At 38.8% G+C, this 72089-nt stretch overlaps 2 protein-coding genes across 4 annotated transcripts in view; both read right to left on the bottom strand.

Moving 5' to 3' along the window:
• Positions 1 to 11696: 11696 nt before the first annotated feature.
• Positions 11697 to 67096, bottom strand: LOC148843608 (uncharacterized). 2 transcript variants are annotated; one of them, XM_088959012.1, is made up of 6 exons: positions 66907 to 67096; positions 66439 to 66679; positions 40775 to 40954; positions 30215 to 30341; positions 29826 to 29939; positions 11697 to 12007 (listed from the first exon to the last, which is right to left on the bottom strand). In XM_088959012.1, exons 2-6 carry the CDS (start codon positions 66649 to 66651, stop codon positions 11892 to 11894), a joined length of 750 nt encoding a protein of 249 aa, XP_088815138.1. In that variant the 5' UTR covers positions 66652 to 66679; positions 66907 to 67096; the 3' UTR covers positions 11697 to 11891. The 2 variants fall into 2 exon arrangements, with proteins under 2 accessions (XP_088815138.1, XP_088815137.1); XM_088959011.1 differs by having other exon boundaries at positions 66893 to 67091.
• A 4642-nt stretch (positions 67097 to 71738) lies between these two features.
• Positions 71739 to 72089, bottom strand: part of LOC148843607 (cell differentiation protein rcd1-like) — a 4933-nt gene continuing 4582 nt past the window's right edge. For both annotated transcript variants that reach the window (XM_088959222.1, XM_088959223.1), the window contains one exon: positions 71739 to 72014. In XM_088959222.1, coding sequence (XP_088815348.1) covers positions 71931 to 72014 — 84 coding nt within the window. In that variant the 3' untranslated portion in view covers positions 71739 to 71930. The remainder of the gene's footprint in view (positions 72015 to 72089) is intronic.

Genomic DNA, 72089 nt, shown 5'->3' with positions numbered 1-72089 from the left:
GCATGCTTTCAATTTTCTTTTGGTTTTTCTGTATAAGAAAAAAATTCTCAAGCCCTCTTTCCTAGTTTCCTTTAATTGATAATTTTTTATTTTCAAAATCAAAATAAATAAATAAAGGGGAAATCTATGATGCGGGAAAGGTATGGTATGGAAAGAGTTTTGACCAATCAATACCCACTCATGAAATTTGATAAATAACATCTTATTGACTATCATGTTTATGATTACAATTTATTATTCAGTTGTTTTTTGGATGTCATATCTTTTTCATATCATAGAGAACCCATAAAAAATGGACTTTAAATTCGTAAATCTGAGATCCATTTGATTAATATAATAGATATATAGATTCTATGGACACAATTGCTGCTTAGAAAGTTGTAGAACCAATAATAACGTTTTACATCGGTCATAAAATACATGAAACCCACAACCATTCAACCTCTTAATGTGGACCATATATGGTTCCACTTCCACAGCCCAATACACAGCTAACACATTTAGGGGCTATGTGTTATTTTTCTTTTAAAAACAAAACAGTGCAGCAGCTGTTTTTGTTTTAAAAAAAACCTTGAATGTTGATGAACACCCTGATATGTATGATTTTTATTTTTTTTAAGCAAAAACAGTTGCTGCATCAGCAAACACAACATGATTCTTCTAAAGGATGTAAGTTTTTGTTTCAAAAAAAAAAAATCATACATATTTCAAATGAATGATTTTTGTTTTCTAAAATTAAAAAAAAAAAAGAAAAAAAATACCATATCAAATAAAACAATACAGTTTTTGCTGAATTGATAACTCGTTTTTCTTAGATAAAATACTTAAACTACCCTATGTTTTAGAAAATGGAATAAAACTCATCCTATTGTTGAAAAATCACTTAAAAGTAAAATCCTCCCTTTCTATTAATGTGCCATTACTATCTGTTTGCATGTAATGTCACGTGATTTATATTAGGCCAAATGACTCTGAGCCCCCTTTTCACAAAACTAAAACCTCATAAAGTCGAACCGATTAATACCTAGCCAATGAAATCCAACGCTAAAAAACAATGCCCATTTAACATTTTTCTACATCCGCCCTAAAAAACAATGCCCATCCACCTCTCAGAATTATCATAATGATCCTTAATAGTTGAGACTACAAAATTGTAATTTTGGCATATCCGACCTTGCTTGGTGTGTCCTGGTCTTGGGACTAATTCCATCATCTGTTAAACAAATTAACTCAATTGCCCATAAAATGCAGTGGCTAGCCCACCACCAGAACTGCCATAATGGCTAAAACTTGTGAAATCGCAGTTCCATCTAGCTTGGCCCTGGCTAGCATGTTTAGGTCTTGAATTACCACATCCACCCATAAAATACTTTGCCCAACTGGCTATCGGAATTTCGGAATTTCTATAATGATCTGATGGAGGCCCATCCCAAGGCCCATCTCAATCCTAGGGCGGCAGCTCCTAGGATAAGGCCAAGAGTCCAAGATAATTCAAGAATTCAAGAATTCAAGATCCATCAAGAATCCAAAAAATTCAAGACTCATCAAGAATTTAAGAATCCAAAGAATCCATGACTCATCAAGAATCCAAAGAATCCAAGACTCATCAAGAATCCAAAGAATCCAAGACTCATCAAGAATTCAAGAATTCTAGATAATCCAAGATTCATGCATGGATAAGATCAAGGGAGATCGGACGGAGGAGATCAAGTCAAGAAGAGTTTGATCCTATCTACAAGTTTGAGATGTTTAGATCAAATCTAATTTCTTTTCCTAGTTCCTTTATAATTTCTCAATGTATTATAAATACTGCTATTTTCCAGAATTATTAATCAATTCCATACTTCAGATTTTCAGAATTTCTTCAAGTTCTCTTCTTCCTATTTTTGCTGCTTTTTTCTCTCTCCTAGAGAAATCGGTGTTTTTCGCTAGGTGCTAGCGGACGCCCGGTGCTTGCATAGCCAGCTCCGATTCTCATTGCTTCCACACTGCGTCAGGTGGTATCAGAGCAGGGAATTTGCCCAGTCATGTCCAACCCAGACGGTAGCAGTCGCAACCCACCCCGTGACGGAGATCAGGGGTTCCCAGCTGTTTGGAGAGCAATCGAAAACAGCGTACAGCCACACGTAACATCGAACAGCAGTTGGCAAAGGTGACTGAACAATTGCAAACCTTGTTACGGGAGGTTGTCCCACGAATCCGGGAAAATCCACAGCAGATCGCAGGAGACGACCACGATAGACCATCCGTCGCTACTGCGTCCCGACGTCCAGTTCTTGACGACGACAGCGATGATGATTTCGAATTTGGTGGTGCTCCAATTCTTCCCGACAACGACAGAAACGGTAGAAATTGGCACAATCAAGGTAATTTCAACCCTCGTAGGAATAATGATGAATTTAAACTCAATGTAGATATTCCTACTTTTAGTGGAGATCTTGGTATAGAGGGACTTTTGGATTGGATCACAGAAGTCGATAGGTTCTTTGATTACATGGAAATACCAGAGGAACGAAGGGTAAAATTAGTAACTTTCCAATTAAAGGGAGGCGCATCTGTTTGGTGGGAACGGATGATAGAGACCCGGATCAGAGAAGGAAGGGGTCCATTTCGAACCTGGAGACGCATGAAACAATTAATTAGAGGTAGATTTTTACCTCCTGACTATGAACAATATATGTTTGAATCTTATCAGAGGTGTGCGCAGGGTTCTCGTAGTGTTAATGAATATACATCTGAACTTTTGAGATTAGCTGAAAGAAATCAATTATCTAAAAGTGATAACAAGCAGGCAGCCCGTTATCTAAGCGGTTTAAGACCGTCTATCAGAGATAAAATTGGTGTACAGATGGTTCTTAGTGTGCAGGAAGCAAGGAACCTAGCCTTGCAAGCAGAATTAATGTTCCAGGACAAGGCACGCAGTGATAATTATCACCGGTACAGCGGGAGCGACAACAGACCGGCAACTGTCGACAGGAACAAGTCAGTTCCGGCAGCACAACCTTCTCACCCGGCAAGTACAAGTAACGCCGGTAAGGCTACTACAGGAGGACATACTCGAGTTAATCCTTCCAACCCTCCTAAACCCAGTAACCCTTATGCAAGGCCTGCTCCTATTAAATGTTTTAAATGTAATGAGGTTGGACATAGATCCAGTGACTGTCCCAGGAGGAAGGCAGTTAATATGGTAGAAAGGGAAGAGGAAGAAGATATTGAGGAAGAGGTATATTGTGGACCTGATGGGGAGGATGAAGAGGGTCCATATGAACATGAGGAGTATACTTGTGTGGTAAGAAAATTAATGTTGTCCCAGAAAAATAAGGATACTTCTCAACGGCACAGATTATTTCATACTAGATGTACTGTCAAGGGAAAATTATTTAATTTAATTATTGACAGTGGTAGTCAAGAAAATATTATTTGCAGGGATGTCATCCAACAATTACAGCTGGTTCCTGAAAAACATCCCAACCCATACACAATTGGGTGGATCAAGGAAGGAGGCGGCGTACGAGTGGAAGAACGCTGAAAAGTACCTTTTTCAATTGGTAAGTACCATGATGAAGCATATTGTGATATTGTAGATATGGATGCTTGCCATATTTTATTAGGGAGGCCTTGACAATTTGATACAGATGCAAGGCACATGGGTAGGAAGAATACCTACCAACTTGAAAAAGAAGGTACACGCTATACTTTGTTACCCATTGCAGAAAAAAATGTTACAAGGGCACTTGAGAAAAATTTCCTTACCATCACCCATCATCATGTTGAATTTGTTAAAGAATGTAAGGATACTCATGAGATACATTTGTTAGTAGTAAAAGGAGAAAATGTTAATGATGAAAATACAATTCCAGCTGAAAAACAGGGACTACTGGATGAATTTAATGATGTAGTTCCAGAGGAGTTACCAAATGAACTCCCTCCCATGAGAGATATACAACACCATATTGATTTTGTTCCAGGTGCTAGTCTACCTAACCTCCTACATTACAGGATGAGTCCCAAGGAGAATGAAATTTTACGTGAAAATATAGAAGAATTATTGAAAAAGGAACACATTCAAATCAGCATGAGTCCTTGTGCAGTACCTGCCTTATTAACACCTAAGAAGGATGGCAGTTGGAGAATGTGTGTCGACAGCAGGGCCATTAACAAGATCACCATTGGGTACAAATTTCCCATTCCTCGGTTGGACGACATGCTGGATCAACTAGGCGGAGCTGTAGTTTTCTCAAAAATAGATCTCAGGAGTGGATATCATCAAATCAGGATCCGTCCCGGAGATCAATGGAAGACAACCTTCAAGACTAGAGATGGCTTGTTCGAGTGGTTGGTCATGCCCTTTGGACTAACCAACGCACCCAGCACTTTCATGAGGCTGATGAACCAGGTATTGCGCCCCTTCATTGGTAAATTTGTGGTAGTATATTTTGATGATATTTTGATATACAACAAATCTATCACTGAGCATGTGGGACATATTAGGGAGGTCCTGAAAACATTGAGGGAAAATAAAATTATATGCTAATTTGAAGAAATGCATCTTTATGAATGATAATTTATTATTCCTGGGATTTATTATAAGCAAGGATGGTGTGAAAGTAGATGAGGAAAAGGTGAAAGCCATTAGGGAGTGGCCGACCCCATCCACTGTCACAGATGTCAGGCGATTTCATGGGTTGGCAACCTTCTATAGGCGCTTTATTAAGAATTTTAGTAGTATCATGGCTCCCATTACTGAATGCTTGAAAAAGGGGAAATTTCAATGGGGTGAAGAACAAGAGCAAAGTTTTGCTCTCATAAAAGAAAAGTTATGCACTGCTCCTGTTCTTGCCTTACCTGATTTCAATAAATTATTTGAAGTTGAATGTGACGCCAGTGGAGTTGGCATAGGGGCTGTATTGTCCCAAGAGAAAAGACCCATTGCCTTCTTTAGTGAAAATTTATGTGAAGCCAGGAGAAAGTGGTCTACTTATGACAAGGAGTTTTATGCTGTGATAAGAGCCTTGAAAACATGGGAACACTATCTAATTGCAAAAGAATTTGTTCTCCATACTGACCACCAGGCCCTAAAATATCTTATTGGGCAAAAGCAATTAAGAAGTGATTTACATGCCAGATGGTCTGCTTTCCTAGACAAGTTCCCATATAAAATTGTGTATAAGATAGTGCAGCAAAATAAAGTGGCTGATGCACTTACTAGGCGTGTAGCTCTCATCAAGACCCTCAGCGTTGAGATCGTGGGGTTTGAGTGCCTAAAAGACATATGCCCGAGATGAAAACTTCCAACAGGTATGGATGAAATGTGTGAATAAGCAGCCAGCGGAAGACTTCTTTATTTATGACGGGTTCCTTATGAAAGGGGAACAGTTGTGTATCCCTTGCACCTCCCTCCGTGAAAAGATCATCAGGGATTTGCATGGGGGTGGACTAGCAGGACACTTGGGAAGGGACAAAACAATAGAAGCTGTTAAGGGGCGATATTACTGGCCGAAATTGAGAAGGGACGTCTCTACCATCGTAAGCAGGTGCTATGTTTGTTAGACAGCTAAGGGACAAACCCAGAACACAGGTCTCTACATGCCCCTACCCGTTCCTACTGCTATATGGGAAGACTTGTCCATGGATTTTGTTCTCGGCTTTCCAAAGACCCAGAGGAACATGGACTCCATCTTCGTGGTGGTTGATAGGTTCTCAAAAATGGCCCACTTCCTCCCATGCAAGAAAACTGCAGATGCATCCGCAACAGCCAAATTATTTTTCAGGGAGATTGTTCGCTTACATGGGGTACCCAAGACCATCACTTCAAATCATGACACACAGTTCCTTAGTCACTTTTGGATGACCCTGTGGAGGTTGTTTGATTCATCACTTAATTTCAGCAGTACAGCCCATCCGCAGACAGATGGACAAACAGAAGTGGTAAATTGAACCTTAGGGAATGTAATTCGCAACATATGCCGGGAACGGTCGAAACAATGGGATTTCTCCATAGCCCAGGCCGAGTTCGCCTATAACAATGCAGTGCATAGTTCTACAAGAAGATCCCCATTCTCCATCGTGTACATGAAGGTCCCTAACCATGCACTGGATTTAGTGAAACTACCCAAGGTACCCAGCGCCAGTATCTCAGCAGAACAGATGGCAGAACAAATCCGGTCCGTCCAAGACGCCGTGAAGCAGAAGCTAGAACAATCCAACGCCAAGTACAAGATGGCCGCAGACAAACACCGCCGACCTCAAGTGTTTGATGTAGGTGATGATGTTATGGTCTTCTTAAGGAAGGAAAGAATTTCCGTAGGTACCTACAACAAGTTGAAGCCTCGGAAGTATGGTCCATACAAGATCGTGAAGAAGATTAATGATAATGCCTATATAGTGGAGCTACCAAATCATATGGGCATATCCAAGACCTTCAACGTTGCTGACCTTCACCGGTACCTACCAGAGATAACACTTGCCTATCCTCGTCACGACTCGGGGTCAAGTTCTCTCCAAGTGGGGGAGAATGATGGAGGCCCATCCCAAGGCCCATCTCACTCCTAGGGGCGGCAACTCCTAGGATAAGGCCAAGAGTCCAAGATAATTCAAGAATTCAATAATTCAAAATCCATCAAGAATCCAAAGAATTCAAGATCCATCAAGAATCCAAAGAATTCAAGACTCATCAAGAATTCAAGAATTCAAATAATCCAAGACTCATCAAGAATCCAAAGAATCCAAGACTCATCAAGAATTCAAGAATTCTAGATAATCCAAGATTCATGCATGGATAAGATCAAGGGAGATCGGACGGGGGAGATCAAGTCAAGAAGAGTTCGATCCTATCTACAAGTTTGAGATGTTTAGATCAAATCTAATTTCTTTTCCTAGTTCTTTTATAATTTCATCAAGAATTCAAGAATTCTAGATAATCCAAGATTCATGCATGGATAAGATCAAGGGAGATCGGACGGGGGAGATCAAGTCAAGAAGAGTTCGATCCTATCTACAAGTTTGAGATGTTTAGATCAAATCTAATTTCTTTTCCTAGTTCTTTTATAATTTCTCAATGTATTATAAATACTGCTATTTCCCAGAATTATTAATCAATTCCATACTTCAGATTTTCAGAATTTCTTCAAGTTCTATTCTTCCTATTTTCGTTGCTTTTTTCTCTCTCCTAGAGAAATCGGTGTTTTCGCTAGGTGCTAGCGTACGCCCGATGCTTGCATAGCCAGCTCCGGTTCTCATTGCTTCCACGCTGCGTCATGACCTTAATAATCATTATTATAAAATCCTATTTTTGGCAACCCAACCTTGCCTAGCATGTCTAGGTCTCATGATTAATTCCATCATCCATGAAATATTTCATGGTGTATCGACATGTCAATATCAAATTCTGTTATCTATTAAATGGTGTGTCAAGGTGTCAAGGCCATCTTTGCCATACAACACCCAAACTTAAGGTGTAAGCGAATCAAATTCGAATCGAATCAGACAATATCCAAATTTAAATTCAATTAGAAAAATTTGATATCTGAATCCTATTCAATATCTTAAAGATATTGAAAATCAATGATTGAATTCAAATTTGACCTATTAATTATTTTAGGTAAAAATAAATATTTTATTTATATAAAATATATAAATATATAAATTTTTAACCGAATGCTCTCCTCTAAACAATGGAGTACTTCGATATAAATTTGAGTTGGAAGAACCCATCTCAATCAAATGAGTCCATTTTGATGAATGTTAGATAAAGAAATATCTAGTCCATCAAATTGAATAGTGATCAGGTTGTCTGATTTTTTAAGTGAGCTCACCTAACTGAGATGGTTCCTCTGACCCCACATGATTCTATGACACTAAATTGTTTAACTACATCATCACCATCTAGATATCCCTCCTTTGTTTCAATTTCCTATTTCCATTATAGTGTTTCCTCTTCCCATGTTTATCAGAGCAGTTTGGACATGGAAATCTTATAACAATTGGCCTTTATTCGTCCACCACATCCACTAATCTGCTTCTTTTTTTTTTGGCAACAAAAAGAAGCAGCTTCATATATTACTTGATAGATAATAACTGTACAGTAGCAGATTGTCTAGGATCATAATTGATGATCATTTGACCTTTACAAGCAGTATATGCAAGTATGTGAGCAGATTTGTTAAAGCTTCTATTTACATGAACAAAAGATATATTTGCAAGAAAAGAAGTGAGTGTCATGAGTTTTGTCCAGTGTAGATGCTTTGTCCATTCTGATGGTGTTCCTTTGCTTCCTGGAAGATGTACCAGCTTTTCAGAGTCACTATATACATAGAGTTCTTGATCAGTTAAGGTAGAAGCTGCTTCGAAACCTGCTATTAACGCCTTTATTTCTGCTTCGTAGCTTGAGACTGCCCAGCATGGTCTTCCTTCAGCAATGGTTTCACCTGTAATTCGTTGGAAGATGAAGCTTCTTCCTGCTGTTCCTGTTAAAGGATCAAAGGAGCCATCAACCTGTAATTTGTTCTGTATATGGTTTAAACTGGGGGTGGGATAATGCATATGTTTCTGGGATGAGGGAAGATGGCTTGTTGATAGTTTTGCATATGATTTAGCAGATCTAGAGGACTCATTAAGGTATTTTCAAAAATCAAACTGTTACAAGCCTTCCATATCAGATATGGTGTAATGCTTGCCTTGCAGAATAATGAAGATCTCATGCATGAACTTGTCTGCCTGTTCACAGAATTTAACCATCCTAGAATGATTTCATGGGGGGATTTCTTTCTGATTTTATCTGCATTCAATCCCGTGTGATTATGATACCAGATTGCTCGCGCACAAGGACACTTGAAGAAGAGGTGGTGCAGTGTTTCTGTACTTTGTTTACAGAAGGACACTAATCTGCTTCTTGTGAAACTTAAGCCACTATCCCATCCCATGGGATCTCTTCAATTAATTAACTTGATTTCTTGCCTCTAATCTCCAATGGACATTAACAAAATCATGTAAACAAAGCAATAATTGATTATTTATTTGCCCAAAAGAAGCCAATTTTATTAACTAACATGTTGAAAGAGAATTGGGTTTGCTCCTCACAGAGCCCTCCTCATATTAACCTAACAGCCACATCCCACCATGTATTAGGAACATTTCTCCATGAATAATAACTATATGTGTGGGAGATGTTCCCAATGTACAATTGGGACATGCTGTGAGGTTAGTGTGATGTGAGGAGTAGATCCGGACTCATTGAGAGAGGAAACTTGTTGAAAATCTCATCAGCAAAATAAAATGAAGGATCATATTATGCACAAGTGATGCTTTCTTCCAATAGGCATTGGCATTTATTGTGTATGAAACCACTGGTTGGTTTCAACATTTATCAAATAAACATTGAAAAACATAAATGCTTTGATTTGTGTGCATGGGCGTTTGAAGAGACTTTAAATTATTGTTTCCCCCAACACCTAGGCATTTACTGAAACAAAATGCTTGTGTGACACAATTTAAGCTGAGGTGGAAAGTAATTTTTTGGGTGTTACTTGAAATGTTCAACCAAACAACAAAAACAATAAATGTTTAAAGTTTAAAGTACCATTTTTCAAATAAACTTTTATTTGATAAACACCCCTTCAATAAACACCTACGGAACCAAATACATAAAGCTTTTGCCCTTTGTTGCTGCTCTTCTTAGCATTCCTTAACGACCCATTGCAGTCTCCCTCTAATACCGGTATTCTTATTCATAGAGTCCCTGAATAACTATGCTAAAGAAATCCTTTGTATAATAGATTAAAAGGAAGCCTATGAAACAAAAAATGGGTTTTTACAGTTCAGATTTCCTAGTTCCACCGTACAGGTGGGATAGGTGCCAGCTCGGAATTGATGCCAATTCAGACTGGTATAGGTGTTATAGGTGGAGCTGTTTATAATTTTGAATTGTTGTAGGTCTGCAGTTCAAATCAAAATTCTGAGGTGGAGTGCATTCTAAAAATCCCAATAAAAAATGACCATTTGTGAAGCCTGAGCCTCTCATGATTTGTACCCCTCTTCTCACATCTTTGATATCAACCGCTGTTCTCAACTTCTTTGAAATTGATTTGTAAGCAAATTGCTCCCTTGTAGATTTGTCTGTGCAAAGATATGTAAAATCAGAAGTCTGTGAAATTGCTCCCCAGTAAATCAGGAGAGGGAAAAATGGAACTGTGTGAAATCGAATAGAAAAAAAGAAAAAAAAAAAAAGAAAAAACCAAGTGAATTACTAACCCTTGAGATTCAACAATTGGGAGATCTTTAAAAACTCGAATTTGATTTATTTTTTAAAATCTGACGAAGAAGAAGAATGTAGGGCAAAATAATCTTTTTCATCTTTTCGATGCGGATGATTGATTTGCAAGTATCATAAAACAGGGGTACTTTCAATAATTTTTCAGATAATAGGGTAAGTTTTAGTGCACTTGCTGAAACATAGGGGTAGTTTAAGCCTTTACAACTCATTCACACCCCACTTAATCATTTTGAAATTGGATTCAGATCTGATTTGGATTTTCAACCCCAAGTTATGTTTGGAGTAGGATCAGAATTTGCAGTTGGTCCGAGGCAGGGCCCATTTGAAACTAGGGCCAGGCCTGGGCCAAAATGTAGGGCTTGAGGATGTATTCAAGATGGGTTTGGGTTTACACCTAGTCAGACCTTGGACCTAAGGCCAGGCCTTCCTTTACATATACTTAGCTATAATATAATATTTAGTTAGAAAATAAGTTTACAATATGTTGCACAGTGTATAAATGGAAAATATGAAATATGATAATATAATACCTATAAATATGTGATTTATAAGTAATATATATGTTCATCTTGCGACTCGTCGGTCATTTGATTTTAGTGAAAGGTTAACCACATGGTTGGGTTGGATACTTGAATTTGGGTCCAATGTCATATTCCCTGTTCAGGATTGATGACCCAGAAAGGAACTATTTTAGGGGAGGTTGGGTTTGGACAACCTCGGCCTCCAGGTGCAGCACAATTGTGCACCCCTAGACCCAAGATTGGATCAAACTGGGTATTGAAAATTAAATTACTTTGGACTCCGCCCATAACAGTGGTTACAATTTACAAACTAGTAGGGCTGCAACCTGGGCAAGAATTTGTTCACAGCCCCAAAGAAGTGCGGAAATTTGAGGAGTCCATGTATCAGAAAGGTGTTGTTTGATACCATTGTTGTTTCCACCTGAAACATTTTACATTGATAGTTAGAAACAGGCACATCTTAAAAATACATGCATAGGACTGTTTATAATTGATGTTTCTAGTTGCAACTTAAAACATCATTTGATCAAGCCAGTTTGGTTTAGAGCCCGTTTGGCAAGTCCTTTTAAGATCTTCTCGTAGCTCTGACAGTCAATAGATGCATTGAGCTTTTGACATAAGATCTAGACAGCCCGAAGACTGTTTGCTAGACGTGCATCATTTCAGGTTTTCCAATATATATATGCTAGATCTCCAACAATGACAAAAAAGGGTTATCTTCGTACGTGAATAAGAGATACTGAAATAGGACCAAAAGCTCATACCCACCATTCCACCCCTAGGGTGGAGCTAAGATTTCTAGGGGTAGACTGAACAGTTAAAACCCCTAAAATAAATTAAATAGGTCTAACAGTTGTACAAGTATGATGGAGTAGGATAGTTGCAGGCAATAGGCAAACCAGAAAGCCACAGAACAGTTTGATATTTTACTCCTATACACAAATCCATTTACATGAACAACTTTGCATTCCCTCCAATGATATAAGAAAACAAAATATGGAAGAGAAAAAACCTTTCACATTCTACTTCCTTCCCTCTAACTTCTCTTCCCCATTAATGAAAGCAGTAATTGTCTTATGCAGATTTTACATGCAGTTTCACTAACGCTGGAATGAGATAGAATAGGACCCAGTGTTGGGATCTTTTACTGCTTTGAAGTTGTCAAGGCTCATTCCGAAGCGTCCTAACAAGGAATTCCCCATATCTTTTAGCTTTCCTGTTCATACACACGTTCAGTTTTTCATTGACGAGCAATATACCATAGGGCAGAGAATATAACAGTTTACTCTTGTTGAAACAGCATGCATGGAAATATAAACAAATGAGACACCAAATTAATAGTCACACACGTATATAGTATTTCAGTAAACGAAGAAATATAGAAAAGTATTTGGATACAAGTCATTGGGACAATTGCATATTTGTGTCATAAGGAGACAATAGGCAAGGATCACTAATCTCATACACAACAGTTTCCTATTGGGGAAAAACTGTTACCATCATAAGGTGGATCAGGAACATGGAGAGAGAGAGATGGATGAATGGATAAAAAGTATAGATGTATTGTAACCTTAATGTAGCACTAAAAAAGGCCACTACCAATGTTAGTCCAAGCAATCTGGGTCTTGGGAAAAGTTGATTGGAAACGGACCTACATTTGGTATTTTTGCACAAAGTGATGCACCAAGCAATGTCCACTTATCTTAACAATTTCGACCTTACACTCCATGTGGACATACTGGCATAGGAAAGAGAAAGGGACAGGCAAAGACAAGGCTGGGGTGTCAACATGTATCTTTGTATTTTATGCATTTAAATTTTTACATAGAAAGGGAGAAATGGATCAATATTCAGCGGGTTAGTCATTAAGGCTAGAAAGGTAACTTTGAGCAGTGTCAGGTGCTATATAAACCATTAATCACCCTTCCTTTTCAAGCTAGCACACAGATTCCACTGAACCTTGTCTGAATCACACACGGTTCACATTTCAACAGAAATCTCATTGTTAAACATCTGGAGTGCAGTGGGTACTTTGTTTTGGGTACATGGTTCTGGTCACTAAGGCAAGACAATATTATTGTCAAAGCTACTTATGAACAAGCTTTAACATTTTCTTATAACTTAGAACTTTACTGAAATTAGTAATGGAAAAAGATTTTTGTGTAATGTGACAGTATTGCAATGATTTGGTTACCCATATGTACAGAAGTACCCTACACCCCATTTTAGTGTTTATTTTACTTTATATTACATTGACTCCAAAACAGCCGCTCCCTGGATGCTCCTCATTTGGCTAAGGAATCTGCCAAACAGGTTTACAAATATTAACAAAATAGAGATAGAAGGGGTTAGGGAGACAGGATTTGCTGAATGTGACTGCTGTGTTACAGACTGTGGAACCCCAATAATAATGTCCTGCACCAGTCATAAAATGCATGTAGCCCACAACCACTCCATCTCTCACTTTACATTTATGGCTTGCATTGCAATTATCATTGATTCCACTCCCCATAACACAGACATCATGATTAGCTAATCTGGATTCATTCCCAAGTGGTTGTAAGCTGGTTAAAGAATAATAGCCACATAACTGAGGCAATATAGGCAAACCGTCAAGGAAATCAAGTAGCTAGTAAGAGGGGGAGGTAACGTACCAGCGAGTACCAAGATTGGCTAATGCAATAGCTGATACATTAGCTAAACAGGGAGTGGACAGATATGAACTCTGTTAAAGTGAGCTGAATAAGGGTAGTCTAGTCATCTTATCTTTGTTAAGTTGTATGCTTATGTAGCAGTTTTATTAGACCCACACTTAAGTAAGGGCAGTTTAGTCTTTGTAGAAATTATTAGAGACTAATTATTATTAAGGGGTCGACTGATAGGGTTTACCAATCAGATTCGACAGTCCCTTCTTTTCCTTCTTCTTCTTCTCTTCTTCATTTTCTTCTCCTTCCTCTTGCTGGTTCGGGTTACTGTAGCAGCAGTCAAAACATGGTATCAGAGCAAGGTTCCTGACCTATTTCAGTTCGTGAAACATCTCAGCAGTGTTCGTGACCTCTCTTTCTTCGTTTCTGGGCTGTTAATGGAGAAAACTTATTCGTCTTAGGTCAAAACATCTCCGCTCGTCTCTCTCTGCTGCGCATAACCTTCTTCATTAAGGAAAACGACCTCAGCAGTGAATGGTTGGTTGAGACTCTCAAAAGAAGGTCGGTTATTTCTTCTCCTTGTGCTGCTGGTATTTCTGGGTAGAAAATCTTCAAGAACCTGCTAATACTGATCAGAACCTAGAGAACTAGGTTTATTGTTGCCCTAGTTCTTGGAGAAAATCCCAAGAACGGGCTGTGTGTACAGTAGCCAAATGGTGTAGGGGCTGCTGTAAGTGGCCGAGTGGTGTAAAGTGTAATGCAATGACCTAGCTGAGTCCCTTCTGGTCGTGTGGTGCCCTCTTAAAGGTGTTAAACAGGTCTGTACCGGGTGTAACAGATATGACTATGTGGTGGTGCTTGTGATGCACAATTTTTATTGAGTGGTTGTAAGAGGGCTTGCATGTGATTAGTAAGTGTTGAATTGATGTTTATGCGGTTCGTCGTGTTGTGAAACCAGTAGTAGTGTAAACAAAAACAAGGCTTGTGTACCTATTATTGTGTTTAGGGGCTGCTATAGGTGCTGGAACATCAAACTCTTAATAACAGCACTCAGTTTGTAGCTGAGAATTCAGGTTAGAGGCAATGGTGAAAGAGTACCATGGCAGCAATTGGAGATGGGCATAATGATCAGAAACCCAGTGTGGTGGTTCCCTCTGACTACCTAGGTTTACAGATGACCTCAATTAAACTGAATGGGGAGAACTATGTTCCATGGGCCAAATCAGTGGAAGTTTTCCTCAAGGCAAAGAGGAAAGTGAAGCATGTAAAAGAAGATTATATATAATATATTATGTGTCACTTTATAATATATAAGATAAAATAAAATGTATGCACACACAGATATATATATATATATATATATATATATATATATATAAAGCATATATATGCAATAAAAAAGTATATTGTGGACTGGATCTGAAGACAAAATCCAGGCCAGGTCAGTCTAGAAATGATCACCCCTACTTCCATTTTAGTCCTATCTACTCTGCAAGAAGCTAGCATCCAATAGTTACCTCTTTCAAAGTATTGACTGCAGTTGTATGTCTATACCCCAATTGGAGGAGCAGCAACCTCATTTTAACAAATTTATAGGATCAAACAGCCACTTCATCCCTTATCAAATGGCACCTAAACAACAATGGTCAACTAGAAATATACATTATGGCAACAACTCATCCTTAATCCCAATTATTTGGGATTGAATACATAAATCCTGTCTCACCACTATGCACTATCAAATACCATGTTTTCTATAAAATTTAAGTCCTTAAATCATTTTCTACCACTTCAGACCACATTTTCATCAGTCTTCCCATTGATCTTTCAGAGCCTTCTACTTGCACAACAACTCACTCCTTTACTTGTTCAAACATTACTTATTTATGCACACGATCAAATCACCTTAGTCAATTTTCCCCATCTTGTCATCAATTGGAGCTACTCCCAAGTCCTCTATAATCCAAGGTTCAAAGTATCGGAAACGCAAGGTGTATCAGAAAGGTAATTTTAAGAGACATATCGAGATACACTTTGGAAACGCATAGATACGGACGAAAAATCAAGATACACACGGATATACTAGAAAATCCAAAAAAATCCTTAAAAAATATGAACAATAAAAATGAGTTTTATGTGATTATAACTAATTTATATAAACATAAAAACCATTCTTTAATGATTTATATAAAGTATCAGGTTATATAAAGCAATTGAAGTCATTTATTAGTTAATATTTATTATATAGATTTAGATAATATTTATTATGTATACAAGTTAATATATACCTTAATTTTTAATAAATAAATATAATTTAAATTTATTGGGAAACATCCACTAAGGCAAGAAAGATTACTTTAAGTATAAAAAAAAAACATGTTTTAATAAGCAATTAAGGTTGGCATAATGGTTAATTAATTATTGTTGTAAGCAAATGACTTGGGTTCGAAACTTGTTACCTTTGGTTTGTGATTTTTAACAAGTTATTTGAGTTAAATAACATTTAATGACGTAATTAAAGGTAACTCAAATGAGCATTTAATTAAATAATATTAGCATTTAGTGATGTCTCAAACTTAAAGGCTTAATTAAAATTGATATTAATGAGAGAGTGAAGAGATGAATTAAATTTAAATTTAAAAAGGATACACATCGGCCGATACGGGCTGATATGTTGTGAAATTTAAAACCTTGCTATAATACACTCATTGTTAAACATGTTATTTGATTGCTCAGCACTCCACCCCATATAGAAATATTAGTCCTATAACTGTCTACCTTTTAGTGTCATCAGCATTTTATGGTCACACAAAACAGCAGTTGACCTCCAATTTAACTACTCTGCTCTAACTCTATAGGTGTAGTAGGTGACAGCCTCTTTGATTTCTCCTTTATTATGTATGATTGATCCAAGGTACTGGAAGTGACTAATATGGAGCATCTCCTGATCATCAATCTTATTGCACCACCAGTGTTATTACCATTTTGAGTAAAATCAATATACATGTATTATCACTTAGTCCAAACTATCTTGATTCTTGAAACCTTTTGATTCTAAAACATCTTTCTATTGTTCTAAGATTTGGAAGCTGATAGTTTTCTTTACAATCGTTCCTTTTATGCCAGCTAGAGAGTTTCTTTTTCTAGTTGCGTAATTAGCAACTTTATGTGTCATTTAGGAAACTATTAGGCAACTAAAATGCAGATAAGAACAGGTAAACAGGAAGTATGGCTTTTGCAGATGGTGGATTTGTGAGTGAAGGCAAGTGGAGAAGAGTCCTCAGGTCAGAGGCAAAGCAAATCCTGTTTGAAAGCTTCAAGGTGCAGGTAAGGACAGCTCCAAAAGTTAGAGAAACAAAGTTAGCCATCTGAATCCTGGTAGGAGAGAATGTTCTGGCTTCCTGTGAAAGTAGGTTGGTCTTCACTGCTTCAAAGGAGATTTGGGAGAAGGAACTGGTAGTGGGAACAAATAGACCTCCAAGAGATTGGAAGAAGGTAGCAGAGGATTTATTAAGGGAGCTGAAACTGAATTGTACAATTATTTTAACTCCCTTTGAGAAGTGTAAATCTTTACTGGAGGTGCCAGGTGTTGAGTTGGAGTTAGATGCAGCTTACTTTCGGTTGGTGTATGGTGCAGTCACTGTTTCGAGGTGGCCTCCAATGGCTTAATGCCAAGAATCTGAATGTTGTAGACAAAGTCACAGTTCAAATTTTGGGTTTGCCCTTTCACCTTTGGAAGACCAAAGCTTTTGCCTCTATTGCTGGTATATGCAAGGCATGTCTAGATGGTATTTTTGTTAAGAATTTAAGATATACAGCACTTAGTCTAAGTTGTGCACGCTGAAGATATTCCCAGGAAGCTTAAGTTGTTTGAAGGTAGCTTTTTCTTCTCAGTTTCATTAGTGACAGCCATTGAAGCAGCCCTGTGGTCTGAAGCTAGAAGAAAAAAGAATGAAGAGGTTGAAGATGATTTGCTACGTGGCAATCAGGGATGGGCTCCTTCAGAATTGTCTGGAACTTTCATGCCTTTGGAAAGTCTTGAGAAGGAAACCTTAAAAGCTAAGAGCCCAGGCACTGACTTTACACAAGGAGGTGGTAGGTCCTTTGCAGAGGTTCTGATTAGTAGAAACAAGGAACAGACTGGAGGTAGACAGGCCTTTACCTCAGAAGGAAAGTTTGACAGTGGGAAGGGGAATACCAAGGACCCATTCGACATACCAGAACAAGAGGTTTAAAATTTCAAGGGAAATTGTCTAAAACTCACCAGCACTTTTCAACATTTCTCTTAAATTTACCATAACTTTTCAAAATGTCCAGGAAACACGATGTCAGTGAGTTTTTGTTTTCCAAAACTCACCATTCGTTAGAGCACCGTTAGTGTTTATTGACAGAAGTTGTCCATATCGGCATAAATGCACTTTTCATGACCAAACTACCCATGAATGGCAAGTCAGCCTTATTAAACACATTTTTATGCCTAAAATGCCCTTAAGCACCCAACTGCCTCGTATATAAGATTCCTACTCATTGAGAGACATTTTTCTCTCATTGTGCCAGTTGAAAGTATTCCAAGAAGGCTGAAAAAATGGGTTTGGGTCAAATAATGACACTTCTGAAATATTGAAAAATGGGTCGAATATAACAAAGGGTAAAATGGTAATCTACTAACACCATTAGTCTTCTTGACGTCAAGTTACTGACATGGATTCCCTGGACATTTTGAAAAGTTATGGTGAGTTTTAGGGAAATGCTGAAAAGTCGTGGTGAGTTTTTAGACAATTTCCCAAATTTGAATTAAAAGGACATGTGGGCACACGTTGGCTAAACAATCAATCCAAGCAAATTTTTTTAAGTTCAACCCAGAGTGGTTTACAAGGTCTGACTAGGTTCAAAGATAAAGTGAGGGTGGCCCAAGAGAATCTTCAGTGGTTGGGCTCTGATTTGAATTTAATCAAGCCCAACGAGACTGGGACAGGTCTTAGCAATGGGTTGGGCCTCTTCTCTAATGGAAGACAAGTGGAGTCATGTGCATTTATAAAAGTCACATGAAGCTTTTAAAAGGGGGATGAGTAGAGCCCAACAAGACTGAGGTGGGCTTTGGAAACGAGCTAGGCCTCTTATCCAAAGGGGGGCGAGTAGAGTCACATGACATTATTAAAAGTCACATGGCTCACTTAGAAGAGGCAACAATGGACGATTGTTTAGGTCCACCCTTGTCCCCTTTGATTCCTCCTTGTACAGCCATGAACCAAGGGTGGAGACCGAGCAACTGTACTATTCAGTGGTTGCCTTTGAAGGCTAAGAACCCTTTTTTCTCCAGAACGTCGAAGCCCTAGAAGCAAAAGGCCTTTGATGGAAGAGATGTTTGACCAGTCGGAAAGGGGTGTTTCATCAAACGAACAGGAAAGTGATTCCAATGACTCAAACACTTCAAGTAAAGGTAGTGTTCGCTTGGAAAAACATCAGGACACTCGAGAGTTAGAGAGTTTCGAAATGGAACAGCCTTTCTTGGAAGAAGAGGTTAGTGGAAATCTGGAAAACAGAACTTTTCCAATTAACTCTGAAGCTGGACTACGGAGTCCTAGGGAAGAAAAGAGCTCTTTCGGTAGGGAACAAAATCTGAGCCCATCAAGATGAAATCTGAACCTAGAGATTCAACAATTGCAGGGTGTCCAATTGGAGGTTTCCAACAACTCTTCTAGGCCAAGCGAGGGTACCCCAACTATTCAGAACTAACCATGTTTTCCTCAAGTACCTACCTTGTATTCAAATCCGATTGGTAGCGATCTTTTGGGGTTGCACTCCAACCTAGCTGTATCCATCAGTGATTTAAAAGGCGTGAGGCCCATTTTAGGGTATATGCCTCACCTAGGTCCTAGGCGGAGTATTTTCAAAAGGCATGCACCTGGTGTGCCTAGCACTTCAGCCCAAGCTTGCGCCTTTTGAAAATCTGTGCATTTTTTCTGTTTTTTTTTTTCTTTGTATTTAGTAGCTGGGCTTGGGGCTCCACTCCCAGACCCTTGACCAACCCCCTCAAGACAATCCCAAAACGAGTGAACCGGATAGAGAGAACCCCATAGGCCCATATTTGCTAATGTTGCTCATTCATGGACTAGTTGGGCTTGCCTTGAGGGGCTTGGTACAAAGATGACTCATTAACATCACATTAGTTATTTGAAGTAATGAAATTGGGAAAAAAATATAATGATTAAAGCGATTAAGAGTTTACAAGTTGGAATATGCTTTCTATGTTATGCCTAATTTTATTTTTAATTTTCCATTTAAAATATGTTTTTACGTGTTATGTTTATGTATTTTAATTTGAGATAATAGGTTATTTTAAAGCAATAACTTTAAAATTTTAGTTTATATTTTCAATCAATAATGTGTTTAATATTTTCATAATTTTCATTTTTTTATTTGTTGGCATCCTTTTGAATTATTTAGTTTTTTTTTTTCATTTTTGTGCCTTGCTTTGTTGTACAAGAGAAAGGGAGAGAGAAGAGGAGAGACGAGAGGACTGAGAGCCCAAAAGTATACTACAGGCGTGCAGTATGTTATTATTTATACTAGGGCGACCATACAACTTAAAAATAAGAAAGAAATTACAAAAGTACCCCTACGGTACCATACATATATAAATAACATCTGTTAACACTCCCCCTCAAGTTGGAGCATAGATATCAATCATGCCCAACTTGTCACAAGGATCATGATGTTTTGAGTGGTGTAGTCCTTTTGTAAAGATGTCTGCAAGTTGGTTTTTAGAGCTGACATAGGGAGTACACACTTCGCATGTGATGACTTTCTCTCTAATAAAATGCTTGTCGACTTCAATGTGTTTTGTTCTATCATGTAGCACTGGGTTAACAACAATGCTTATGGCTGCTTTGTTATCACAGAATAGGGTCATAGGCTTGTCCACAGGGAAACCCAACTCACCCAACAGATTCTTTCTCCACATACTTTCAGCCACTCCGTGAGCCATTGCACGATATTCAGCTTCAACACTGGATCTAGCCACCACACTTTGCTTTTTACTTCTCCAGGTAACAAGGTTTCCTCCTATAAAGGTGCAGTAGCCACTAGTAGACTTTCTGTCATTTTGAGATCCAGCCCAATCAGCATCAGTATACACTTCAACTTTCAAATGCCCGTGTCTTTGAAATAACAAGCCAGTACCAAGAAACCTTTTAAGATATCGGAGCATTCTTTCTGCTGCTTCAAGATGAGTGGACCTAGGTGCATGCATGAACTAGCTAAAGATACCAACAGCATACGCAATGTCTGGGCGAGTCATAGAGAGATATAACAATCTCCCTACAAGTCTCTGAAACTGTTTCACATCCTTGATAGGTTCACCTTGGCTATCACCTAATTTATGGTTGGGATCAATGGGAGAGTCAACTGGCTTCACTCCCATCTTTCTAGTGTCCTGAAGTAAATCTAGGACATATTTCCTTTGGGAAATGAAGATACCCCTTTTTGAGCAGGCAACTTCAATTCCAAGGGAGTATCTGGGAGGCCCTAGATCCTTTACTTCAAACTGTATGGCAAGTAGACCTGTTCATGGGCCGGGTGGCCCGACGGGCCAGCCCGGCCCGGCCCGACCCCCGGATGGGCTTGAACAGGCATTTTGGCCCGCGGGCTTAACCTCGGGCCAAAAAGCCCGGCCCGCATAAAATTCAAGCAGGGCTCGGGCTTTGCCAAAATAGCCTGGCCCGAGCCCGGCCCAGTCCGACCTATAGTTAAACCTAAGTAAACCTGGCCCAACCTATAGTTAAACCTAAGTAAAAACCCTATGTGATGTCCATTTGAATAATTTTTTTGATTTGAGAAGGTCGTTGATTCACTTGTAGGCCCATTGTTCATTTAAATAGGGGAAAAAACACTTGAATTAAAATAGATAATGTCTATTTGAATAGGGAAAATTTTGATTTTCTTTTATTAGGTCGGGCTTCGGGCTTGGGCTCGGGCTTTGGGCTTTTCATCAGGGCCGGGCTTGGGCCCAAGTTCTAGGCCCGTTGGTCGGGCCGGGCTCGGGCTCGGGCCTATTATTTTTTTGTTAATGAACACTAAAAGCTCGACCCGGCCCATGAACAGGTCTAATGGCAAGGAAACTCTTCAACCTCTGAATTTCATCCTTCTAGTCACCAGTAACAATTATATCATCAACATATACTATTAAAGCAACAATTTTACCTTTTCTTCTTTTCACAAACAGTGTGTGATCTGATTGACATTGCTTGTATCCTTTTTGCAGAACCGCAACATGGAATCTGCTGAACCAAGCTCTTGGTGATTGTTTCGGCCCGTATAAAGACTTCTTCAACTTGCACACCTTCTATTCATTGCCTTGAGCTTGGAAACCAAGGGGTTGTATCATGTAAACTTCCTCTTCAAGATCAACATTCAAGAATGCATTCTTGATATCAAGCTGATGTAGATACCAATCCAGGTTAGCAGCAAGAGAGAATAGAACTCTAATGGAGTTCATCTTGGCAACAGGAGCAAAAGTTTCTACATAATCAACTCCATACACTTGTGTAAACCCCTTTGCCACTAAACGAGCTTTATACCTCTCCACCATGCCATCAACCCTATGTTTAACGGTGAACACCCATTTACATCCAACTGGATCATTTCCCTTAAGAAGATCTACAAGTTCCCATGTGCCATTTTTATGAAGGGCATTAATTTCTTCCTTCATGGCATCTGTCCATTCAGGTATTAAAAGAGCTTCTGCAAAATTCTTGGGGATAGGGACACTATCAATAGAAGTAAGAAAAGCACGAAAAGAAGGTGAAATGTTCTCATAGGAAACAAATTTGGAAATGGGGTGTTTAGTGGTGCACAATTTAACACCTTTCCTGTGAGCAATAGGAAGGTCAAGGTCATTAGCAACAGATGTATCAATTGCAATAGAATCAGGGACATAATTGGGAGCCAAGTTACCTAAGTGAGTATGATCCGCCCCCGAGGAGTTTGATGGCACTGGAGGTACAGCTTCTAGATTCTCCACAGCTCTTGAATTTGGTTGGCCTTTGCGACGACGGAAGAAGACACGAAAAGGCGAAGGATCAGGAAGAGGAGGGAGCCGAACCAATTTCTCCTCATGTCTACACTCCCCCTGAGGAGAAACAAAAAAGAAAGGCTCATCCTCAAAGAAAGAGACATCCATGGAAACATAAGATTTCCGAGAAACATGATCAAAACAACGGTATCCCTTTTGAGTGAAGGAGTACCCCAGGAATATGCAAGGAGTAGCATGAGAATCCAATTTCCCACGAGTGGGAGACAGATTTTGGACAAACCACTGACAACCAAATACACGATGAGGAATGGGAAGAAGGGGGGCCTTAGGGAAGAGAAGCTGATGTGGGGCTTTGTACTCTAACCACCGAGAGGGCATACGGTTAATGAGGTAGGTAGAACAAAGAATAGCCTCAAGCTAAAAACGTTTGGGAACATTCATATGGAGTAGTAAACCCCGAGCCACTTCAAGGAGATGTTAGTTTTTTCATTTAGCAACACCATTTTGTTATGGTGTTCGGGCACAAGAGCTACGGTGAAGTGAACCACGCGAAGCAAAGAACCTTGTGAGCTCACTATGAAAATACTCTTTCGCATTATCTAACTGAAAGATTTGGATTTCAGTTTGAAATTGAGTGAAGACCATCCGCTGAAAATCTTGGATAATTTTTGGTACTTCCTCCCTGGTTCGCATGGGATATACCCAAGAATATCTAGAATAATCATCAATGAGGGTAATAAAATACTTGTAACCACTCTCAGATGGTAAAGTAACAGGGCCCCACACATAGAATGAACAATGTGAAATGGAAATTCAGATTTACTATTTTTTGGAAGAAAATGAGTTCTACAATGTTTACTCAATTGACACGTTTGACAAGAGAAATCTGAAACAGACACTGACTTAAATAGTTCTGGAAACACAACTTTTAAAGACTCAAAAGACAAATGACCAAGGCAATAATGCCATAAATAAACTTCACTCTTATAAGACTGACTCATAGACTCTGCAACATGAAGACCAACCTTATTCTCCAGCATGTAAAGTCCAACAACCATACATCATCTACCAATCCTCCCCAAGGCCAAATCCTGGACCACACAGTAAGAAGGGGAAAAGGTCACTGAGCAGTTTAAGGAATTAGTAACACTACTAACAGAGAACAAATTAATGGGAAATTTTGGAACATGTAGAACATCAGAGAGGGTAAGCCCAAAGGGAAGAGAGATGGTTCCTTGACCAGCTATGGAAGCGTATGATCCATCAGCTAGTCTCACATTGTCTCTTCTAGAAAGAAGGTGATAGGTTTGAAAGTAAGAGGACATACTAGTCATGTGTTTTGACGCTCCAGAATCAATGATCTAGGGAGAGTCAAGGGTATGAGAAGCAACATGGAAAGCTGTGGCAGAGTTACCTGATGTAGATGTGAATGAGGTTGAGGGAGGAGCATCCATCTGACGAATTGCTCTACCATAGAGCTCTAAATGGTCACGGAAAGAATTCATAATATCCTCCCTTGGGTCAGATCCAAAGGAATGTGTCTGAGTCATAGTATGGATGGGGGGCTGATTCTCTCGAGTAGCCATGTTGGCCATAGTGTGTTTCTTTGTACCTTGTTGTCCTGACCTTTTATTCACATCTGAGCTTTGCTTCTTATTCAGATCTTGAGCCCATTTCGGTTTCCCATGAAGATCCCAGAATGTATCTCTGGTGTGTCGTGGATTCTAGCAATGAGTACACCACAATTTTTCTTTATCTTCCGTTTTTATCTGGAGATCTCCTTTCTTGGAAGAATTTCCCACAATGGTAGAGACACTCCCTTTTGCTACCAACAACTCTGCATCTCCACCAGGGTTGTTCATCAAATTCCTTATGCTCTCTTCAGATTGTACAAGAGCATAAACTTCCTGAACTGATGGAAGATCCTTAGAACTGAGAATCTGGACTTTGATAGATTCATACATAGGGTTCAAACCATGTAAGGCAAACACTCTCTGTCGAGAGACAAGTTTCTTGTACAGTTTTGCATCCTCGTCACATTTCCAGTCCACACTCTGATAATGGTCCAACTCCTTCTAGACAGAAGTCAAGTCAGAGTAATATACCGATAGACACCTCTCCCCATGTTTACAAGTAGACGACTCTACCTATAGTTGATAGATCTTTGCATAGTGTCGAAGTTCTGAGTATGTAGATTTTGCTTGTTCCCAGATCTCATTTGTCGTTTTAGCCCACATGAAATTCTTCCTTATTTGAGGTTGCATAGAGACTAAGAGCCAAGACATAACCATGTTGTTTTCCTGATTCCATCTATCATATTCAGCATTCCCAGAGTGTGGTTCTTTAATTCTCCCATTAATATAACCCATCTACCCCTTGCAGTGATGTACAACTTGATCCCTCTTGACCACTCTAAGTAATTTAGACCATCAAGAGGGACAACAGCCATGGGAAAGGATAGGTCTACACCCCACTCATTCCATTCAACATTGAGGAAACTCCAAATGTAGCAGAATCTTCACAACTCATGATTTCAGATTTAAAAACAACACCCAAAAAAAGGAACACAGCCTCAAAGAGTTATTACAGAAGGTACCAGCCACCTCCAGACCTTCAGTCCACCAAAAGAAACTGTTGTTGCAGCACACAAACAAGGTCCTTATGACCTACGGTTTCACAGGGTTCCAAAAACAAAACTGCTGTTGCAGCACATAAACAGGTCCTTATGACCTACGGTTGCACAAGGATCAAACAACCCCACAACGGAAAGGAAAGGAAGAGGTGAAGCTCACCACACATCTAATCGATAGACCTGGAACAGGTCCAACATCAGGGCAGCCGAACAGTCGATGAGAACAAAGGGAAAAAAAAAAGAGTTTACTTCAGTCGAACACCAGGGGAGCCGAACAGCAGATGATAATTTCTGAGAACCTGTCACCCTCAAAACAAAAACTTCTACATGCTGGAAGTCGAACAGCAAATGGACACAACAGGAAGATAAAGAGACAGACTGCTCGACTTCACCTTTCAAGCCTGGACGACCTGCTCTGATACCATGTACAAGAGAAAGGGAGAGAGAAGAGGAGAGACAAGAGGACTGAGAGCCCAAACAAATACTGCAGGCATGCAGTATGTTATTATTTATACTAGGGCGGCCGTACAACTTAAAAATAAGAAAGAAGTACCCCTGCGGAACCATACATATATAAAATAAAATCTATTAACATGCTTCAAAAAGGCACACGCCTCGCCTTGTGCCTTGCACTTCAAGCACAAAATGGTCATTCCGCTTTTTTTGTGTCTTTCACTTTTAAAACATTGGTATCCATTCCTAGCAACCCTTTAGAACCTAACTCTCTAGGCATGCATGTCAATTTGGTTAAGGCTAGTACTAATAGTCTCCCTATTTGTGAAGATACTACAAACTGCCAACCATTGCTTGTAGCTTGTCTTGAAAGGAAGTTAGTTGGTGAGAAAAGGAGAGAATGACTAGGGAGATTGACATTTTGGGGCAAGGAGAAAGGATCAAGAGGTTGGTGTGTGATTATTTAGAACAAATTAAAGCCCAATAAGGTTACTTTGAAGAGAATGTTGATGGTGGAGTAGTGACTAGGAGGGAAGTAGAGGAAGAAGATAGTGAGGGGGGGGGGGGGGGGAATGTGTAAGAAGGGTTAGAATCCATCATATGGATGGTCAAACCATGTTAGATGGTTGGGCGAATTTCAAAAATTTTCCTAACCCATCTTGGGAACCGATTTCCTAGTGATTTTGAAAACTGAATTTTCTAAGTCGATCTTGCATTGAACCTGACTAGATTTGAAACCAAATTTAAAATTAATTGTACTCGATACGGAGTCCACAAATCACAGCTCCCAGAGTGGTAGTTCATGCCCAAAATCAGTCCCAAAAACCGGCCTCCAACTGAAGATGGCACAGCGAATGAGAAGCCAATTCAGCAACACTGTTTTCTGCAAAACTGTTATCCAACTGCCTTGGATCAACTGGGATTTGTGAGCCTGATTTACCCAACGTTTTTCTTGCAAAAGCACAATGGGAAAACTGGTAAAAATCAATTCTTTCAATGGCTAGGTCGTGATAGGGTTTCTGGGAGAGAAGAGAGAAGAGGAGAGAGCAAGAGAGTGATGAGAACAAGTTCTTTCTGCCCTCTTCCTCTTAATCTTCTTTTATAGAGCACTCTCCTAATCTAATTAGGAGATTATCCAAATCTGATTTGGATCTGGACTCTTTTAAGAGATAAGCATCATAGAGGATGATGCTCCATACCTAGAACCACACCCAGTTTCGACCCAAATCACATGACAACTTGACAGCTTAACTAATCTCATTAGTAATGGGCCTTTGGCCCATTTTCTTTAAAGGCTCACGTCTCTAGGTGTTGCATGGACACTTTGGGCCTGATTTTGTATGGCGTGGGACCCCCACAAAGGTCTCACACATGTCCATGAGGGTTGGTCCCCACCTCTGAAAGAGGTTAGGCCGAATTCACTACCCAAGACATTGAACCCCTGAGCCAATCACATGAGCTCAGTCTGGGCCCAACATTTACACCTAAATGATCCTTGGATCAACCACTGTATAAAGACCCAAGGATAATAGACTTATGTGAGATAAAGCCCATCAGGTAATCAGCTCCGTAATAGTCTCTTACACTTAACCTCTCGGCCCACAATCATTAGAACATTGCCCAATAAGGAAGGACCTCTCCCCTTGCTGCAAGGTGCAATGTCACACTCCATGCTCGGATGAATCCCGGGATTAAAACCTTTTGTAAACCTTTTTCATAAAATAGTAATATAATATATAAATATATTTTGCAAAACCAGATTTCAAACACAAATGAAATCCACTACCGGTAATTTAAGCTTCCATCAGAGAGAGTGTAAATCCCGATATTCACTTTATTCCATAAAGGGATTGATCCTATCACTATGATCACCCACTCAAGTAATTTCCCAAATTGGCCCAACATGCCCAGATATTTTAACCCGTGATGGATCTCACTGGTTGGCACATCAAAAGCAATCCAGTCCACTACTTAGTGTAGTATCATTATCAAGTTTAGGGTTATGTGTAACCTTCCAATTTTGCCCATCTATCTCCAAGGTCCAAGGCATAATTGAAAATTGGTCTAGGTTCAGTGTTTCTTCCAAACACCCACTGTCTGTGCTTGGGGTATAACCCTAGCAGCTAAGACAAGTTGCCCCAACTATTTGGCAGCACAACAATATCAACCTTGTCAACATAAACTCCCCAAGTCTATCCAATGTATGTGCTTGGGGTCTAGCCAAGCCCGACTAATAACGAGTTGGTCCATCAGGCTACCCGACCCATGAACAGGTCTAATATATATATATATATATATATATATATATAGAGAGAGAGAGAGAGAGAGATTTGGACTTTTCATGGAAGTGCAACCAATGGCTGGGATGTTATACCATCAAGGGCTACTATGGTTTCTCCTTGGAAGTTCATCCGTGGAGTGCTTCCTAAGTTTCTAAACCTTATTAGGTATGATATTTGCTCTAGAGATAATGTTCTCTTTTGGAAGGACCTTTGAATTGGCAACTCCACCCTTAAAGATCTTTTTCCTTCCTTGTACTCCCTTTCCTTGTTCAAAAAGGAACCAATACATCGTTTTGAGTCCTACTCCTCGTTGATCGGGTTCAACTGGAATTTGTAATTTGGTCAGGAGAGATCTAAGAGACCATGAGTTCAATATGGCAGCCTCACATATAGAGGTTCTTGATTCTGTTTTTTTTTTTTTTGGCTTTTCTTCACCAGATGGCCTTTTTTTATGAATTCGTCAATGGTCGTATTTGAACTCCTCATCCTAAGGGAGTGTTTTCTTGTGCCTCTTTCTTCTCTTCTTTATGTTCAACCCCTGGTCCTCAACCTTGCCCTATGAAAGAAATTTGGTCTAAAACCATTCCTCCCATGGTTGAGGCTGTGTTGGGAAGTCTTTTATATAAAAATTAACACTTTAGATGCTTTGCAAAAAAGAAGACCTTATTTGTGTGTCTCCCCAAATTGGTGTACTCTTTGCAAAGCAAATGGAGAAAGTTATTACCACTACCATCTTCTAATCTCCTTCCCCTTTGTTGTAGGTATCTAGGAAAAGAGTTTTGGTCTTTTTGGTAATAGGTGGAGTGTGATCATATAGATTGGAAACCTTTTTGACCCTACGACCTTTAGCTGGTCGAGGAGAGGTAAATTCATGTGGAGCTGTGTCCAGGCTGTTGTGATTTGGACAGGATGGAAAGAGAAGAATAGTAGAATCTTCAATGACAAGGATGAAGCGGTGTTGGAATGCATAGTAAATAGGGCTATACATTGGGATAAATCTCTATCCCTATTCTCAGATTTCTCCTTCGATGATATTTGGAGGAATTGGAAAGCTGTAACAAGAAGTTCTACTGTGAGGGACAGACACATACTAGTTGTAGATTGGAAACCTCCAGAAGACAGTTTTATCAAGCTAAATTTCAATGGCAGCAATCTAGGGAAACCCATGGCGAACTGGTATAGAAGGAGTTTTTAGAAACTCTAAAGGACACATTCTTGTTGTTTTTTCAGATGTTTTGGGAGTTGGGGATGCAGTGTATGCCAAGTTCTAAGCAGTCTTGCAAGGGGTACAAATTGCTAGAGAACTAAACTATGGCAGATTGCTAATTGAAGGTGACTCTAAATTGGTAGTAGGGTAGCTAAAGGAACCAGAATCTGACATAGAATTATGGGGAATCAATGAAAGGATTTAAATGGTTAATTAGAGACACCATAGCTAATACCCAGTGGAAAAGGAGGTCAGCAAATGGGACGGCTGATTATTTTGCAAAAATGGGGGTGCATAAGTCTGGAATTTTTCTGGCTAAGTTGTAGCTCTGTATCTGTAATGGAGGCTCCATCTCGCGCCACTGTTGAGTTGCTTTATTATAATACTTTTCTGTAACACTTTATTAGTTTATAATAAAATATCATTATTTATCAAAAAACCAACATCATACTATTGTTCTACCTTTGCACTCAACCCATCTTTAGTCTTATCAATCAATACCATTATCATCAGCAAGCAACATAAACCATGGGACCTCCTATAAATGTCTAGTTAGATCATCCATAACTGAGGCAAAAGGATACTATATCAACTAACATGCAAGTATGCATGTATCTATGTATTTATAATAATGTATGTATTTTTTTACTTTTCTATTTTTGTGTTTTTTCAAACAAAAGCAAATAAACTTCAGTCATTTCCTTCAAGCGCGTTCTTCCACGATACAAATATAAATTGGAAAGCAATGAGAGAAAAGTAATAGAAAAATTTATAAATTTACCAATCATCTCTTCCTTCATCTTTTCTCGTTTTTCTGCCGCTAATGGCTCCAACCGCCTTGTGTTTATAATTGCTTGTTTATTTGAAGGATCCAATTCCAAGATTTTTTTCATGTCTGAAAACAAAAAAAAATGAAAAGAAAATACATTGAAAGAGAGTTTTTGTGCATTGCAACACAAGAAAATTGGCCTATGTAATGTTAGCATGTTAAGTTTACCAATCAATGAAATTCTAGATAGTGTTGGTATTGAAGTTACTAAGAAGAAAAAAATTGAAAATGACGAAAAAACTGAAAATTTTATAAAAGAACTGAAGAAGAACAAGAAACTAGTCTTGTAAATATAATAAGAAATTAATGCATATAAGAATATTTTTTTATTCCTTAAACACCTGCAATGGCCTCTTCATAGTTTTCAAGTTTTTCATGTGCCTCTCCTCTTCTAACCAGAGCTTTCATGTACATAGGATTCAACTCCAATGCTTTAGTGCATTCCTTAATTGCGTCATCATATCTTCCCTGAGACAATATTGAATATTACAACAAAAGAAAGAACATTTCAATTACAAATCTGGCAAATCTATCAAAGAACATTGTGGTTAAATGAAAGAAGGCAATAAAAGAAGCAAACAGGCGAGATTGACAGCAACAAAAATGAGACTCAGTAACCACATTCTTCAGCAATCAGGAGAACAAAAATAATTGCATAGAACTTGCAAAAATATCTCTTTTCCTTTTTTTTTTCTTTTTTGGATATGTAAAATGAGCATTGTAGTATAACAAACACCATAGCACAAGGAAAATCCTTTTAACCTTACAAATTATGATGAATTACCACATCTTAATATAGAAAGTAGGAAAATGCCAGTGTCTTAAATTCTAGAATGCCCAAACCCCAAGAAAACAACTGCTTCCATTTTTTTATAATGTCATATATCATTCTTTGTAATAAAGGTTTTCTAGTTTCTTTCCTTCCAAGAAATTATTTCCATGAACTTATTGAAGACTTGTTGGACTTGGAATGAGCTGCACTAGGTTGCATTACTAAAATATTAAAGCAATAGAAAACCCCTGGAACCAGGGTCTTGGGGACACTTATATTCATGCAGTTATGCTAACTCCTAAAGGGGAGGTGGGGGAAGTAAAGTGTAGATTTTGAGTGCAAGGAGGTATCATTTGAAGACATTAGAGGTTAAGTCCTCTTTCTCCTCACTCTTGGATCCTGGCCACAGACTTGCTTACTATGCATCAGTTACAATGATTTAGTGATGAAAGTGATTGATATTTTATAGTTTCTCTCAGTGTCCCCTTGGGGGCAAAACTCTCCTATCATCAGTGTGAGTTATAGTTTGGCAACAACTTCCTCAGGAGCCTGCTCTCACTAAGTTTGGTGGGATCTCCCTTTTCAGGGATGGTAGGCAATTTGGCTCTACAGTGATCCTATAGCTGATTCTGACACCTGATTAAATCTGAGGTGGTTGACCTTTTACATGGACCCACATAGCAAAGCATCTAGCCATCTACAGATGTCCCCTTTGTGGGGAAGGGAACTCAATCAATATTACCAATTGTAAATGAAGTTTTTATAGATGGCATTAGATGTTGGCTAATTACCTTAATGAAGTCAAGGAGATGTTTCCTTTGATCTCAAACAGGAGAGAGCATAATTCAGTAGCTGATGGTCCAGAAATAGCTGATTGCCTTCTCTCTTTTCCTTTCTTAAAATCCATCAACTTAGCCATGCCACCTCAGCTATGCCTCAACTCTTACCTAAATTTCTTCAGCTGCAGATAAGAACCATCAATCAGAAATCCCATAGAAAATACCTATCAAAGGTCTATCAGATTCTGCACACACATGGACCTAAAAGATGGTTGTGGAAGCTAAGCACTTCTAGCGGTTTGATACAGCTAAGGAAGACTTGGTTCAAACTAAAGGAAGTCCAGGACTCCATCCGATGCAAGCATGGAAGAAGAAACCCCCCATATTCTGTTTTTTTTTTAATCAGCAACAAACAAGAAGAATTTTATTAATGTGTAACAGAACCATACATGAAGTTCAAACAGTGGACAGCCTCAGCTAGCCACATCAGAATTACATAACACAAAAGTCCGCTTTAGACCACTACTCCCCAAAACAAATTGACCTTTCTGGCTCCCTGTTTTGCCGATCCATCTGCTATACTGTTTATAGCCTGAGGAACCCAACTGATTTTTGTGTTTAGCTGCCTCATCGAATCTCTAACTTCACTGAACAAATGCCTATACATCCGTGAGCCTTCCTGATTAGTCTCCAACCACCCTGTTACCACCTTAGAGTCTCCTTCAACAATGACATTAGTGTAGTTTAGTGCTCTTAATTTCTGCAGCCTCATATTCTTAAACCAGTGTCAATTTCACAATTTGTGGTGATGTGAATTTTGGTATTCTTTTCTTCAAATTTATTTTCTAGTTCATTTGTGCATTAGGAATAGGGTTAATCATTTTCAAGGGTCAAGATAGTTTATAGAGTCTTGTTAGAGAGCTTTTAGAATTGAAATTTTGAAGATAAAATTACGTTATTTTTCTTTCAGCCTATTTTTCAGGGGTCAAAATTTGTCAAATTTATATGATATTAGTGTCCTTGAATAGGTACTTAAATTATCTATCCAACAAGACCAAAATCTTGTAAATATAACATGTTTTGAGTGAGTTATGATCATTTTACATATAGATTATTAGTATATGCTAGGATTTGGATCCATGTCCTATTTCTTAAGGTAAATCTTGGAGTTGTTTTGGTTAGTATAGTTGTTGTAAGAATCGGTTAGCAAAATGTTCAGAATGTTATTTTAGAATTTTGAATCTTTATTTTTAAGCATTCCTATGTGTTATCTATTGGGTTGTCATAGTTTTGAAGCATTTTGAAATTGTTTTGCATCAGTTATCTACTTGAAGTTGTTTCTAAAAAGAGATCCAATCCCATATGTTGAGTCTTTAAATAGAGTCATTTTAATTGCAATTTTCTAATAAAATGAATGAAATGGAAGTTTTTTCCAAGTTATTTGTACCTAAAAGTATGGTATTCTTTCTCTCTTTTTCTTCTGATAGAGCAACATTTCTTCTCTCTTCTCCATTCAAATGTGAATCCCTTTCTCTCATAAGTCAAATCCTTACTTCCCCTTCCTTACCCACCACATTCACCCTAGTATGACTTTCTCCTTCCCGTCCTTCATAGGGGTGGCAATTGGACAGGTTTCGGTGGATTGGGTTTTTGGGTTGAATTTCAACTCATCCATCTAATTGGCCAACCCAATAATTGCCCATTTAAATAAAATTAAATGAGTAGAACCAAATCCAAATCCACCTTGAGCTGACCCAACCCATTAACCATGTAATGCATTAAGTCATATGTTTTAAGCCATTGTGGACTTGCATGTTGCACACACCAAGTAATATGATGTATAAGGGTCAATCCAAAACGTGGCACTCTTTGACCATTTGATACACAAAGCAGAAGGCCCTAAAGAAGAACTCTCAGTAGGATAGCAAACTTATTATTGAGATCTAAAAAATGGTGTCCATCACAAATTAGGGTTTCCTATTTTCTATGTCATGGTATGAAGCCTACTTTATTGTATATAAGTTTGATGGCTCATATGAATCTAAGGGTGATATACCACATGATATTTTAGTCACCAACAAGATCATCACAGATGCTTATCCAAACTCAAACATCAAACTGATACCATACCCATGACCATCCAACTCATGAAATTCTTTCTACAGTAATAAACTAAAAATTAAATTCCATACAATCAGTTTAATTTGTTCTGATTGGTACTATACCACATTTGTACAGGGAATGATTCGGCATATAGTAATCGTTCTATTAGGCAACCTCATCAATCACTATCTGGTAGAAATACAAGCTTATAAACCAAATTAGTATGGTTGACCCATTGGGGTTCCTGTTAGGACCCCAGCTGAAGCTAGGAACCTCAGGCCCAAGACTGAGGCCCAGCAGACTGGTTATTGCACCTTTGTAGGAGGAAATTTGGTCTCTTGGAGGAGTAAAAAACAGTCTGTGGTTGCAAAGTCAAGTGCAGAAGCGGAGTATAGGGCTATGTCTCAAGGAGTTGCTGAACTATTATGGTTGAAAAATCTGCTCACTGAGCTAGGTGTGTGGGATTCAAATCCTATGTCATTGTACTGCAACTACAAGGCTGCAATCAGCATTGCTAACAATCCAGTTCTACATGAGAGAACCAAACATATTGAGATTGACAAGCACTTAATTCATGAAAGAGTTGAAAGGGGTGAAATTTGTGTACCATTCATTGAGTCTAGGGAACAAGTGGTTGATGTGTTTACAAAGGGTTTGACTTCCCTGAGCCATTTAGAGCTATGTAACAAGTTGGGTATGCATGATGTCTACAACCCAACTTGAGGGGAGTGTTGTAAGGTGTTTTTTGTTATGTGTTTTAGGTGCAGGGGTCTTTCTGTAATTTTAATATTTATAAATATAAAAGGGGTCGGAGGGGTCCTCTCTCTGTATGAACTAGATTCAGCCCCTTACAAACTGCTGTCTTCTTTTCTTCTCTCTTCCCTTCTCTACTCCTTTCTTCTCTTCTGTTATATTTCTTCCCCTCACATGAGATATTTGTGACAGATTACAAAAGATGATTTTGAGTAGGGCCCAATGGTGCAACAAGCTTTCAAAGATCTGAAGGTGGATGTCTCTTCATTCTTCACCTCCAACGTTAGCTCTACCTGGCTTAGCCAAGGAATTTACAATAGAATGTGATGCCTCTGGCATGAGAATCGGGGTTGTTCTCATGCAAGAAGGGAAGTCATTGGCATTCTTTCCTAAGGCACTATCCACTCAAGCTCTCTCCAAATCAGTCTATGAAATAAAAAGAGCTTATGGTAGTGGTTTTACCAATTCAGAAATGGCATTCATACCTAGCGGTCCGGATATTCACCATACGAACTAACCATCGAATACTGAAATTCTTGCTAGAGTGAAAGGCATTGTCAGATGAGCAGTAAAAATGATCTCTAAGCTATTAGGGTACGATTATCGGATAGGGTATCGAAGTGGGCTTTCCAATAAGGAAACTAATGTTTTGTCCAGGTAGCCAGAGCTTGGGCTTATGCTAGTATACAGGCCTATGTATCCCGTAATTGATGAGATTAAAAGAGAGGCAGTAGCCAACAACAGATGGGCAGCTCCAAGGCATTAGAGAAAAATGGCCGAGGACCCAAGCTAGACACCCAGTTACACTGTGAGGGGTATAGGCCATTTATCCAAAGGCTGGTTAGTTTTATCACCCACTTCGGCCCATACTTCCATTCTCCTTGATTTGTATATCACCTCAAGCGGAACACTTAGGGGTATTCCAAACTTACCAATAGCTTCCTTCTCTATTTTACTGGACTGGAACAAGGAAACAGGTAGGAGAGTATGTGGCAACCTGTTGCATTTGCCAAGGACAAAAAATATTAAACTAAGTTGTCGGAGGGTCTGCCACAGACCCTCCCTATACCGAGCCAGGTTTGGGAGGATATCTCAATGAACTTCATGTCTGAGTTACCCAATTCAGCTGGAAAATCGGTGGTGTTGGTGGTGGTTGATTGATTTAAAAAATATGGCCACTTCATGGGTTTACCACACCCTTACAACACTGCTATGGTGGCTGAGTTGATTGTTAAGGAGGTAGTCCAGCTACATGACACACTTCAGAGCATCATCTGAGATTGTGACACCCCCAATCTTCATGAGAAAGTTTTGGGAAGAGTTCTTTAAGCTTCATGGAGTGCAGCCACAGAAGTTGACCAGCTACCGTCCTCAAATAGATATCCAAACAGAGATGGTCAATTGATGCCTAGAGATGTACCTCTGTTGCTTTACCAATAGTCATCCCAAGCCATCAATGAAATGGCTATTGTGGGCTAAATGGTAGTACAATACCACCTAACAAGCAGCCGCAGGAATGACCCCTTTTTCAAGGTCTTATACGGCCACTATCTTCCACTAGTCCTGCCATATGAGAAAGGGTTCACTAAAGTTGCCTCTCTCAAAGAACGCATGCTACAGGGAGATGCTATCTTGCAAGAACTAAAGGCCAACCTACTCTAGTCAAATCTAGCAACTAATGATGAAGGTGTATGATAACAAGCATCACACAGTTGAGTATAGGAGTGGCAACGGGTAGGAGACCCGTGCAAATTGCCCTACCCATTCCCAAACCCACCTACGTACCCTTGACCACAAACCAGTCCCAAACCCATCTAATTTTTCCTCTCAATTTCCCAAACCCGTTAAACCCATCCCACCCGACTTGAAAAGTTAATTAACACTTTCTACTAAAAAAACTTTATTAATGCTTAAAGCATGATTTGAACCCAGATTAGTTAAATCAGTTAATGGTAGGCCGAAACTCTTAACACTTTAAGCCACAAAGCCATATCGCCTTTTTTGACATTTAATGAAATAAAATAATTTTTATTAACTTTCTATTCATCCAAACAAACAAAACATATTTATGATTAGCAATTCCAACTAAAAATTAAAAGAAATAATATTTAAAATTAGCATTTTATAAATAAATAGAATAAATAATCTATCAAATTCAAATTTACATCAAAAGAAGATTTTAATCCCAAGAATTTATACAAATAAAATATTAATATTAGAATATATATCTTAGTACTTAAATTTATAAATTTGAGCATGACATATATCTTATAATTTTTATATATTTTTATAGTTATTAGTCAATATTTTAATTTATATTAAATAACATTATACTTATCATTTAAAAAAAATGTTTAATATAATATTAAATAGAATCTATCAAATACACTAATTTACATTTATATGAAAAAAAATGAGTTTTAGTTTCAAAAAAATTGTAGAAGTTCAAATTTTAATAATGACATAATTATTTCAGTAATTAAAAATTATGAATTTGCATATGATATATATCTTAGAAAATTTAATAGATTTGATATATTTAGAGTAAAAATTATATATTTGTATAAATTGTTAAATGATTATTTAATTTATATTTGAGAAATTAATATTTCGTTGGCCCTTTTGTTAATGCTAAAAGGTAAAAATAATAAAATAGAAAATGTTATGGGCCTGGGCGTAGGATCTCGTCACGGGTCGGTCCACGGGGAAAACTCCTAGCCTTCCCTTGCCCTTCCCTTTGCGTGCTAACCCTATTGTGGCGAACTAGGGGGTGATTTGTCCAAGAGATCACCCTAACTCTCCTAAGCTCTTTCTTGATCGAAAATTCAATGCCTTTATTCCAATTCCAAGCTCCTTTAAATAGGAGATTACAAGAGGGTTTCCCTGTTGTATTCGGCTAGGATAATCCATCTCTTATCAAAACTCAAACTCCTACTTCTAATGGTAATTAACTTCCTATTTCTACTGGTAACACAACTCCTACTAAGAACAGGGGATAAGTAGATGGGATAAGGGATAAGGTAAGCTGGCGGTGAGTTGGCTAGAGTGGCAAGGTAAGTGGGCCCCTGATGAGCTGTCGTGTGGGCCCCCCTTCAGTGCTGCTACTCAGTGCTGCTGCCCTTCACTGCTACCTCCGGCCACGGTGGTTAGGCTCGCCTACGAGTGTGTCTACTGCTTCTGTGTCCGCAACAGAAAATAACTGATATAAAAATTAGGATAAATATAATAGGTTCAAGTGTTTTGTATCTTGGACTCTTAATTAATGTATTGTTCGACATCCGTATTCGTATTCAAGTTCATTATTTTTTTTTGTTTTGATCAATAACACAATTCATTAAATAATCCCAATAATAATTACAAAGAGGAAGACAAAATTTCTTATCTTTCAGCTATAACTTCAGCCCCAAGAAAAGGAAAAGAAAAAAGAAAAAGAGAAAGAAAAGGAGAAAAAGAAAAAGAAAGAATAAAACTACAACTGTGCCCAAAACATTGACTTCCTCTCCACCCCTTGTTTAGCTAACCCATCAGCAAAAGAATTAGCTTATCTTTTTACCCAACTGATTTTAACTTCCATTTCTCAAGCCAGTCATCTAAACTTCCTCCTCATATTATTGTAATTCCATAAGCCACTGTTGTCTTTATTCAGCCATCCTACCACCACCTCCATGTCCCCTTCAATTATAAGTTTTCTAATATTCATCTCCCTAGCTTTCTGGATTCCTTCCATAACTGCATGGATCTCAGCTCTGAGAGAGTCACCCACTCCAATTGGGCCTGAGAACATGACAGAAACAACCCCATTCTCATCCCTAAAAATACCCCCAATCCCTGATTATCCAGGATTCCCTCTGCAACTCCCATCAAAGTTTAGTTTTATGAAACCTGTAGGTGGGGGAGTCCAAGACATACTCATCACTGTTTTGGTCAAGGGTACTATTAGCAATCTCACCCCATTTCCTCAACATGTCATCCACTGTATAATTTGTGAATAGCTCTAGTGATTTTATCCACTGTATGACCCTTATAAGGTATCCAAGTTCATTATTAAGTAAATAAAAAATGTTCTTCAAAGTTCATTATCAACCAACATTACATAGAACCCTTCCATATAAAAGAGCAAAACAATATAAGTCAAAAAAATAAATAAAACAAGTGACATAAGAGAATGGGTAAACAAATAAGTTTTTTATTTCAGAGAAGCAAAAATCCAAAAAAAACACCCAAAAGTTACCCGTCAATAGGTCTTGGACTCTTGTTCATAATTGTTAAACCTTAAGGGTAAATGGGTAAACAAATTAACATGAAGGTTGAAGGATTGGAGCTTGACTTAAAAAACAAAAAGAAATTCTCTTAAAATATTATATATTATAAATTATTTTATACTATATATTATACCATAAAACATATTATATATATATATATATATATATTAGTCGGGTTTATAATCGGGTATCAGGAACGGGTACCCATGTCAAATAAAACCAGGTATCGGGTGTCGGATACCCTAAAGTCAAAATGCAAACCCGTCCCAAACCCTATAGGGTTTTAATATAAAATCCCAAACCCTATAGGATTTTGATAAATGAGTCCTATTAGGGTTGGGACGGGTTGGATACTCGAAATTTCCTGTGAAATTGCCATCCCTAGTTGAGTATCAGGTTGCAAACTTAGTTTATTTCAATCTATAGCCTTATAGGCAAGTGACCATTGCTAGCCGAACATGGAACAATCTGGCACCCCATTTCTTTGGCCCATTCAAGGCAATAGAGAGAGTTGGTACAGTAGCATGTCACTGTTGAAGATGTGCCTCAAGGAAGATACTATCTCTAGCCCGAATTTACCCCAGTTCACTGACGAAGGTATGATGAAGGTTGAACCACTCAGGATAGTGGACCTATGTTGGGTTTGTAAGGGTGGTTGACTGATTCCTAAAGCCATGGTGATTGGAAAGAGCTACTGGAAGAAGACAGTACATGGAAACCTATCTCTCTCCAGGATGAGCTTCCACATCTGGACCTTGAGATCAAGGTCCAACTTATGGGGAGGGGACCTATTAAGACCCCAGCTAAAGCTAGACCTCAGGCCTAGCAAACTGCAGTAGACTAGCCCATTACATGCAATCTTCCAACCATTAAGCTAAGGTATAACATGAGGCCACCTGAGCAAAGCATGCCCAAATCACCTAAAAGTGGGAACAACTTAGTTGGTTGTAACTAATTCCAAATCTGAATGTAAACATATATAAATACCCACACATCAAAGTGGGAAAGTAAACAAAAAATAAACCCTATATTCCCTTCTTCTTCCTTCTTCTCTGTAGGAGATGATTTTCCTCGAAGAAACCCTGAGATAGGAAGTAACATATCATTACCCATTACCCAACCCAACTCACTTAAATCTACCCAATAGGCGATTCAAACCATTGCCAACCTATTAGGTAAATGAGTGGGTTACAAGTGGATGAGTTCAATGGGTCAAATGGATCGGGTTAGAAGCTACCACCCCTAGTCCTACATCATCTTTGCCTACAATTACAGATCACTCTCATATTGTTCAGATATCCCATCTGCAAAAGGAAGAAACTAGAAGATATATTCTAGCAAGATTCAAGATATGCCCTTTTTTATGAATAAAGATAGTTTTATTACTTCAAAAAGATAATGGAGATCTCATACAACAGCCCATGGAGAGGCGCGAGCTGCAGCCTCTCTCAACTGATTATAAAGAAACTTAAAAGGAAAAGGAAAAGATAAACATGTCTGCTAGTATACAATGGGTGGGGAGAGCAGAAAATGCTTTGGCAGATGACTTAGCTAAGCAAGGGACAAATAGGGAAGTTTTGTTTTGGATTCAAGATGGGCCCTTTAAGACACCTATTTGTGGATATAGGCCCTTACATCCTCAATTAGATTTTGAAGCTGAAAGGGTTTGATGATATGTATAGAATAACATTTGACAAGCATTTGTGTAACAACTAACAAGTAAAGAATATGAAGAAGAATGACCTTTTCTGCATTTTAGAGCTCCTTTTTTGTACACAGGGTGTTCTCTTTATACCCATTGTTGTATTCACATTGTCTACCAACAAAATTTTCCATACTAAAAGAGAAAGAGAACCTGTAGATCTGGAATCACTAAAAGCAAGCAATTTATTTTGCCAATATGCTTTGGTTTCAAATCCAAAGCACCATGCAGAAAATCTAATCCATTTATTTTCCTCTATAATGCCACTCAACTAGTGCATTTAATGCACTTAGCTAGGAAGCCATTGAATATTAAACAATTAAGTATTTAAGTTTCCAGAGAGCTATAAGGTCACCTTTGAGCTTTCTCACCAAACATTCATATCCTTGTGTTCTTTCCATAAACAGTTCCATCAAATTTAGCTTAGCAGATTAAATAGAGAATAACTTAGTATTCTAACATGTAAACACAGAGAAAGTTATAGGTTAGGGAATTTATTATTTTATGTCACCATAATAGGAATAACATACCAGTTTAGAGAAACATATAGCACGGTTTGCATGACATATGGAACGTATTTCCACAGATGAAGGCATCTCAGGAGCTACTTCTAAGGCAAGCTCATATTGTGACAATGCATCTTCATACATCCCAGCTCCAAAAAGTTTATTGCCTTCAGCCTTTGCATCAATGGCTTGAGATAAGGCTCTCTGCAGCACAAAAAGAAATAACCAACAAACAAATAAATCAGAAGATCACAAATTTTAGGATTAAAGAGTGTTGTGAGATGTATTATATTGTATTGGCACAAGGGCATTCTAGTATGTTCCTCTTCAGCTAAAATGTTAATATAAATGGAGTGTGGGGTCACTGCCACAGACATCCCTAAGATTTTCCTAAACTTTTCTCTCCTTTGTTTCTCTTCTTCTCTTCTCTACACCATCTCTGCCTCTTGTTCTCTCTTGACAGATAACAAAGAGCACAGAATACTATGACACAATACTACATACATAATTGTCTATTTATCTATCCTCTATCTATGCATAAATATACAAGCATACATAATATAAACCTCAAGAATTCATCTTATACAAGGCACAGACAAATTCTTTTCACTTTCATTCCATGGCATTCAAACAAGGCACAATACAAAAAAGATAATCACAAAATGTGCATACCATGAAAAAAATGCTATCGGTATGGTAGTCAAATGGAAAATACAAGAAAGCCTCACACTAAACAGCCTAGAAATCCTGATGAAGCATGTGGAAATAAGATATATGGGAATATTCATACCATCCATCAGGTCATGCACTATCCTGTGAATTTATTCAAAGCTTTAGAAATATCAAGTAAAAATATATGTAAAATGATCCAGATCATCAATTCTAAATGGGCTCGATGGTCAAGTATTATGCAATCCACAACCATTTTCTATGCATAAAAATCATATAAGAGGGGAAATGACTCAAAAATGAAAAGAAAAAAAAAAAGCTTTATAGAATATAGCCTTAAACATAAGTATCTAAGTATGACTATTTCCTTCTTGAAACAAAATAATAATCAAAGGAAATAAGAATCTTTTAAGAGTCAAGGACAACAAGAATGCCAGCCTCCAATCTATCCACAACAACTTCGAAAGGATCTATTTTCTTTCTCATAAGTTCAACTGGCTTAGAGTTCTTATTTCATGCATTTGAAGCCATTATGTGATGCATTTTCTTTGATAAAAACTATGCCAACCAGCAATACCCTGATTATTGGTCCAATTAAGTTTTGCTTCATTCAGTGAAAATTCCAACAGTCTTTGTGACAATGAAAGAAGAGTCTTCTAGGATTTTGAGACATTCACTCCTAGCATAAAAGCTGATTTACCATTATCAAATGGTAAGAGGGCTCTTCCTTCAAGAAAAGAGAGCATTTAGAAAGAGAAAAGATGAAACTAAGGGCCACAAACAAGACTGGTGCCTAACAAAAATTTGGACATTTTTTGGAAAAGATAACAAAAACAATAAATGGATGCTCATAAAAGCATAAGACTTCATTGCAATATAAAAGATGTATCATCATTTTTTATAATAAAAAGAAATTTATTAAAGAAAAAAGAGATTGCAAAAGACATGATGACAAGTTATTACGCAGAAGAGAAAAGGACTACACCTCAAAAACAACCAAAAACAAACTAACCAAGAACTCCCTAAAACACCAAACACCAACACTCCACCCCTTGGCCCCCAAAACCAAAGGAAAGCTGAACAAGCCACCTCTGCTCCTCCTCAAGCATTTCCTCCTGCCGAGTGTTAGCTTCATTCCACACCTCTCCTCCTTCCCCCACTATAACTTTTTCAGACTTTCTTCCCTCCTCTTAAACTCCTCAAAGGCTCTTCTAGCAAAAGCCTCACCACCCAAAAGAGACAAACCAAGATTTTTGCCAATCTTAACAATCTTCTCAATAGCCAAACATCCTTCCTTCTCCACCTTTTCTTCTGGAATCCAATTAACCATTCTCACCTCATCTTCAACTCTGCCCACACTCTTTCTCCTTTTCTCATGGAAAGTATGCAAATGTGCATCCAAATTGATGGAGCCACAAGACTCTCCCCTACCAATGCTATTTGACATTGAAACCTTCGTCTTTACCCTTTTTCTCTTATAAACTCTGAAAATTTTTTGTGGGACCTATGCCAGTCAAACCAAGCTTTGGCCACAAAAGGACTACAGTAATGTGAACAATGTGTTGCTTGCTAGGAGAGAGATTTCTTAGGAGCTGCCCCAATGACATCAACCACACCTCTCTCTTAATCTTTCCTCTTGCAACCCAAATCCACTCCTAACTTACCTATCACCACCTCCTCAAAAGAAAATTGATCAACAAAAGGATTCTTGTTATTAGAAAAACTCCTATCGCCAACTGCTTCGACTGAACTCTTCTCTAAAACACCTCCATCTTAGTTGAAAAACAGCCCACTTGATGTATGGAACTGTTTGAGATTAGATGCAAACCAGAAAATGAACAAACAAGAGAGGAAGAGAAGAGAGAGATGGCGGCAATGAGTGTTAGAGAGTAAGAGGTTCGAACATAACCCCTCTCTAACACTCTAAACATCTTATTAATAAGTTAATCTTTGACAAATTACAGAGAGGCCCTTGAGTGAGCAAGAAAATACGAAAAACAGAATATTACAGAGTATGGGCCCAGAATAAGGCCCACAACAGAGAGAAACATAACATAACATGAAATGACAGTCTATGGGCCATTCGGCCCATCTTCTCTACGCTCCCCCTCAAGCTGAGCATAGATGTTAATCATGCCCAGCTTGCCAGTGTCATGTTGAAGCCTTGCCTTGGAAATGCCCTTGGTGAGAAAATCTGCCAGTTGTCCTTCAGAAGTAATGAATGGAAGACACACTTCACCGGAGGAGACTCTTTCACGAATAAAGTGTCTATCAACCTCAATATGTTTGGTTCTATCATGTTGTACCGGGTTGTGAGCAATGTTGATGGCAGCCTGATTATCATAGTACAACATCATGGGTTTGTCATGATCTACCCCAAGTTCTTCCATTAAGGACCTTAGCCACAATAATTCCGAGACTCCATGTGCCATGGCTCTATATTCTGCTTCTGCGGAGGATCGAGCCACAACTGTTTGTTTCTTACTCCTCCAAGAGACAACATTACCAGCCACCAGACTGCAATACCCTGAAGTAGATCTTCTATCATCAATATTTCCAACCCAATCAGCATCAGTATAGGCTTCAAGTTTCAGATGACCATGTTTGGTAAATAGAATTCCTTTTCCTGGAGAGCCTTTCAGATAGCACAAAATCCGTTCTGTTGCTGCCATATGGGTATCTCTAGGAGCATGCATGAACTGGCTAATGCAACTGACAGCATACGCGATATCTGGCCTAATCATGCACAGGTACAAAAGCTTCCCAAGAAGTCTCTGAAAGACCCCTTTGTCTTCCAACAAAGTTCTATCCGAAGCTGAAAGTTTGTGACTCATATTAATAGGAGTTGCAGCTGGTCTTGCACCCAATTTTCTAGTTTCAGACAACAAATCAAGGACATATTTCCTCTGGGAAATAAGAATCCCATCCCTGGATCTAGCAACTTCTATGCCAAGGAAATATCTCAACTCCCCCAGATCCTTAATCTCAAATTCTGTACGGAGGAAAGACTTAAGGCCCAGAATGCCAGAGGCATCATCACCAGTCATTATAATACACAATGAGATACACTGCTAGAGACCCACTTTTCTTCACAAAAAGAGTATGATCTGACTGTGTTTGAACATAGCCGAATTTAACAAGTGCAGCTCTAAATCTCTCAAACCAGGCTCTAGGAGATTGTTTGAGGCCATAAAGAGATTTCTTCAGTTTACATACCTTTCCTTGCATATCTTTCCCATACATTCCTGGAGGAAGACACATGTAGACCTCCTCATGTAAGTCACCATTCAGAAATGCATTCTTTACATCTAACTGATAGAGAGGCCAATCAAAGTGAGCTGCCAGAGATAAAAGAACCCTCACAGATGTCATCTTAGCAACAGGGGCAAAAGTCTCCAGATAGTCAATCCCATATGTCTGTGTGTAGCCCTTTGCAACAAGTCTGGCCTTGTACCTCTCAATAGTCCCATCTGCCCTGTATTTAATGGTAAAAACCCACTTGCATCCAACTGGATCCTTCCCTTCAGGCAAATCCACCACCTCCCAAGTACCATTTTCATGTAGAGCATCCATTTCAGCCTGCATGGCATCTCTCCATTCTGGAATCCCAAGAGCTTCTGATACAGACCTAGGAATGGGGTTAGAAGCAACTGAAGAAAGGTAGGCACAATATGAAGGGGAAAGTAGGTCATAAGAAAGGTGTTTGGAAATGCAGTGTGCAGTACACTTCCGCTTTCCTTTCCTAACAGCAATGGGGACATCAAGATCTGGGAAGGGGGATTCCAAGGGAGCTGAAGCAATACCTGTTATCTCATCTGTGATTGGGAGGGTATGAGCCTCATCTATTGTAAGGGAAACCACTTGCTTATTCCTGGATCTCTGCCTTTGATACACTTTGGGATTATGGGTAGGACGAGGAGGTAAAGAAATAGGAGCACTAGGACAAGAGGAATGAAGTGGCTGATCCTCCTTTGATTCATTTTGTGAGGATACAGATTTGTCAAGAGACTGAACTGGGACAGGAAGGGGAAGAGCAAAAACTTGTGACAGACTCTCCCCCTGTTGACAATGTCCTTCCTGAGAGGAACCATAAAAAGGAGAAAGTTCATCAAAGGTAACATCCATAGAGACATGTCTGGTGCCAGTCTTTGGATCAAAACAACAATAACCCTTTTGTGTGGGGGAGTAACCGAGGAAGATGCATTTGTGGACTTTTGGTTCAAACTTGTGTCTCTGCACACTTGGAATGTGAACATAATAGGTACAACCAAACACACGAAGAGGAATTGGGAAGAGATCCTTATCTGGATGAAGAAGACTGAAGGGGGATTTAAACCCTAAAACCCTGGATGGCATACGATTTATGAGATAGGTAGCAGTAAGTACAACATCACCCCAAAATCTTGTGGGAACATGTGAGGCAAATAAAAGGCTCCTTGCAACTTCAACAATATGTCTATTTTTTCTCTCAGCAACTCCATTTTGTTCAGGGGTTCTAACACAGGAGCTTTGGTGAATAACCCCCATGTCAGAGAGATACAAGGATAAGCTCTTCACAAAATACTCTTTTGCATTGTCAGATCTAAAAACCTTAATTCTGGTACCAAATTGAGTCAAAACAAGCTCAAGAAATTGCCTCACAAGTCTCGGGACTTCATCTCAGGATTTCATTAAGTATATCCAAGTGAATCTAGAAAAGTCATCAATGAACAAGATAAAGTATTTGTAGCCCCCCATAGAGGATAAGTGGTAAGGCCCCCACACATCAGAGTGTACAATATGAAAAAGAAAAGAGGATCTTTTATTGCTCATAGGGTAATTTTTTCTACAATGCTTTGACAACTGACATGACTCACAATTGAGACTGGACACACTGACTCCCTTAAACAGTTTGGGAAGCAAATGACTTAAAGCAGAAAAAGGTAAATGACCCAACCGACAATGACTCAACATAATTTGACTGACTGACTCTGAAGAAGTAGAACCAAAAGCAGCATTCTTGGGATGATCAAAGCATTGGCCAGGGGTGTCGAGCAAGTATATTCCATTCGCTTCATGGCCACTCCCAATCACCTTCCGAGACTTCAGGTCCTGAAACACACAGTGAGAAGGGAAAAAGGTTACACAACAATTCAATGACTTGGTCAAGCTACTTACAGATAACAAGTTGGTATTTAACTTAGGTACATGAAGAGTGGAAGATAAAAGTAAAGAGTCTGTAGGCTTGACAGTTCCCTTACCAGAAATGGGGGCAAGAGAACCATCAGCTAAGGTGATTTTGTCACGACCAGGAAGCAAATCATATGACACAAACAAAGTGGAAAGGTTGGTCATGTGATCAGAAGCACCTGAGTCAATGATCCAAGGGGTCTTGGGATTACCTGAGGTAGATGCATGGTTAGCAGAAGCCCTTATACCTGAGTGAGCAAATGCAGAGGTGGCTGGACTTCCAGAAGGGTTGGATGATGAAGTTACACCTTCAAGCTGGCTGATCATCCTTCCAAACTTCTCATAATCAGCTTTCATGGCTGCCAATTGTGCACTTGCAGACTCAAACTCTATATCTGTACTTGTGGCTGTATGTGCACTTCCTGTCTTTCTACTGTCATTCTTCTTCTGGAATCGGATAGGGACAAGACTGGGATGCAATTTCCAGCACTTGTCCTTAGTGTGTTTCGGCTTCTTGCAATATTCACACACCACCTCCTTCTTTCCTATGCCACTGGGGGCTTCTGTAACCCCTTTGGGTTTGATTCCCATATTTGCAAAATGATCATTGATACTGACCCCTTGAACCTGCACTTGCCTCCTGCTTTCTTCACTGCTGACCAAAGCATATGCTTGAGACAATGAAACATCTTCCTTGGACAAGATATTTTGCTTTGTAATGTCATATTCAGAATTCAACCCTGTCAAGAACTCAAAGACCCTATTCCTTTCAACCAATTTCCTATATGTTTCAGCATCCTTAGGGGTATCCAATGTCACGGCCTCTATCAAATCAATATCTTGCCATATAGATTTTAGGGCTGAGAAGTATGCTGCAAGTGACTTCTCCCCCTGTCTTAGATTCTTCACATCACTTCTCAGTTTGTAAGCTCTGGCAACATTCAACTTATGGGAGTAAGTTTCTGCAACACTATCCCAGATTTCTTTAGCCGAGTTCATCCACAGATAATGCTGACTAATCTGTGGCTGCATTGAGTTCACAAGCCACCCAATCACTGTGTAGTTTTCTTGTACCCATCTCTCATAAGATGGATCATCCTCTGGAGGAGCTTTCTTGCTCCCAGAAATAAAACCCCATTTTCCTTTGCTACAAATGTGGATTTTCACTGATTGTGACCAAGCCAAGTAGTTGGTCCCATCAAGCTTAACTGTAGTTACAGCCAGCATAAAATCAGTTGGGGTTCCCAAAATCTGTCCATATTCAGCAGCATTCTTGTTTTCAAGGCTTGAGAAATCCATCATGTAAAGGCTCCAATTAGGATTTTTAATAGGTTTCTCAAGGTACTGGGGTCTTGATGAGTTTAGTTTGAGCTGAATAGGCAACAACAACTAGCTCACAGAATCAGTTCAGACTTGATAACTGTGACAGTCAAGTTCGGTGGTAGTTTTTCTTTACTGTTTCACCCTTTAAAGGACACCCAACAAACCTCCAATCACAAGGTATTTCAGGTTCTCAACAGCCGTTGTCCCAAAGAGAAGAAAACAGGGCCACAGTCCTTAAGAGACCTTTCGTCGAACACTCAGTGTGCAGTAGTTAACAGCCTACTGTTAACTAGAAGAAACCACTTCAAGGTGTTCAGTATAGGTCCAAGAAGAGGCTGGGATGAAGATGAGACTAGTGCCACTTAGTTTTAGATCAGTTTCAGCAGCTCGGCAGTTCAATAATCAGCCGAATAGCACTTCCAAAACAACCCAGAAAAACAGTCCAGCAACAGTGGGTCGAATGTATGTGGGCTTTGAATGCTTTAATAGTCCTCCCAAACAACAAAAAATAACTCAGCAAAGGACTGAGAAAAGACTTACAGCAAGAGAGTCTCTGGTTTGAACTATAAACCAAGCCGAACACTTGTTCTCTGAGATAACTTCAAAAGTCCTTTTCTCTGATTTCAAATCAGGCCAAACAACTTGCTCTCTGATTCTTCCTGGTCACCGAACCCTTCTCCAAGTGTATAGAAACTTGGGCACCCTCCAATGACCTCCAAGAACCAGGCGGATGACTGTAAACTTTCAGCCCTAGAACCTCCTCATGTAGTTGGCTGAACTAGAACCACATGAGGGACACGCCAAGCAATGGCCTGCTCTGATACCAAGTTGAAAAACAGCCCACTTGATGTATAGAACTGTTTGAGATTAGATGCAAACCAGAAAATGAACAAACAAGAGAGGAAGAGAAGAGAGAGATGGCGGCAATGAGTGTTAGAGAGTAAGAGGTTCGAACATAACCCCTCTCTAACACTCTAAACATCTTATTAATAAGTTAATCTTTGACAAATTACAGAGAGGCCCTTGAGTGAGCAGGAAAATACAAAAAACAGAATATTACAGAGTATGGGCCCAGAATAAGGCCCACAACAGAGAGAAACATAACATAACATGAAATGACAGTCTATGGGCCATTCGGCCCATCTTCTCTACAATCTTCTTTGCCTTGAAACGACGATTGACTTCTTCCACACAACCTCCCCTCCCACCCCCAACCCAAAATCCACCCCTTCATTATCCTCCTCAAGATCTGTCAAAAATGACTCCATCAGAGCAGCATAGCTCTCTTGTAATAGAAAAGCAACACCCTTCTGAGAAACTGAGCTATAACAAACCATAGGAGATTCACCACTTTCCTAATCACAAGCCCTAGGAGAACGAAAACCCATAGCATCACTCCAACAGCTGCTACAATCAGCACATTCCTCCACAGCATCTTCGGCAGTCTTCCTCTTGCCTCCTCTATCGAACTTTGAGATCACCCAGACCCAACTCTCATTCTCCCCCTCTCGTGACTTAATAGAGTCATTTCTAATTAGATCCCCAAAAATCTTTAGCCTTTTGATGCTTGAAAGAAATGCAACCCCTTTTGTCAACCAGAAACTTGGACAACCGGTTCGAATTTCCTTTCTTTTTAAACCTTAATCTCTTAAACAATCCCCTCTTGATCCTCCAACCAACCTCACAAAACCACGCATCTCCTCTGCTTCTATATATGCTAGCTTCTCTTTTTCCTTGCTCATCTCCACACTCCTACACTTCTGGGCCTTCCACGTGGCCCATCACCCTTCTCTCCACGCCAACACCAAAGGACTCCATTAAGTACGAGCTTTCCTTAATAGTAGACCCAACCATCGAATGTGCCTCACTTCTTCCTTGGCTCTGAATCCCAACGCCCTCCATTGGCACCAAGACCCACAACGCAGCCCTTAGAAATAAAACTTTTAGCCATAATTCCTAAAACACCCTCATCTTCAACTTCTTGATTCACCTGTTCATACTGACCATTCAGCTTCCAAACAGTTTCAAAAGACTCCCACAAGTTCTTCAATTCACCTTCCTCCACCAGTCCATATTCTCAGCCCACCTCAATGGGTACCCAACTAACCATTATCATCAACATCTAAGCCTTATATGTAATATTTTATAAATATATTTGTATTGCATATATTGAATCAAATCAGATTCTTGTTGGATATCCAATAAAATTATCCAAATCAAATTTGAATCAGGGGTTAGAGAATTTGACGGGTTCAAATTTGGATCATATGAATTTTCTATGATATTGGATTCAGATATACCCCAATTCAAATCCTATCCATTTGCATCCCTACCTTCAACTTGCAATAGATCACTTCTTATGAGTGCTGTTGGTGGTATTCTATGCATGTGACCAAACCATCTAAGAATAAAATCTATAAACGAGTGCTAATAATTGCACAGACTTTTGTTGCAAACATGTAGAAGGTAATCTCAGTAGTGCTGTTAAACAGATGTACAGTGAAATAGCTTTTAGTGACAGTAGAACATAACAATGAATCCTTATTATCAGAATGGTCATAGTGCTGGCTAATCTTTACAAAAGTGAGAACAAAAGACAAGAACCATACAAGTATAGGTGAAACACAATGGCTAAACACAAAAGGAATCATGCATAATTTTCTCCCCAATATCTAATATGTAAAAAGAGTAACAAGTCTAAGCCCCTAATGAACTCCTTTTAAGCACAATGCTCAGTCAAAGAGTTGCCTCCTGTTTTTTAGAAAAGGTAACTATTATATTCAAAAGGGGGGGAGGGGGATGTACATGAGAGGATTTACAAACAAAATCATCAAATCCTCACAACTAAAATATCTCCCCACTTAAGGGGGCAAAGTATTTGCTCTATACAAAAAATTCCTATCCACCCCACATTTAGCCAAAAGATCCACAATTGAGTTCAGCTCCCTTGGAATCCATCTAAAGCCGCAATGCAGAGAAGTTACTTCATAATCTCATTGAGGAAATAACCCAGCCTCCAAGGGCCCTTTTCTGGGTGGGAGGCCCAATTAATAACATTCCTAGAATCCCCCCTCAATGAGAACAGAGTTAAGCTACAGAGATCTAACAATTCTCAGACCTATTACCAATGCTCTGATTTCAGCTTCAGAAGCATATACAGCACCAACTGGGCCACTGTAAACCCAAATCACAGAGCTCTCTCTGTTTAGAATAACTCCCCTGATGCCAGCTGCCAGAGGCTGCCATCAACCCTTAGTAAATAACCTAGATCTGGCCTGGGAGTGCTGGAATGTCCAGGCTGATTGTCAATGTGTGAGGAATGTATAATCTCTATTAAACCCCTTTCAAGATCAGCATATCTGAAACCTTTGAACTAACCAGAGCAGAGGAGCCAAGAAAAATGCAAGAAAAAATTCTTTCTCTAATGGCTTCCGTCCTAGCAAACTTCTTGTCAAAATTCTCTTGTTTTATTCATCCCAAATACACCACATAACAGCATGAGTTAAGGCTCTCCAAAAGATTTTACCTCTAGAACCCATATTACAAGAAGGCCACTGATTAAAGAAATTTGCAACACTACTGGGAGGAGCCCAATAGAAACTAGAACCAAACACCAAGTCAAGGAAGAATTGCCAAAGAGAGTGAGCCACCTCACAATTAATTAGAAAGTGACTAGTCGATTCACCATCATTCATGCACCTGACACAAATGTGAGGAGAGAGAGAATAAGATCCAAATCTTCTAATCTGTTGAGGAGAGAGAGAATAAGATTCAGACCGCCTCCCAAATAAAAGATGAGACTTTGAGAGGTACCACACAAGGCCAAATTCTGTTGACCAAGAAGGCAGGAAAGGCTCCCAAAGTAAGGTGGGTGAAAAAGGATTTAGTGGAGAAAATGCCATTGGGAGATAAAGAGCAGATACATTTATCAGGGAGGTGAGAAGAGAGAAAGACTTCATTTAATGAGAGGAGAAGGGAGGAGACTTCTTGGGCTTCAATGTCAGTCAGAGCTCTACGGAAGTTGAAATTAAAGGACACACCTTGGTTATCTCTAACTAGGACATCACAAACTAGAATGTCTTTGTCCAAGGATAGGCTGAAAATATTAGGAGAGGTAACAGACAGAGGTTGATGACCCCACCAAGTATCAGTCCAAAATCTGATATGGTTACAATTCCAATTCTAACTCTTACTAAGAGGGAAAAGAGAAGAAGGACTTGCATAATACCTTTCCAAGGATTGGTTAAAGAAAATCCGTTTGTTACATTGTTGCCGTCCCACCTGTTATTAGTCCTTCCAAAGGCCCAGAGAATATCTTGCTCCAAGGAGAAGCGCCATAACCATTTCCCGAGAAGAGCAACATTTCTTTCTACCAAGTGTCCAAAACCCAAGCCTCCATCCCTTTCAGGTTTGCAAACAATATCCCAATTAATTATGTACTCCTTTTTTTCTCCCCCTCTCCCCCAAAGGAAATCACGTTGCAGTTTTTCAAGAAGAGATCTCACTTTAGTTGGCATCTTAAAAATAGAAAGAAAGAAAATTGGCAAGTTGGAGAGAGAGGATTTGATGAGAATGAGTCTGCCCCCTTTCGAGAGGTAGTTCCTTTTCCAAGAACCCAACCTTTTTTCGCATTTTTCAATCATAGGATCTCAGAAAGCGGGAGAAAAGGGGCTTCCCCCCAAAGGCAAGCCAAGGTTGAATAAAGGTCACTTCTCAACCTTACACCCCAGGCTTTCTTTAAAAGTGTTCAGCTTTCTTTGGGGAATACGAATGCCTACAATGCTGCTCTTAGCTAAGTTGGCTCTTAAACCCGTAACAGCCTCAAAGCATTTGAGAATTTTCTTCAAATTTCTGAAATGAAATATGTCACCTTAAAAAGAATTATGTCATTGGCATAAAATAAATGGGAAATCTGGATCTTCTCTCTACCTACTATGAAACCCTTTAATAAATTGCTATTTGAGACGGACTCAAGGAGAAAGTCTAGTAAATCTACTACCAAAGTAAACAGAAGTGGGGAGAGAGGATAACCTTGTCTTAGCCCTCTAGAGACTTTAAAAAAGCCTTGGGGGTGGGGGGTCTCCATTGATGGGGACTGAGAACCAAGTAGATTGAACACAGCCTTTCATCTATCTAATCCATTTATCCCCAAATCCTTTAAGTCTTAAGATATTCCAAAGACACTGCCAGTACACTCAGTCATAAGCCTTTTCTAGATCAATTTTGCAGAGCACACCTTATTTTCTTTTTTGTTTTCAATCTACTACTACTTCATTGGCAGTCAGGATCCCATCCACAATTTGTCTACCTCCGATGAAAGCACTTAGAGAGAAATCCACCACATCTCCAATTACTTCCTTCAGCCAATTAGCTGAGGCTTTGGCCAGAATTTTATATAAGTTGCTGAGAAGACTGATTGATCTATAGTCTTTAATCTCAATCGCACCAACTTTTTTAGGAATGAGCATAATGAAAGTGGAGTTATTGCCTCGACTTAACTTCGCAAATCTATGGAAATCAGCAAATACCTTCACCAAATCCAGCTTGACAATATCCCAGCACTGATAAAAGATCAAAGAGAAACCGTCAGGGCCAGGGGCTTATCTTCATCAAGGCTAAAAACTGCCTCTTTAATCTCCTCTTCACTGAAATCTCTCCCAAGCCAAGACCTTTTATCATCCAAGAACTTAGGACCAGTAGTTCGTACAGTCGGTGGCATCCCTATATGTTTCTAATGCATGTTGGTGTGCCTCAAATTTAAAGGAATTTTGGTGTAGGTTTCATGGTAGGTTGAAGCTGCTTGAGACATTTTTGGGTTTTCCATATGAAAGTTGGCAAAAATTCCAGATCTGGGGTTTAGGGTTTGTATCCTCGTATGGTGGGTTGGCTGCCTTTAAAAGCTCTTGTGTTTGAATCATGGGGAATTTCTGAGACTGCAAGAAGTGGTTCCCAATTTTTTGGAGCCCTAAAATATTTTTGAGAATTTTTTTCCTCCACTGCTTTACTGCCAACACCTATTTTTTCCCTTGTTTTATTGCTGTAACCCATGTTCAACCTTGTGGGAAAGGGTTTTTGGTGCTCAGCTAGTATTGGGATACTGTGGTGTTAGTGAGAGAGATTGTTTTGGAGAGGTTGTTTTGGAGGGATTGTCGGTGAGAAAGATTGTCTATGTGCCTACCTATGTCCTCCTGGGAGGTAATGATAATGTTGGAGGACAAATTACTTTTATAAAACTTGATGGAACAAATTTCCTTGAATGGTCCCAATCATCTAAGCTTACAATCAATGGAACAGGTAAGTTTGGGTTTATTACTGGCAAAGAAGCTAAACCAAAGCCTAAAGATCCAAATTATTCCAAATGGGAGCAAGATAATCTGTTGGTTATGTCATGGATTGTATGCTCTATGCAGCTACACACCGACCGCAACTATATGTTCCTTTCAATAGCCAAGGATATTTGGGACAGGTTAACTGCCACTTATTCTCAAGATAAAAACACTGCTAGAATCTATCAGTTGCGAAGAGAAGCATGTAATATGCATTAGGGGGAGAGGTCAATGGCAATTTATTTCTCTTCCTTACAATCAATTTGGGAAGAAATTGATCATTTAGAGGCTTTGGTGTGGAAGGATCATGTTGATGCTGAACAATACAGGAAGTACATTGAGAAAAACCCAGGTTTTATTCCTTGTTGGACTAAATGCTAACTATGACTTCACCAGGAAACACATCCTTAGTGTTGATACCTTGTTACTCTCCACAACATATTCTCTTGTGCAAAATGAAGAGAGTTGGAGGAATGCTATGATGCAAGTACCTGCAGACGAACACACTGCCCTTGTGTCCACAAAGCCCAAATAGAGTTCTAGTAAACCTGAAGAGGTATTTTGTGAATATTGCAAGAAGTCGAAACACACCAAGGATAGGTGTTGGAAATTGAATCCCCATCTAAAGCTTGAGAAGTTTAAAATTGGAAAGAAGGAAAATGCTCATGCTGCAACAGGCATTTAGTCATGACACCTCTAATTGATGGAAAAATTGAGATGCATCTTACTCCAATTTGAAAAGAGCGAGTTGCCTACATCTATTGGTTCACATACACCTTCTAGTGCCTTTACAAAATCAGGTATTGCAATTGCATGCCATACCTCATCCCCTAGCTCTTGGATAATTGACAAATGAGCAATGATCATATGACTAGTATGCCTTCCTACTTTACCACTTATAGATTACTTTCGGGGAAAGGTAAGATTACGTTGATGATGGATCTCAAACCCCAATCTCAAGTTTGGGTGAAGTTAAACTTACCAACAACCTTTTGCTGAACTCTATACTTCATGTTCCACAATTGCATAGATATCTTATGTATGTTAGCTCCATTACCAAATCATAATTGTTCTATAACATTCTTTCCATCTCACTGTGTCTTTTAGGATCTAAGAACAGAGAAGACGATTGGAAGTGGACATGAAGCCGATGGAGTTAACTCCATCTTGGGCATGTGTCTTTTGGTTCATTGAAGTTTTTGTTTCTTAGTCTGTTTGAGTCTTTGTCTAGTTCCGATCTGCAATGTGAAGTTTGTCAACTATCAAAACAACGTAGAACCACATATTTTTTCAAGTAACAAAAGAAGTAATATTGCTTTTCATTTAATACATACCGATGTTTGAGGATCTTATTCTATTCCTTGTATGAATGGCTACAAATATTTCATTTTTTTATTGATGACCACTTGCAGTATACTTGGTTGCATTTGATGAAGAGCCAAGATGAAGAAACCTTCGATTGCACAAGGCTTCTTCAGTATGATCAGGATAGAAAAAGAAAGGGTGCCCTTGTGGAGAAGGGTGGTGGTAGGGAAGTACAAGGTGGCGAGGTTTGGGTGGGAAACGAGGGAGGTATCAAATTCCTATGGGGTGAGTGTTTGCAAGGGCATAATGAACTTTATTCAGGACTTCAAAGGCTCAGTTAGTGTTAAAGTTGATGATGGTTCTAGAGTGAAGTTTTGGGAGGATAATTGGAGTGGGGTGAGGAAGTTGTGTGAAATCTGTCCAAGACTCGCCAGATTGGCAGATCATCAGGTCTTAGTAACCCAATACTACGAAGTTAGAGAAGAGAAGGTGTGATCTGGAAACCTAGGTTCAGCAGGCCACTACTTGATTACTAGGAAACCTTTTCTCCGGTAGCCAAAATGAACTCAATTAGAGTTATTATGTCAGATGTTAAAAATGCTTTCCTTAATGGCAACCTTCAAGAAGAGGTTTACATGGATCTTCATCCAAGAGTGAACATCCCTAAAAGTGAAAGAAAGGTTTGTCGTTTGAAGAAATCTCTTTATGGCCTTAAACAGTCACCTAGCGCTTAGTTTAATAGATTTAGAAAGGCAGTCTTGAAAATTGGCTTCACTCAATCTCAAGCTAACTATACCTTGATTATTAGAGAAGAGTAAATGGAAAGGTGACTATGTTGATAGTATATGTCGATGATATTGTTACCATAAGGGATGACGTCTCAAGAATTGCCAAACTAAAGTCTTTCCATGCTACTAAATTTAAAATTAAGGACCTTGGAAATCTCCAGTAAATCTTAGGGATTGAGGTTGCAAAGTCAAAAAGGGAATTAATATTTCTTAGAGGAAATATGTCCTTGATTTGCTTCAGGAAGTAGGAAGATTGCATTGTAAACCAGCTGAAACTCCAATTGATTCCAATCATAAGTTGGGAGTTGATGATGGAGATGCTCGTCTTGACAAAGACGTGTACTAGAGACTTGTTGGTCACCTTCTCTACTTATGTCTTACTAGACCTAATATATAATATGATGTGAGTGTGGCCAATCAATATATGCATAAGCCCAAGATCTTCTCATATGCAAGCAATGAATAGAATACTTGCCTATTTGAAAGGGTGTTCAAGAAAAGGAATGTTGTATATTCTGATCATGGGCATCTCAAGGTTGAGGCCTACTCTGATGTTGATTGGGCGGGTCGTCCTATTGATGATAGACTCTCTACTTTTGACTATTGTACCTTGGTGGGTGGTAATGTTGCATGTTGGAAAAGTAAGAAGCAATCAATTGTGGTCCGATCTAGTGCAAAGGCAGAGTACATAGCTATGGCTCATGGGGTTTCTAAATTGTTACGGTTGAAGAACTTGTTGACAGAAATAGGAATACAAATTCATACTCCAACGATGTTATATTGTGACAACCAAGCTTCCATAAACATAGCCCACAATCCTATTCAACATGACCGTACAAAGAATTTAAGAGGTTGATAGGCACTTCATTGGAGAAAGAGTTGCAAGTGGAGAGATTTATTTACCTTTTGTGAGGTCCGAAGATCAGTTGGCTGATTGTCTTACTAAAGGTGTTCCCAAATCAAAGCTTGACAACAATTTGGACAAGCTAGGCATGACAAATATCTATAGTCAACTTGTGAGGGAGTATTGAGAGTGTAAGGGAATTTCTGTCCTTTTATGTATTTTTGTATTAGGGTGCCTAATCAAGGGCTTCTTTGTAGTTTTATTCATTATGTTTAATAAACAGTAACACACCTAATCTTCTCGACACACCTAAAATATATCACAAAGTATATTCTAAGTAAAGAAATCTGTCCAACCTACTATAAACTGCTTTGGCTTGCAAATTCGACCAAGTATACTTTGGCATTAGAAGGGAGGGTTCACTAAAGAAAGGTCCCTGATAAAACAGGAGAACCTTCACATACTTGAAGTAAGACGTCCTCCATTGGATTTCTCTAGGGCAGATCTAGTGACATTGAAATCACCTCCCACACATCAGGGGAGCTAACAATGAGAGCCAACACTAAAAAGCTCATCCCATAAGTTCTCTCTTAATCTAGGGGTGTTTGGAGCATAGATGCCTGTAAAGATCCAGGTGAAATCATTGAACTGATTAGTGAATGATGGAGGCCCATCACAAGGCCCATCTCATCCCTAGGGGCGGCAGCTCCTAGGATAAGGTCAAGAATTCAAGATAAGTCAAGAATTCAAGATCCATCAAGAATTCAAGAATTCAAGACTCATCAAGAATTCAAAACTCATCAAGAATTCAAAGAATCCAAGACTCATCAAGAATTCAAGAATTCTAGATAATCCAAGATTCATGCATGGATAAGATCAAGGGAGATCGGACGGGGGAGATCTAGTCAAGAAGAGTTCGATCCTATCTACAAGTTTGAGATGTTTAGATCAAATCTAACTTCTTTTCCTAGTTCTTTTACAATTTCCAAATGTATTATAAATACTACTATTTTCCCAAAGTTAAGAATCAAATTTCATACTTCAGATTTTCAGAATTTATTCAAGTTCTCTTCTTCCTATTTTCGCTACATTTTTCTCTCCTAGAGAGATCGGTGTTTTTCGCTAGGTGCTAGCGGACGCCCGGTGCTTGCATAGCCAGCTCCGGTTTTCATTGCTTCCACGCTACGTCAGGTGGTATCAGAGCAGGGAATTCGCCCAATCATGTCCAACCCAGACGGTAGCAGTCGCAACCCACCCCGTGACGGAGATTAGGGGTTCCCAGCTGTTTGGAGAGCAATCGAAAACAGCGTACAGCCACACGTAACATCGAACAGCAGTTGGCATAGGTGACTGAACAATTGCAAACCTTGTTACGGGAGGTTGTCCCACGAATCCGGGAAAATCCACAGCAGATCGCAGGAGACGACCACGATAGACCATCCGTCGCTACTGCGTCCCGACGTCCAGTTCTTGACGACGACAGTGATGATGATTCCGAATTTGGTGGTGCTCCAATTCTTCCCGGCAACGACAGAAACAGTAGAAATTGGCACAATCAAGGTAATTTCAACCCCCGTAGGAATAATGATGAATTTAAACTCAAAGTAGATATTCCTACTTTTAGTGGAGATCTTGGTATAGAGGGACTTCTGGATTGGATCACAGAAGTCGATAGGTTCTTTGATTACATTGAAATACCAGAGAAACGAAGGGTAAAATTAGTAGCTTTCCGATTAAAGGGAGGCGCATCTGTTTGGTGGGAACGGATGAGAGAGACCCGGATGAGAGAAGGAAGGGGTCCTGTTTGAACTTGGAGGCGCATGAAACAATTAATCAGAGGTGGATTTTTACCTCCTGACTATGAACAATATATGTTTGAATCTTATCAGAGGTGTGTGCAGGGTTCTCGTAGTGTTAATGAATATACATCTGAATTTTTTAGGTTAGCTGAAAGAAATCAATTATCTGAAAGTGATAACCAGCAGGCAGCCCGTTATCTAAGCGGTTTAAGACCGTCTATCAGAGATAAAATTGGGGTACAGATGGTTCTTAGTGTGCAGGAAGCAAGGAACCTAGCCTTGAAAGCAGAATTAATGTTCCAGGACAAGGCACGCAGTGATAATTATCGCCGGTACAACGGGAGCGACAACAGACCGGCAACTGTCGACAGGAACAAGTCAGTTCCGGCAGCACAACCTTCTCACCCGGCAAGTACAAGTAACGCCGGTAAGGCTACTACAGGAGGATATACTCGAGGTAATCCTTCCAACCCTCCTAAACCCAGTAATTCTTATGCAAGGCCTGCTCCTATTAAATGTTTTAAATGTAATGAGGTTGGACATAGATCCAGTGACTGTCCCAGGAGGAAGGCAGTTAATATGGTAGAAAGGGAAGAGGAAGAAGATATTGAGGAAGAGGTATATTGTGGACCTAATGGGGAGGATGAAGAGGGTCCATATGAACATGAGGAGTATACTTGTGTGGTAAGAAAATCAATGTTGTCCCAGAAAAATAAGGATACTTCTCAACGGCACAGATTATTTCGTACCAGATGTACTATCAAGGAAAAATTATTTAATTTAATTATTGACAGTGGTAGTCAAGAAAATATTATTTGCTTGGATGTCATCCAACAATTACAGCTGATTCCTGAAAAAACATCCCAACCCATACACAATTGGGTGGATCAAGGAAGGAGGTGGCATACGAGTGGAAGAACGCTGCAAGGTACCTTTTTCAATTGGTAAGTAGCATGATGAAGCATATTGTGATATTGTAGATATGGATGCTTGCCATATTTTGTTAGGGAGGCCTTGGCAATTTGATACAGATGCAAGGCACATGGGTAGGAAGAATACCTACCAACTTGAAAAAGAAGGTACACGTTATACTTTGTTACCCATAGTAGAAAAAAATATTACAAATACTCCAAAGGCACTTGAGAAAAAATTCCTTACATCACCCATCATTAGGCGGAATTTGTTAAAGAATGTAAGGATACTCATGAGATACATTTGTTAGTAGTAAAAGGAGAAGATGTTAATGATGAAAATACAATTCCAACTGAGATACAGGGACTACTGAATGAATTTAATGATGTAGTTCCAGAGGATTTACCAAATGAACTCCCTCCCATGAGAGATATACAGCACCATATTGATTTTGTTCCAGGTGCTAGTCTACCTAACCTCCCACATTACAAGATGAGTCCTAAGGAGAATGAAATTTTACGAGAAAAGGTAGAAGAATTATTGAAAAAGGGACACATTCAAATCAGCATGAGTCCTTGTGCAGTACCTGCCTTATTAACACCTAAGAAGAATGGCAGTTGGAGAATGTGTGTCGACAGCAGGGCCATTAACAAGATCACCATTGGGTACAAATTTCCCATTCCTAGGCTGGACGACATGCTGGACCAACTAAGCGGAGCTGTAGTTTTCTCAAAAATAGATCTCAGGAGTGGATATCATCAAATCAGGATCCGTCCCGGAGATGAATGGAAAACAGCCTTCAAGACTAGGGATGGCTTGTTCGAATGGTTGGTCATGCCCTTTGGACTAACCAATGCACCCAGCACTTTCATGAGACTGATGAACCAGGTATTGCACCCCTTCATTGGTAAATTTGTGGTAGTCTATTTTGATGATATTTTGATATACAGCAAATCTATCACTGAGCATGTGGGACATATTAAGGAGGTCTTGAAAACATTGAGGGAAAATAAATTATATGCTAATTTGAAGAAATGCATCTTTATGAATGATAATTTATTATTCCTGGGATTTATTATAAGCAAGGATGGTGTGAAAGTAGATGAGGAAAAGGTGAAAGCCATTAGGGAGTGGCCGACCCCATCCACTATCACAGATGTCAGGCGATTTTATGGGTTGGCAACCTTCTATAGGCGTTTTATTAAGAATTTTAGTAGTATCATGGCTCCCATTACTGAATGCTTGAAAAAGGGGAAATTTCAATGGGGAGAAGAACAAGAGCAAAGTTTTGCTCTCATAAAAGAAAAGTTATGTACTACTCCTGTTCTTGCCTTACCTGATTTCAATAAATTATTCAAAGTTGAATGTGAAGCCAGTGGAGTTGGCATAGGGACTGTATTGTCTCAAGAGAAAAGACCCATTGCCTTCTTTAGTGAAAAATTATGTGAAGCCAGGAGAAAGTGGTCTACTTATGACAAGGAGTTTTATGCTATGATAAGAGCCTTGAAAACATGGGAACACTATCTAATTGCAAAAGAATTTGTTCTCCATACTGACCACCAGGCCCTAAAATATCTTAGTGGGCAAAAGCAATTAAGAAGTGATTTACATGCCAGATGGTCTGCTTTCCTAGACAAGTTCCCATATAAAATTGTGTATAAGACAGGACAGCAAAATAAAGTGGTTGATGCACTTAGTAGGCGTGTAGCTCTCATCAAGACCCTCAGCGTTGAGATCGTGGGTTTTGAGTGCCTAAAAGACTTATATGCCCGAGATGAAGACTTCCAACAGGTATGGGAGAAATGTGTGAATAAGCAGCCAGCGGAAGACTTCTTTATTTATGACGGGTTCCTTATGAAAGGGGAACAGTTGTGTATCCCTTGCACCTCCCTCCGCGAAAAGATCATAAGGGATTTGCATGGGGGTGGACTAGCAGGACACTTGGGAAGGGACAAAACAATAGAAGCTGTAAGGGGTGATATTACTGGCCAAAATTGAGAAGGGACGTCTCTACCATCGTAAGCAGGTGCTATGTTTGTTAGACAACTAAGGGACAAACCCAAAACACAGGTCTCTACATGCCCCTACCCGTTCCTACTGCTATATGGGAAGACTTGTCCATGGATTTTGTACTAGGCTTACCAAAGACCCAAAGGAACATGGACTCTGTCTTCGTGGTAGTTGATAGGTTCTCAAAAATGGCCCATTTCCTCCCATGCAAGAAAACAACAGATGCATCCGCAACAGCCAAATTATTTTTCAGGGAGATTGTTCGCTTACATAGGGTACCCAAGACCATCACTTCAGATCGTGACACACGGTTCCTCAGTCACTTTTGGATAACCCTGTGGAGGATGTTTGATTCATCACTTAATTTTAGCAGTACAACCCATCCGCAGACAGATGAACAAACAGAAGTGGTAAACCGAACCTTAGGGAATTTAATCCGCAGCATATGCCGGGAAAGGCCAAAACAGTGGGACTTCGCCATTGCCCAGGCTGAGTTCGCCTATAACAATGCAGTGCACAGTTCCACAGGCAGATCCCCATTCTCCATCGTATACATGAAGGTCCCTAACCATGCACTGGACTTAGTGAAGCTACCCAGAGTACCCAGCGCAAATATCTCAGCAGAACAGAAGGCAGAACAAATCCAGTCCGTCCAAGAAGCCGTGAAGCAGAAGCTAGAGCAATCCAACGCCAAGTACAAGATGGCCGCAGACAAGCACCGCCGACCTCAAGTGTTTGATGTAGGTGGTGAGGTTATGGTCTTCTTAAGGAAGGAAAGGATTCCCGTAGGTACTTACAACAAGTTGAAGCCTCGGAAGTATGGTCCATATAAGATCGTGAAGAAGATTAATGACAATGCCTATGTAGTAGATTTACCAGATCATATGGGTATGTCCAGGACCTTCAACGTTGCTGACCTTCATCGGTACCTGCCGGAAATAACACTCGCCTACCCTAGTTACGACTCAGGGTCGAGTTCTCTCCAAGTGGGGGAGAATGATGGAGGCCCATCACAAGGCCCATCTCATCCCTAGGGGCGGCAGCTCCTAGGATAAGGTCAAGAATTCAAGATAAGTCAAGAATTCAAGATCCATCAAGAATTCAAGAATTCAAGACTCATCAAGAATTCAAGACTCATCAAGAATCCAAAACTCATCAAGAATTCAAAGAATCCAAGACTCATCAAGAATTCAAGAATTCTAGATAATCCAAGATTCATGCATGGATAAGATCAAGGGAGATCGGACGGGAGAGATCTAGTCAAGAAGAGTTCGATCCTATCTACAAGTTTGAGATGTTTAGATCAAATCTAATTTCTTTTCCTAGTTCTTTTACAATTTCCAAATGTATTATAAATACTGCTATTTTCCCAAAGTTAAGAATCAAATTTCATACTTCAGATTTTCAGAATTTATTCAAGTTCTCTTCTTCCTATTTTCGCTACATTTTTCTCTCTCCTAGAGAGATCGGTGTTTTTCGCTAGGTGCTAGCGGACGCCCAGTGCTTGCATAGCCAGCTCCGGTTTTTATTGCTTCCACGCTGCGTCAGTGAAGAGGATGGAAAGAGAATGACTTCATTTACCTTCTTTCTACCAGCCTCACTCTGAACTCCGTTTTTCCATTTTAAATCACTCTGGAGTTTCTTCAATTCTCTAACGGATCTAGGCTTTAAAGAATTGCCTTCCTCTCCTAAAAACTTTTCTGTATTCATTCTTTCCTTTCTTGTCCACCAATGAAATTCCCAAAACCTCTGCTACCTTATCTGAATCCATTTCTGAACCATCCTTACAATTATTTCTATCAACCTCTTGGGTCTGGGCTTCCAGGGATGGTGTCAATGTAGATATGGGAGGAACATCAACAGGATAGCCAGAACCTGTGACAAGATTAGGGGGGCAACCAAAAGACGAGTGGCAAGGCAAACATTCAAGAGAAGGAGAAAAGAAGACAGTTCTAAAAAAGACAAATCAAAACAGTTCAAGGAAACAAAAAAGAGATTATATCAACACTAGTTCAAGACAAAAACAATCACACCTGCAATCTCAACATCCAGGACTGGGGTCTCGGGAGTCACCTGGATGCTACAACTCTAATGATCAAGAGACTATATCAAACAAAAAAGAAGACATAGTACTAAGAAAGAATAAGAAAAGAAGATGGACATGATGGACATCAGACAAAAACAACATGACTCCATTCCATGTTATGTGATATACATGCTAAACATGGCAAAGAGAACTCAATATGCATCCTTTCCCTGTTAACCTTGCTAACCCATCTGAAATGGTATTTAGATCCCTAAGAATCCACCTCAATACTGTCATGCAAGAATCAAAAATATTTCTGATCTCATTCAACTTATTTTGAAGTATCCATGGACCTCTCCCAAATAGAAGGTCTTGAGAAGAAATAGAGATCACTCTCAACCCTACCAAACCCATTGCACCAAGTAACATACCTTAAAATATTGCTATGGTTCCTCTCTATCCGTGGGCCCTGACATTTTTTTTTTCAATATGGGCCCTGATTATACTAAAAAGAAGATACAAAAGGATTCTATGACTAGTGAATAAATCCTTTAGCTGCCAAAACCTGAGCAATCATTTAGGTTCCTGGGGAATTACCAAAGATCATATAGTGACCTAAAATGATTTAAAATAAAAGTAAAACTGTAAATACAGAGTACATATGGGAGGAAGCCAAGAATGAAGAAGAAAAAGACACAGAAGAAAACAAAAGAAGCATCAAAGGAAAAGACCAAACCCGCAACACCCAATCCATACAGCATCTGTAACACAAAAATCCCTAGTTCAAGACAAATTAAAACTATCCACCTAGACCCAACCAAAACAATCACAACTGCAATAGCTTCCCAACCAACCCAGCAAGGAAAAGAAAAAGAAGCAAACTTAATAACCCCTCCCCAATGATTGGTCCACTTTCTGTTTTTTTTTTTTTTTTTTTGTTTTCCTTGAAGAATAACAGAATATTTTATATCAAACTTTTTGAAGAGTACACCCATAAAATTGTTAGCCTCATCTAATGAACAAGGCCTTTACAACAACATAATCAATAAACAAACAGAAGCACAGAATCCAATGAGCAAACCAACAAAAATATAAGTCTAGCCCCAACCCTTAAGTCTTCCCCCAACCAATTTACAATGTGGCCAGAAAATGTGGTCTCTATATGCATCCTGTTTTGCAAGATGGTCAGCTATGTTGTTTGCCAATCTATGAACCCACTGTATCTTCAATTGCATGTTCCTTGTGAACCATTTAAATTGTTTTAATTTAATTTTTGAACTCCCACAAAACTTTCTCTTAATTCAGTAACCATCTTATCAGAGTCTTAGAGTCTCCAGCAGCAAGTTTTTCCACCCCCAATTCCTTAGCTTTTTGCACCCACCCCATACACTGCTGCCATCAGTTCTGCTCTCATGTAGTCTCCAACCCCAATCGGTCCTAAGAACAATGCACGAATCTCCCCCTTTCATTCCTAAGAACTCCTGTACCTGAGGGTCCCAGGTTTCCAAAACAGCTGCCATCAAAATTTAACACCTTCAGTCACCAAATTCTGCATTTCTGCTAGCAGCAACTCCAATTCTGACTCCTAGCCATGAACTTGGCATCTAGACATCACCTCACAAGCATAAGCATCTTCTTTGTCAAAGGAAGGACAAATGCCAGAAAAAGTGCAACATCATTTCATCCCAATCATTGCATAGAGAACATGAAGTACAGACAATTTTCCTCCCCAAGATTGACTATCCATTATCAATATTTTATGAAGGACTAAAACAAGAGGTTTCAAGATAAGTAAAGACTAACAATGGGAGAGGGAATCAGGGCACAATCAAGACTTGGGAGCAGGCTCCATGTGATATCTTTTATTACATTTTTTTTATCATAACAAAGGAGAGATTTAAGAGAATGTCACCCAAAAAATTAAAGTGGGATGGGCAAAATGGAGGGATGGATGTAAAGTCTTATGCCACAAAAGAATACCACTCAGGCTCAATGATGAATTTAATAAAATGGCTATAAGGCAGCAATATTATATGCAGTGAAGTGTTAGGAAGTCAAGAAACAACAATGTCCAAAACATGAGTATAGAAATAGAAGCATCACGAGTCGTATATGTGTCAATAAAAATAGCAAACCCATCAAGCAATCGACAGCAAAGAGCAAACCTTTTACGTCAATACAATATAAAATGTTGATTAGCTTCCGATGAAGATAAATTAACTGAAATGCATCTCTCAGTGGACGGTCATCAGCGCTAATTAATAGAATTGAATGCCTCCTAAAGTTATTTTTTTTTATCAATAACAAATGCCTCCTAAATATTGGAATACACCTTCAAGCTTTCCATGAATAGTTTGATTAGAAAAGGATGAAGTGAGACAATCGCACTGAAATTCAATCATTTCTTGCCAAATCAACATACCCAAAAGTAAAAAATGTTGTTATAATCTGATTAGTTTCCAAAGCGGATGAACCCAGAACCATAATCTATGAAAAGAGTGGAAACCAAACACGTACCTCTTTCAACTGTTCATCAGTCAATGCATCCTCGTAAGAGTCACCTTTAGGAGGTGCAACTTCCTCTTCGCCTTCTCCATCACCTTCACCGGCTGTTTGGTAACCTTCAACTTCTTTATTGTTTGTTTCTTCATCTGAAGCAATAGAAGCCTCCTTTCCAGGAGCTCTTGAACTCACAGGGTCGTGTGTTGTTTCCTCTTCAATAACCACCATTTCCTCCAACGGAATTATCTATCAGAAGCTGCTCGTAAAAAAAAAAAAAAAAAGTCGAAGAATGCGAAACGATTATCTCAGCTAATTTCAAGATTAAGAGTTAATAATGCAATACTTCAATTATTTTGACAGATCAATGGTCCTAACAGAAGATAAAAGAAGATCTAATGAAGGAAGAAAAACTTAAAAAATGAAACAAATAAATGATTTTATCAGGGTTCCAAACTTCGTAAACACTTACAGAGAGGCAGGTACCTTTTTCCCTGCTTAAAAATCGTAGAGATCAGGGGACGAAGATGAAGTCTCGTTTTTATACAAATCGGGCCAGGATTTTGGACTTTGGACTGGACTTGAACCTTACTTAAATATGGAATGGTAATGATCGAGGCCTCGAGTTTCGTGTGAGATTGGATTAATTTCAGCCCAACCCAAATCCACCCAACTTAGAACTCCCATTTTTCGTAATATATATAAAAATGATATCATTGTGAATAGGGGTGGGCAAGAAAAATCGAACTGAATCGAAAATTTTGGTTAATCAAATTGATCGGTTTGATTTCAGCTCAGCATTTTTATAAAATTAAAGGTGTCGGTTTAGTTTTAGTTTTCGATATAAAAAAATTGGCAGTTAACCGAATCGATTGATATATATATATCATATAATATATTACTTATTATTTATAAGATAATATTTTATATGTATTTATAATTTTTATTATATATTTATTTATAATATATTTTATAAAAATAAAAAAAAAAACTAAAAATTAACTAATCAAACCGATGATTAACCAAATCGATCGACTTTGATTTAATTTCGGTTATCGATTTTCCAAAAATTAATATTACCGGTTTAGTTTGAAATTTAGGCCCATGGTTCAGGAAACGGTTCATGAGCAGGCCTTAATTAAGAACACTTTATATTATATTTTATATACTTAATATGGGTACATATAGGGCTTTTTACAAAAAATAATAATAATAATAATAAAATTTTATTGATTATCAAAATTAGTCACGTTTTGAAACAAATCACAAAAATAGTGAGCGGGATGAAAGGTTAGTTTTCTTTCACCGAACTACCCCTTATTAAAATTCCTCCCATTCGAGGAGAGCTTGGTGAAGGCAATAAATACAAAAACCTCTCCTAAAGTTTCTAACAATTATAAAAACTTCTCTTATAGTTTCATTTTAATAAATACCTCTCTTAAACTTTTGAGAAATTCAATAAAAACCTCCCTTCTGTGACTTTCCCAAGCAAAAAACGTTTGATTGATCCACCAATTTTTTATACAAATACCCACTCCACACTTTTATAAATAATTTTACAAAAAAATTGCTGAGGTAACCCCCCGTTTTAATTCGACAAAACCTCCTTTCGATACACGTGCCCCACGCATTTGCACTTCCAGTCTTTATTTATCTCCATTCACACCACGAATACTTGATAGTTTGGGTCCTCTCTCCTCTAGGTTTGGGATTTTATACATTATCTGTTTATGGATTGAATTGAGAGGGATGACGACGCTCTCTCTCTCTCTCTCTCAGACACAACAAAGAGTCTCGATTCATCGCTCTCTTCTGTAGTGAGGAAGGAAAGAAAAAAAAAAAACATATTTTTCCCTGTGATTGTGATTCAATGAAAAAGAACCAAATAAAAAACGAAAAGGAAACTGCAGAGGAAAAAATCCCGGTTTTCCAGTCTTTTCCATATCTCTGTTCCCTAACTACCAGCCCAGTATGAAAACAACCAGCAGCCGACCCTGTTCTACCCGGGTTATAAAATCGTAGATCGCATTAGTGCAAACTTCAAACTAAGTTGAGATTTCTCGAATTTAGAAGTTTGAACTTTGAAGTTTCTCCCATCTCACAGTCACAGTATATCCATTCCTACAACACCATGGGCATTCCCACTGGTTTTCTCTTTTTTTAAACACCTAACTACAAGTCTATAATCAAGATGAATTCGAATCCATTTTCTTATCTTTGATAATTGAATAATTAATTCTGGGTCGTCGTTACATGAGCTTACTTGAAAACCAGAAGAGCTGGAAAACTCAACTATAACTAAACATATTTTCTTGGGTGTTGTTTTCAGTCTTATTTCTCATGCAGATGCAGTCTTATTTCTCATGGAAATTAAAACTGAACTCCGTTTCTAGAGAGAGAAGGGTTGAAGGAGTGATCAAAAGAAGCAAAGCGATGTCATTAGTTGGGATGGATTGTTAGAAAGAAAGGGAAAGGATGAAATGGCTGAAATCGTTTGTTTTGTCCTTACATGACAAATGGTGTATCTAGATGGTGGTTACACAAAATCGACTTATTGACGTAGAACCAGATGGAAGCCACTGAGCTTTGGCTTGGTGAAGAAGCATTAGTGAATGATGAAGCATCCTTTGCAACAGTAGACTCAGCAACAGCCTCCCATCTCTTAGAATTGCTACAACAGACGGTCATTTCGAACACTTCTGCTGAAATTTACAATTGTAAACACACTTTAGAATTGCTACAACACTGCACTATCTGTCTCGCTATGGGTAGCCAAAGACGCCTTCTCCCCTCCTCTTTTGTATTATTTCCTGCTTTGATTCTATTATTTGTGTTGAACCATGCAGATGCAGTCGACTTCTCCGCCCTACTCAAAGACGCCTTTGAGAGGGGATTTTAGTTGCAAAACCATGTAGATGCCGGCAGATGATATGTATATATAGAGGCAGGAATAGAGCTTTGATAATATGTATTGCGAGATAATATAGCATCGTAGGTTGTCAAATGGGCGTCGTTTATGCTCTGACAATTATTCAGGGGCAATTTCGTAACATTAACTGTCCAGGAAAGTGACGGAAGGGAGGTTTTTGTTGATTTTGTTTTTTAACTTTAGGGGAGGTTTTTGTTAAAGTAAAATTATAGGGGAGGTTTTTATGATTGCCATAAACTTTAAGGCAGGTTTTTATATTTTACCCTTTAATTAATTAATAAATTTAAATTCAAATCTTAAAATTGAATAAGTTTTAAAATATTAATAAAATTTTTAATTTTATTAATAATTAATAAAAAAACAACAAAGTTCATCTAACCAAAAAATAATACTTGGATTGGGTTCAAACCATTACAACCCAATTGGAAATGTCACAAGATTCCATACGCATTGTCTAACATAAAGCCTAGAAATAATAAATAAATAAATCAAGTGTTGTTAACCAAAATTATTTTATATAGTCTTTCAAATTTACCCTTTTAAAAAGATTAGGATAAAAAAAATACAAGAAAGCTAGGAAACCTTTATATATTATCAACTTAATAATCAATTCAGGTCTTAATTCGTTTGGAGCAAGCAAGAACTGGAATCAATATAATCAATTCAATCAAATCAGTTTGGTTGGGTAAAATTGACCCATTGACAACCAAAGCTAATATACTTGCATACACAGCTTGCCCCACCCTGAATGGGGCAAGCTTTTCTTGATCTGAAATAAGGACGAGAAAATGTTGTTTGCCCCAAAACCCAATGGTAAATTAATAAAAGTCCCTAGGTTTAATATTAATTTTTAAAATACCTCTAATCTTTTCCAAAATTCTTAAAATCCTAGAATCCCATAATTTCGTTTGTAAATTACTCCCAAATTGTCATAACCCAATTCTTAAAATACCCCTAAATTTTCATTATCCTCTTTTTAAAATGTTCTTGAATTAGATTATTTTTAGGTGATTGCTTCAGGGTGGAAAACTTCAAGGATCCCCCATCCCTAATGAGGAGTAAGTGGCTTACCCAGAACTTGCCACACCATCGGGGATGGGATAGAATATCTTGGCTACAGGGTGGGGACAGGAAAGGGGTGCCCCACCCCCAACCCACCCCATTGCCATTCCTATTCATTGGTGGATTTTAATTGGTCAAAGCTCTTCTCCTACCATGTCTTTTGGGCATCATAGATTTTCCCAATATATTAAGCCTGTGGAATGGGGCTTGCCTTAGGTCCATTATTTAAATGGGTAGATGATAGTGTTCTACATAACATACCCTGAGTTTTCTTAAATTAACTTAAACATACCTAGAATTTTTAACATTGAGTTAAACATACCTTGTGACTCTTATACCTTTTGTTTTCTTTCAAATTCTAAAAAGGAACCAAATGAAAGACACTGTCTACACTACCCTGTCACAATCACACTTAGACCACACAATCTTTCTCTCTCATACCTAACTTCTTCCTTATGGTGTCTAAAGTCTAAACTCACTGCCTCATTCTTGGACTCTGTGACTGTTGAAAAAGCCTAGCAAGCCAATTCCAGCCCATTGGATAGAAGGCCACCGATGACAAGACAGTGAACTTATATACAAGTTTTTAAAAATGAATCGGACAAGGAACCGTTCAAACCGAACAAACTGCCCATTCTGACATAAAAATAAAAACATTAAAAATGTAAAAAATGTAAAAACGATCAAAAACTGTTGTTCGGGTTGATGATTCGATGATTTGACCACCCGAGTTAATGATTTATTGACCAAATTGGATTTTATTTTTATAAAGATGAGAAACGTTATTTAATTGTTTTTTATTTATCTACCCTCACTTTTGAAAGAGTGGTTTGATATGTGGCTAAGCTTTAAGACTTAATTGAGATTGGAGTTGACCACTCTCAACTTCTGTAGAGTGATATGAATTCTGTTTGAAAATGGAAGCAAATCACTTTTCAAATACTATTTCTTTAAAAAATAGGAAGCCACGTGCCTGAATAAGGGGCTTTAGGTTTGACCACAGACTTACCAATACATTCTCTTCCCTTTTTCTCTAGAACTCATATTCATTACTGTATGCTACCAAGAAATACTGAAATAGGAAACCCTACTCAGCTTAAAGGTATCAATTATTTGTGAGATATCATTTTGTGCGGTGACATGCTTTGAAGCTGCAAATTGCCGATGAAAATTTATATTGTGGCATTTTGTAATTTGTATAGACTTAGTTTCTGTGACCGCAGATGGCAATGGTCACATATTCCCCCAAATCAAGTACCCTGGCATATTGTTATTCCACAGAAATTGGTTTTATTTGCATGTTCTGTGTGGGAATGCTCTTTTCCTTCATGACAATACAACTGCAAACTTCCCTTTAGACGATTTAGTATTTTCCAAGTGTTAACATTTGAATCATCAGTAGGGATACAAGAGTAAAGCCTCGATGATAAAATGCTACTTGTTACAATCTTTTCACATTACAAAAGAATCATATCACATCTAGGACTCAAGCTTGATTCAAATGTATATACAAAGAACTCTAGGGAGTTGTAAGGAAGCAATTCTCGGCATTGCCAATGGTTAGCAGCAAATGGTGAAGCAAACTCCGAATTACTGGGAACTCCTAGACAGCCAGAAAAAAATTCCTTTTGAAGTACCATTAGAGTAAAAATGCAACATGCAGTCATGCAGTTAACAA

The sequence above is a fragment of the Nelumbo lutea genome, chromosome 8 (genome assembly GCF_056320005.1).
Source record: "Nelumbo lutea isolate HS-2025 chromosome 8, American lotus-T2T, whole genome shotgun sequence".
NCBI lineage: Eukaryota > Viridiplantae > Streptophyta > Magnoliopsida > Proteales > Nelumbonaceae > Nelumbo > Nelumbo lutea.
This window is presented reverse-complemented; position numbering and strand designations above follow the sequence as displayed.

What these genes read in the sequence shown, in the direction of transcription:
- LOC148843608 (XM_088959012.1), bottom strand. Translation starts at nt 66,651, where the DNA reads ATGGTGGTTATTGAAGAGGAAACAACACACGACCCTGTGAGTTCAAGA. An exon ending in CTGATGAACAGTTGAAAGAG is followed by an intron (nt 40,955 to 66,438) that starts GTACGTGTTTGG and finishes TTTGTGCTGCAG; the next exon opens with AGAGCCTTATCTCAAGCCAT. An exon ending in CTATGAAGAGGCCATTGCAG is followed by an intron (nt 29,940 to 30,214) that starts GTGTTTAAGGAA and finishes TTTTGTTTTCAG; the next exon opens with ACATGAAAAAAATCTTGGAA.